The sequence below is a fragment of the Rhinopithecus roxellana genome, unplaced genomic scaffold, assembly GCF_007565055.1.
Source record: "Rhinopithecus roxellana isolate Shanxi Qingling unplaced genomic scaffold, ASM756505v1 contig960, whole genome shotgun sequence".
Taxonomy (NCBI): domain Eukaryota; kingdom Metazoa; phylum Chordata; class Mammalia; order Primates; family Cercopithecidae; genus Rhinopithecus; species Rhinopithecus roxellana.
The window spans coordinates 13,307-76,792 of NW_022144710.1; the positions used below are offsets into that span (position 1 = coordinate 13,307).

A 63,486-nucleotide genomic window follows, 5' to 3' on the forward strand; every position below is an offset into this window, starting at 1 on the left:
TATATCTATTATGTCTATATTTTATACCTATGTCTATTATATCTATTATGTCTATATTTTATACCTCTAGATATTATGTCTATATTTTATACCTATATCTATTATATCTATTATGTCTATAGTTCATGCCTATATCTATTTTTTCTATATTTTATACCTATATCTATTGTAACTCTTATGCCTATATTTTATTTTATGTTTTTATTTTTTATTTTTTGAGATAGAGTCTCGCTCTGTCGCCCAGGCTGGAGTGCAGTGGCCGGATCTCAGCTCATTGCAAGCTCCGCCTCCCGGGTTTAAGCCATTCTCCTGCCTCAGCCTCACGAGTAGCTGGGACTACAGGCGCCTGCCACCTCGCCCGGCTATTTTTTTGTATTTTATGTAAAGACGAGGTTTCACCGAGTTAGCCAGGAGGGTCTCGATCTCCTGACATCGTGATCCGCCCGTTTCGGCCTCCCAAAGTGCTGGGAATACAGGCTTGAGCCACCGCGCCCGGCCTTATGCCAATATTTTATAACTATATCTATTATATCCCTTATGTCTATATTTTATACCTATATCTATTATGTCTATATTTTATACCTCGATCTATTATATCTATTATGTCTATATTTGATACCTATATCTATTATATCTATTATGTCTTTGTTTTATACCTATATGTATTATATCTATTATGTCTATATTTTATACCTCTATCTATTGTATCTATTATGTCTATATTTTATACCTATATCTATTAAGTCTATATTTTATACCTATATCTATTATAACTATTGTGTCTATATTTTATAAGTATATCTATTATATCTATTATGTCTATATTTTATACCTATATCTATTATATCTGTTATGTCTACATTTGATACGTATATCTATTATATCTATTATGTCTATATTTTATACCTATATCTATTATGTCTATATTTTATACCTATATCTATTATAACTATTATGTCTATATTTTATAACTATATCTATTATATCTATTATGTCTATATTTTATAACTATATCTATTATGTCTATATTTTATACCTATATCTATTATAACTATTATGTCTATATTTTACAAGTATATCTATTATATCTATAATTGCTATATTTTATACCTATATCTATTATGTCTATATTTTATACCTATATCTATTATATCTATTATGTCTATATTTTATACCAATATCTATTATATCTACTATGTCTGTATTTTATACGTATTTCTATTATATCTATTATGTCTATATTTTATACCTATATATATTATATCTATTATGTCTATACTTTATAACTATATCTATTACGTCTATATTTTATACCTATATCTATTATATCTATTGTGTCTATATTTTATACGTATATCTATTATATCTATTATGTCTATATTTTATTCCTATATCTATTATATCTATTATGTCTATATTTTTTACCTATATCTATTATAAGTATTATGTCTATATTTTATAACTATATCTCTTATATCTATTATGTATATATTTTATACCTATATCTATTATGTGTATATTTTATACCTCTATCTATTCTATTATATCTATATTTTCTATCTATATCTATTATGTCTATATTTTATACCTATATCTATTATATCGATGATGTCTGTATATTATACCTATGTGTATTATATATTGTATGTCTATATTTTATCCCTATATCTATTATATCTATTCTGTCTACATTTTATAACTTCATGTATTATATCTATTATGTGTATATTTATACCTCTATCTATAATATCTATTAGGTCTGTATTTTAACCCTATATCTATTCTGTCTATATGTTATACCTATATCTATTATATCTATTATGTCTATATTTTATAGGTATATCTATTATATATATTATGTCTATATTTTATGCTTATATCTGTTATATCTATTATGTCTATATTTTATACCTATATCTATTATGTCTATATCTTATACCTATATTTATTATATCTCTTATGTCTATATTTTATACCTATATTTATTATATCTATTATGCCTATATTTTATATCTATATCTTTTGTATCTCTTTTGTCTATATTTTATACCTATTTCAATTATGTCTGTATTTTATTCCTATATCTATTATATCTATTATGTCTGTATTTTATGGCTATATCTATTACATCTATTATATGTATATTTTATACCTATATCTATTATATCTATTATGTCTATATCTTATACTTATATGTATTATATCTGTTATGTGCATACTTTCTACCTATATCTATTATGTCTATATTTCATACCTATATATTTTTACCAGTTATGTCTATGTTTTATAGCTATATCTATTATATTTACTCTGTCTATATTTTATACCTATATCTATTATACCTATTATGTCTATATTTTGTACCTATATCTATTATATCTACTCTGTCTATATTTTATACCTATATCAATTACATCTATTATGTCCATATTTTATAACTATATCGCTTATATTAATTATGTCTATATTTAATATCTATATCTATTATATCTATTATGTCTAAATTTTATACCAATATCTATTATATCTACTATGTCTGTGTTTTATACCTATATCTATTATATCTATTATATCAATGTTTTATACCTATATCTATTAAAGTTATTATGTCTATATTTTATACCTTTACCTATTATATCTATTATGTCTATATCTTATAACTATATCTATTATATCTATTAGGTCTTTGTTTGAAAACTTTACCTTTTGTATCTGTTATGTCTATATTTCATACCTATATGTATGATAACCATTATGTCTATATTTTGTACCTATATCTATTATGTCTATATTTTATACCTATATCTATTAAAATTATGTCTATATTTAATACCTGTATCTATTATATATATAATGTCTATATTATATACCTATTTCTATTATATCTATTATGTCTATATTTAATACCTATATCTATTATGTCTATATTTTATACCTATATCTATTATATCCATTAGGTATATATTTTATACCTATATCTATTATATCCATTATGTCTATATTTTATACCTATATCTACGATATCTACTATGTCTGTATTTTACACCTATATATATTATATCTTTTACGTCTATATTTTATACCCATCTCTATTATATCTATTATGTTTATATTTTATACCTATATCTATTATATATATGTCTATATTTTATACCTATATCTATTTTGTCTATATTTTATACCTATATCTATTTTGTCTATATTTTATACTGATATCTATTTTATCTATTATGTCTATATTTTATACCTATATCTGTTATATATATTATGTCTATATATTATACCTATATCTATGAAATCCATTATGTATATATTTTATATCTATATTTTTATGTCTATATTTTACACCTATAACTATTATATCTATTTTATCTATATTTTATATCTGTATGTATTATATCTATTATGTCTATATTTCATACCTATATCTATTGTATCTATTATGTCTATATATTATAAATATATCTATTATATCTATTATGTCTATATTTCATACCTAAACCTATTATATCTATTATGTATATATTTTATACCTATATCTATTATATTTATTTTATCAATATTTTATGCCTATATCTATTATATCTTTATGTCTATATTTTATACCCATATCTATTGTATCTATTATGTCTATATCTTATACATATATCTATCATATCTATTATGTCTATATTTTACACCTATATTTGTTATATCTATTATGTCTATATTTTATACCTATATCTTTTATATCTATTTTGTCGATATTTTATACCTATTTAAATTTTGTCTATATTTTATACCTGTATCTATTATATCGATTATGTCTATATTTCATACCTATATCCATTATATCGGTGATGTCTATATCTTATACATATCTATTATATCCATTATGTCTATATTTTATAACTATATTTATTATATCTATTATGTATATATTTTATACCTATATCTATTATATCGATTATGCCTGTATCTTACACATATATCTATTATATCTATTATGTCTATATTTTATAACTATATCTATCTATTATTTCCATATTTTATACCTATATCTATTATATCTACTTTGTCTATAATTTACACCTATATCTATTATATCTATTACGTCTATATTTTATACCCATCTCTATTATATCTATTATGTTTATGTTTTAAACCTGTATCTATTATATCTATGTCTATATTTTATACCTATATCTATCATGTCTATATTTTATACCGATATCTATTATGTCTATATTTTATAACTATATCCATTGTATCTATTATGTCCATGTTGTATACCTATATCTATTATATCTATTATGTTTGTATTTTATAACTATATCTATTAAATCTATTATGTCTATATTTTATACCTATATCTATTATGTCTATATTTTATACCTATTTCTATTATATCTATTATGTCTGTATTTAATACCTATATCTATTATGTCTATATTTTATACCTATATCTATTATATCTATTATGTCTATATTTTATACCTATATCTGTAATGTCTATTTTTTAACCTATATCAATTATATCTATTTCGTCTATATTTTATAGCTATGTGCTATTATATCTAATATGTCTATATTTTATAACTATATCTGTTATATCTATATTTTATACCTGTATATATTATATGTCTTACATCTATAATTTATCCCTATATTATTCTATCTATTATATCTGTATTTTATGCCAATATCTATTATATCGATTATATTTATTATATATATATTTTATACCTATGTCTATAATAACTATTAAATCTATATTTTATACGTATATCTATTATATCTATTGTATCTATATTTTATACCTATATTTATTATTTCTATTATGTCTATATTTTATAACTCTATCTATTATGTCTTTATTTTACACCAACATCTATTATACATATTGTGTCTATATTTTATATCTATATATATTATGTTTATATTTTATAACTATACCTATTATATCTATTAGGTCTAAATTTTATACCTGTATGCATTATGTCTATACTTTGTACCTATATCTATATATTTATTATGTATTTTAGACCTATATTTATTATATCTATTATGTCTATATTTTATACCTATATCTATTATGTCTATATTTCATACCTATATCTATTATATCTATTATGGCTATATTTTATACCTATATCTATTATATCTATTATGTCTATATTTAATACCTATATCTATTATGTCTATATTTTATTCCTGTATCTATTATATCCATTATGCTTATATTTTATACCTATATCTATTATATCTACAATGTCTATATTTTGCACCTATATCTATTATATCTATTACGTCTATATATTATACCCATCTTCATTACATCTATTATGTTTATATTTTATGCCTATATCTATTATAACTATGTCTATATTTTATACCTATATCTATTTTGTCTATATTTTATACCTGTATCTATTATATCTACTATGTCTATATTTTACACCTATATCTATTATATCTATTACGTCTATATTTTATACCCATCCCTAGTATATCTATTATATTTATATTTTATACCTATATGTATTATATCTATGTCTACATTTTATACCTATATCTATTTTGTCTATATTTTATACCTATATCTATTATGTCTATATTTTATACCTATATCTATTTTATCTATTATGTCTATATTGTATACCTATATCTATTAAATTTTTATGTCCATATTTTATACCTATATCTATTATATCTATTATATCTATATTTTATACCTATATCTATTATGTCTTTATTTTATACCTATAGCTATTGTATCTATATTTTGTACCTATATCTATTATATCTATTTCATCTATATTTTATACCTATATCTATTATATCTATTATGTCTATATTTTATACCTATATCTGTTATATCTATTTTGTCTGTATTTTATATGTATATCTATTATGTCTGTATTTTATACTTATATCTCTTATATCTATTATGTCTGTATTTTATACCTATATATATTATATATATTATGTCTTTATTTCATACCTATAACTATTATATCTATTTTGTCTATATTGTATGGCTATATCTATTATATCTATTATGTCTATATTTTAAACCTATATCTATTATGACTATAATTTATACCTGTATCTATTATATGTATTACATCTATACTTTATACCTATATTATTCTATCTATTATATCTGTATTTTATGCCAATATCGATTATATCGATTATATCTATTATTTTTATATTTCATACCTATGTGTATAATATCTATTATATCTATATTTTATTCCTATATCTATTATATCTATTGTATCTATATTTTATACCTACGTCTATTATATCTATTATGTCTATATTTCATAACTATATCTATTATGTCTATATTTTATACCTATATCTATTATATATATTGTGTCTACATTTTATACCTATATTATGTTTATATTTTATAACTATACCTATTATATCTATTATGTCTACCTTTTATACCTATATTTATTATGTCTTCATTTTGTACCTATATCTATTATATTTATTATGTCTATATTTTAGACCTATATTTATTATATCTATTATGTCTATATTTTATACCGACATCTATTATGTCTATATTTTATACGTATATCTATTATATCTATTATGTCTATATTTTATACCTATATTTCATCTATAATGCCTACATTTTATACCTATATCTATTATGTCTATATTTTATACGTATATCTATTATATCTGTTAGGTCTATATTTTATAGCTATATTTATTTTATTTACATTTTATACCTATATCTATTATATCTATTATGTCTATGCTTTATACCTATATCTATTATATCTATTATATCTGTATTTTATATCTATAGCTATTATATATATATTTATACCTATATCTATGATATCTATGATATCTATATGTTATATCTATATCTATTATATCTACTATGTCTATATTTTATATCTATATCTATTATATCTACTATGTCTATATTTTATACCTATATCTATTATATCTATTATGTCTATATTTTATACCTATACACATTATATCTTTTATGTCTATATTTTATACCTATATCTATTATATCTATTATGTCTATATCTTATAACCATATCTATTATATTTTTTCTGTCTTTATTTTAAACCTATACCTAATATATCTATTCTGTCTATATTTCATGCCTATATCTATTATAACCATTATGTCTATATTTGAACATATATCTATTATGTCTATATTTTATAACTATATCTATTATATCTATTATGTCTATATTTTATACCTATATCTATCATATATAATATGTCTATATTTTATACCTATATCTATTATATCTATTATATTTATATTGTATAACTATTTCTATTATATCTAATATGTTTATATTTTATACCTATATCTATTATGTCTATATTTTATATCTATATCTATTATATCTATTATGCCTATAACTTATACCTCTGTCTATTATATCTATTATGTCTATATTTTATACCTACATGTATTATATCTATTATGTCTATATCTTACTCATATATCCATTATATCTATTATGTCTATATTTTATATCTATAATTATTATATTTGTTTTGTGTATATTTTATACCTATTTCAATTATGTCTGTATTTTATTGCTATATCTATTATATCTATTATGTGTGTATTTTACAGCTATATCTATTATATCTATTATGTCTTTACTATATACGTATATCTATTATATCTATTATGTCTGCATATGATACATATATCTATTACATCTCTTATGTGTATATTTTATACCTATATCTATTATGTCTATATTTTATGACTATATCTATTATATCTTTTATGTCTATATTTTATACTTATATCTATTATGTCTATATTTTATTCCTATATCTATTATATCTATTATGTCTATATTTTATAATTGTATCTATTACGTCTATGATGTCTATATTTTATACCTATATCTATAATGTCTATATTTTATACCTGTATCTATTATATCTATTATGTCTATATTTTATACCTATATCCATTACGTCTATATTGTACACCTATATCTCTTATATCTGTTATATTTACATTTTATAATTATATCTATTATCTCTATATTTTATACCTATATGTATTGTATCTATTATATCTATAGTTTATAACTATATCGATTATATCTATATTTTATACATATATCTATTATAACTATTATATCGATATTTTATACATATATCTATTATATCTCTATTTTATACCCCTATCTATTATATCTTTTATGTCTATATTTTATACCGATATCTACTATATCTACTATGTCTATATTTTATACCTATGTCTATTACATCTATTATGTCTATATTTTATACCTATATAAATTATGTCTATATTTTATAACTGTATCTATATCTATCATGTCTATATTTTATGCCTACATCTATTATATCTATTACGTCTATATTTTATACTTATATCTATTATGTCTATATTTTATACCTACATCTATTATATCTATTATGTCTATATTTTATATCTATATCTATTATATCTATATTTTATACCAACATCTATTATAACTATATTTTATACCTATATGTATTATATCTATATTTTATACCTATATCTATTATATCTATTATGTTTAAATATTATACCTATATGTATTTTATATGTATTTTATATTTATATCTATTATAACTATTATGTTTATATTTCATAACTATATATTATATCTATATTTTACAGCTATATCTATTATATCTATTATGTCTATATTTTATAACTATATATTATGTCTATATTTTACATCTGTATACATTATATATATTATGTCTATATTATATATCTATATCTATTATGTCTATATGTTACACCTATTTTATATCTATTCTGTGTATATTTTATACGTATATCCATTATATCTTCATATCTATATTTTATACCTATATCTATTATGTCTATTTTTTATACCTATATCTACTATATCTATTAAGTGTATATTTTATATCTATATCTATTATATTTATTATGTCTATATCTTATTCATATATCTATTATATCTATTATGTCTATATATTATACCTATATTTATTATGTCTATTATGTCTATATTTTATACCTATATCTTTTATAATTATTATGTCTATACTCGATACCTACGTCTATTATATCTAGTATGTCTATATTTTACACCTATTTCTATTATATCTATTATGTCTATATTTTATACCTATATCTATTATGTCTATATTTTATAGCAATATCTATTATATCTGTTAAGTCTATATTTTATACCAATATCTACTATATCTATTACGTCTATATTTTATACCTGTATCTATTAAATCTACTATGTCTATATTTTACACCTATATCAATTATATCTATTACGTCTATATTTTATATCCATCTCTATTATATCTATTATGTTTATATTTTATACCTATATCTATTATATCTATGTCTATATATTATACCCATATCTATTTTGTCTATATTTTATACCTACATCTATTATGTCTATATTTTATACCTATATCTGTTTTATCTATTATGTCTATATTTTATTCCCTTATCTATTATAACTATTATATCTATATTTTATACCTATATCTACTAAATCTGCTATGTCTATATTTTATATCTATATCTATTATGGCTATATTTTATACCTATAAATATTATATCTATTTTGTCTGTATTTTATCCCTATATCTATTATATCTATTATGTCTATATTTTATACCTATAATTATTATATCTAATATGTCTATATTTTATACCTATATCTATTATGTCTCTATTTTATAACTATATCTATTATGTCTATATTTTATACCTGTAACAATTATATCTATTTTGTATATATTTTATACATATATCTATTATATCTAATATGTCTATATTTTATACCTATATCTATTATATCTATATTTTATACCTGTATCTATCATATGTATTACATCTATACTTTATACCTTATTCTTCCATCTATTATATCTGAGGTTGATGCCAATATCTATTATATCGATTATATCTCTTATATATATAATTTATACCTATGTCTATAATAGCTATTATATCTATATTTTATACCTATATCTATTATAACTATTGTATCCATATTTTATACCTGTATCTATTATGTCTATATTTTATACATATATGTATTATGTCTATATTTTGTACCTATATCTATTATATTTATTATGTCTATATTTTAGACCTATATTTATTGTATCTATTATGTCTATATTTTATACTTATATCTATTATGTCTATATTTTATACCTATATGGATTATATCTATTATGTCTATATTTTATACCTATATCTATTATACCTGTCTATATTTTAGACCTATATTATATCTATCATGTCTACCTTTTTTAACAATATTTATTATGTCTATATTTTATACTTATATGGATTATATCTATAATGTCTATATTTTATATCTCTATCTATTATATCTATTATGTCTATATTTTGTACCTATATTATATCTATAATGTCTACATTTTATACCTATATCTATTATATCTATATTTTATACTCATATCTATTATATCTGTTATGTGTATTATTTATACCTATATCTATTTTATTTACATTTGATACCTATATCTATTATATCTATTAGGTCTATATTTTATACCTATATCTATTATATCTATTATGTCTATATTTTATAGGAATATCTATTATATCTATTATGTCTATATTTTATAGCTTTATCTATATATATATTATGTCTATATTTTATACCTATATCTGTTATCTTTATTTTGTCTGTATATTATACGTATATCTATTATACCTATATTTTATACTTATATCTATTATATCTATTATGTGTATATTTAATACCTATATCTATTACATTTTTATGTCTGTATTTTATACCTATATCTATTATATCCATTTTGTCTATATTTTATCAATGTATCTATTATATCTATTATGTCTATATTTTATACCTATATCTATTATATCTGTTATGTCTATATCTTATATCTATATCTATTATACCTATTATGTCTTTATTTTAAAACTATACCTATTATATGTATTATGTCTATATTTCATACCTATATCTATTATAACCATTATGTCTATATTTTGTACCTATATCTATTATGTCTATATTTTATACCTATATCTATTATAATTAGTATGTCTATATTTGATACCTATATTTATTATATCTATTATGTCTGCATTTTATACCTATTTCTATTATATCTATTATGACTATATTTAATACCTATATCTATTATGTCTATATTTTATATCTATATTTATATATCAATTATGTCTATATTTCACACCTATAACTACTGTATGTATTATGTCTATATTTTATACATATATCTATTATATCTATTATGTCTCTATTTTATACCTATATCTATAATATCTATAATGTCTATATTTTATACCTATATCTATTATATCTACTCTGTGTATATTTTATACCTATATTTAATATATCTCTTATGTCTGTATTTTATACCTATATCTTTTATATCTATTTTGTCTATATTTTATACCTATTTCCATTATGTCTATATTTTATTCCTATATCCATTATATCTATTATGTCTATATTTTATACCTATATCTATTATATTTATTATGTGTATATTTTATACCTATGTGTATTATATCGATTATGGCTATATCTTATACCTATATCTATTATATCTATATTTTATACCTCTATCTATAATATCTATTATGTCTATATTTTATACGTATTTCTATTATGTATATATTTTATACCTGTGTCTATTATATATATTATGTCTCTATTTTATACCTATATCTATTATATCTATTATGTCTATATTTTATACCTATATATATTTTATCTATATTTTATACCTATATGTATTATAAATATTATGTCTATATTTTATACCTATTTCTATTATGTCTATATTTTATACCTGTGTCTATTATATATATTATGTCTCTATTTTATACCTATATCTATTAAATCTATTATGTCTATATTTTATACCTATATCTATTATATCTACTATGTCTTCATTTTAAAACTATACGTATTATATCTACTATGTTTATATTTCATGCCATTATCTATTATATCCGTTATGTCTATATTTTGTACCTATATCTATTATGTCTATATTTTATACCTATATCTATTATAATTATTATGTTTTTATTTGATACCTATATCTATTATATCTATTATGTCTATATTTTATATCTGTTTCTATTATATCTATTATGTCTATATTTAATACCTATATCTATAATGTCTACATTTTATACCTATATCTATTATGTCTATTATGTCTATATTTAATACCTATATCTATTATATCTATTATGTCTATATTTATACCTACATCTATTATGTCCATATTTTATACCTATATCTCTTATATCTATTATGTCTATATTTTATATCTATATCTATTATATCTATTATGTTTATATCTTTTACCTATATCTATTATATCTATTATGTCTTTGATTTAAAACTATACCTATTATATCCATTCTGTCTATATTTCATACCTACATCTATTATAACCATTATGTCTATATATTGTACCTATATCTATTATGTCCATATTTTATACCTATATCTATTATAATTATTATGTCTATATTTGATACATATATCTTTATATCTATTATGTCTATGTTTTAAACCTAATTCTATTATATCTATTATGTCTAAATTTAATACCAATATCTATTATGTATATATTTTATACCTATATCTATTATATCTATTATGTCTACATTTTATAACTATATCTATTATATCTGGTATGTCTATGTTTTATACCTATAACTTTTATATCCATTTTGTCTATATTTTATTCCTATTTCAAGGATGTCTATATTTTATTCCTATATCTATTATATCTATTATGTCTATATTTTATACCTATATCTATTATATCTATTATGTCTATATTTCATAGCAATATCTATTATATGTATTATGTGTACATTTTATACATATATCTATTATATCCATTATGTCTATATTTTATACCTATATCTATTATATCTAATATGTCTATATTTTACACCTATATCTATTATATCTATTATGTCTATATTTTATACCCATCTCTATTATATCTATTATGTTTATATTTTATACCTATATCTATTATATCTATGTCTATATTTTATACCTATATCTATTTTGTCTATATTTTATTCCTATATCTATTATGTCTATATTTTATACCTATATCTATTTTATCTATCATGTCTATATTTTATACCTGTATCTATTATATCACTTATGTATATATTTTATACATATATCTAATAAATCTATTATGTCTATATTTTATATCTATATTTATTATGTCTGCATTTTATAACTATAACCATTATAATTATATTGTCTGTGTTTTATACCTATATGTATTATACCTATTATGTCTATATTTTATACCTATAATTATATCTAATATGTCTATATTTTATACCTATATGTATTATGTCTATATTTTATATCTATATCTATTATGTCTATATTTTATACCTATAAATATTATATATGTTTTGTCTATATTTTGTACCTATATCTATTATATCTAATATGTCTATATTTTAAACCTATATCTATTACATCTATATTTTATACCTGTATCTATTATATGTTTTACATCTATACTTTATACCTATATTATTGTATATATTATATCTGTATTTTATGCCAATATCTATTATATCCATTTTATCTATTGTATATATATTTTATACCTATGTCTATAATATCTATTATATCTATATTTTATACCTATATCTACTATAACTACTGTATCTATATTTTATACCTATATCTATTATATCTATTATGTCTATATCTTAAAACTATATCTATTATGTCTATTATGTATATATTTTTTACCTATATCTATTTATATCTATTACAAATATATATTTATATCTATTTATATTTATATCTATTTATATCTTTTTATAAATATATATTATATCTATTTATATCTATATATAGGTATATATTTTATACATATATCTATTATATCTATTTTGTCCATATTTTATACCTATATCTATTATATCTATTATATCTATATTTTATACCTATATCTATTACATCTATTATGTCTATATTTCATACCTATATCTATTATATGTATTATGACTAAATTTTATACTTTTATCTATTTTGTCTATATTTTACTCCCGTATTTATTATATCAATTATGTCTATATCTTATACCTATATCTCTTATATCTATTATATCTATATTTTATATCTATAACTATATTATTATACCTATATCTATTATATCGATTTTATCTATAATTTATACCTATATCTATTATATCTATTATGTCTATATTTTAGACCTATAACTATTATGTCTTTTTTTTATATCTATATCTATTATATCTATTATGTCTATATTTTATACATATATCTATTATGTCTTTATTTTACACCTATATCTATTATGTCTGTATTTTATACCAATATCTATTATATCTACTATGTCTATATTTTCTACGTATATCTATTATATCTATTATGTCTATATTTTATATCTATGTCTATTATATCTATTATGTCTATATTTTATACCTATTCTTATTATATCTATTATGTCTACATTTAATACATCTATCTATTATATCTATTATGCCTATATTTTATACCTATATCTATTATGTCTATTATGTGTATATTTTATACCCATATCTATTATGTCAATATTTTATATCCATATCTTTTATATCTACTATATATTTTATTCGTATATGTATTATATATATTATGTCTATTTTTTATATCTATATCTTTTCTACATTTTATGTTTATATTTTATATGTATATAAATATGGGTATATATTATACCCATATCTATTCTGTCTATTTTTTATGCCTATATCTATTATATCTATTGTATCTATGTTTTATAACTTTATCGACTATACCTCTTATGTCTATATTTTATACCTATATCTTTTATATCTATTGTGTCTATACTTTATACATTTATCTATTGTCTGTATTTTATACCTATATCTATTATATCTTTATGTCTATATTTTGTACCTATATCTATTATACCTCTTTTGTTCATATTTTATACCAATATCTAATATGTCTATATTTTATTCCTATATATATTATAACTATTATATCTATATTTTATACCTATATCTATAATACATCGTCTGTTTATATTTTACAGGGATATCTATTATATCTATTATGTGTATAATTTATACCTATATCTATTATGTCTATATTTTATACCAATATCTATTATGTATGTTATGTCTATATTTTATACCAATGTCCATTATATCTATTATATCTATATTTTATACTTATATGTATTATATCTAGTATGTCTTTATTTTATACCTATATCTATTATACCTCGTCTGTTTATATTTTATACCTATAACTATTATATCTATTATGTCTATATTTTATACCTAAATCTATTATGTCTATATTTTAAACCTATATCTTTATATCTATTATGTCTGTATTTCATACCTATATCTATTATATCTATTGTCTATATTTTATACCCATATCTATTATATCTATTATGTTTATATTTTATACCTATATCTATAATATCTATTACGTCTATATTTTATCCCTTATCCATTATATCTGCTATGTCTATATTTAATACCTATATCTATTACGTCTATATTTTATAACTATATCTATTATATATATTATGTCTATATTTTATACCTATATCTATTATATCCACTATATCTATATTTTATACCTATATATATTATATGTATATTTGATACCCATATCCATTATATCTATTATATCTATATTTCATTCCTATATCTATTATATCTATTATATCTACCTATTATATCTATTATATCTATATTTTACACCTATATCTATCGTATATATATTTTATACCTGTACCTATTATATCTATTATGTCTATATTTTATACCTATACCTATTATATCTGTTATGTGTATATTTTATACCTATATCTATTATATCTATTATGTCTATGTTTTGTACCTATTTCTATTATATCTATTATGTCTATATTTTATACCTATATCTATTATGTCTATTATGTCTATATTTTATTCCTATATATATTATATCTATTATGTCTATATTTTATACCTATATCTATTATATCTATTATGTTTATATTTTATACCTATATCTATCAAATTTATTATGTCTATATTTTATACCTATATATATCATATCTATTATGTCTATATTTTATATCTATATCTATTATATCTATTATGTCTGTATTTCATACCTATATGTATTATATCTATTGTCTATATTTTATACCCTTATTTATTATATGTATTATGTTTATATTTTATACCTATATCTATAATATCTATTACGTCTATATTTTATCCCTATATTCATTATATCTGTTATGTCTATATTTTATACCTATATCTATTATATATATTATGTGTATAATTTATACCTATATCTATTATATCTTTTACTTCTATATTTTATATCTATATCTATTATATCTATTTTGTCTATATTTTATACCTATATCTATTATAAGTATTATGTCTAAATATTACACCTATATCTATTATGTCTATATTTTATACCTATATCTATTATAACTATTATGTCTATATTTTATACCTATATCTATTATGTCTATATTTTACACTTATATCTATTATATCTATTCTTTGTATATTATATACCTATATGTATTATATCTTTATGTCTATATTTTATACCTATATGTATTATGTCTACATTTTATACCTCTATCTATAACATCTACTATGTCTATATTTTATAACTATATATTATGTCTATATTTTACACCTATATCTATTATATCTATTATGTCTATATTTTATAACTATATATTATGTCTATATTTTATATCTATATCCATTTTATATATTATGTCTATATTTTATATCTATATCTATTATGTCTATATTTTACACCTATATCTATTATATCTAATCTTTGTATATTTTAAACCTATATCTATTATATCTTTATGTCTATATTTTATACCTATATCTACTATGTCCATTATTTGTATATTTTAAACCTATATCTATTATGTCTATTATATCTATTATATCTATATTTTTTACCTATATCTATTAAATCTATTATGGCTATTTTTCATACCTATATCTATTATATTTATTATGTCTATTTTTTATACCTCTATCTCTTCTATCTATTATGTCTATATTTTATACCTATATCTATTATGTGTATATATTATAACTATATCTATTATATCTATTATGTCTATATTTTATACCTATATATATTATAACTTTCATGTCTACATTTTATACCTATATCTATTATATCTATGATGTCTATATTTTATACTTATATCTATTATATCAATTTTGTCTATATTTTATACTTATATCTATCATATGTCTTATGTCTATATTTTATACGTATATTTATTATATCTATTATGTCTATATTTTATACCTTTATCTATTATATCTATTATATCTATATTTTATACCTATATCTATTATGTCTATTATGTCTATATTTTATACTTATATCTATTATATCTATTACGTCTGTATTTCATACCTATATCTATTATAACTATTGTATATATTTTATACCCATATTTATAATATGTATTATGTTTATATTTTATACCTATAACTATAATATCTATTACATCTATATTATATCCCTATATTCATTATATCTGTTATGTCTATATTTTATACCTATATCTATTATATCTATTATGTGTATATTTTATACCTATATCTATTATATCAATTATGTCTATATTTTATACCTACATCTATTATATCCACTATATCTATATTTTTTAACTATATCTATTATATCTGTTGTTTATAACTTTGTGTATTATACCTATTATATCTATATTTTATAACTATATCTACTATACCTATTATAACTATATTTTATACCTATATCTATTATATCTATATTTTATACCTATAACCATGTTATCTGTTATATTTTATACCAATATCTCTATCTATGATATCCATATTTTATACCTATATCTATTATATATATTATATCCATATTTTATACCTATATCTGTTATATCTATTATATCTATATTTGATACCTATATCTATTATGTCCATATTTTATTCCTATATCTATGGTATCTATTAAGTCTATATTTTATACCTATATCTATTATGTTTATATTTGATACTTATATCTATTATATCTATTTTCTATATTTTTTTCTCTACATGTATTGTCTATATTTTAAACCTATATTTATTATATCTATTATGTCTATATTTTACACCTATATCTATTATATCTTTCATGTCTACATTTCATACTTATATCTATTATATCTATGATGTCTATATTTTATACTTTATCTATTATATCTATGATGTCTATATTTTATACCTATATCTATCATATCTCTTATGTCTATATTTTATACCTATATTTATTATATTTATTATATCTATTTTTTGAACCTATATCCACTATATCTTTATTGTATACCTATATGTATATCTATTGTGCCTATATTTCATAGCGATATCTGTTATATCTATATTTTATACCTATATCTATAATATCTATATTTTATACATATATATATTTTATCTATTATATCGATATTTTATACCTATATCTATTATATCTATATTTTATATCCCTATCTATTATATATTTTATGTCTATATTTTATACCTATATCAATAACATCTATTATGTCTGTATTTCATACCTATATCTATTATATCTATTATGTCTATATTTTATACCTATAATTATTATGTCTATATTTTATACCTATATCTATTATATCTATTATGGCTATATTTTATACCTATATATATTATATCTATTATGTCTATATTTTATACCTATATCTATTATATCTATTATGTCTATAATCTATACGTATATCTATTATATCTATTATGTCTACATTTTATACCTATATCTATTATATCTATTATGTCTATATTTTATACCTATATCTATTATATCTATATTTTATACATATATCACATATATCTATTATGTCTATATTTTATAACTCTATCCAATATATCTGTTATATCTATTATGTCTATATTTTATGCCGATATGTATTATAACTCTTATTTCTGTATTTTATACCTATATCTATTATATCTATTTTTTTACCTATATCCTTTATATCTATTATATCTATATTTTATACGTATATCTATCATATCTATTATGTCTATGTTTTATGCCTATATCTATATTTTATTCTTATACCTATTATAACCAAATTTTATACCTTCATACATTATATCTATATTTTTTTCCTGTATCTATATCTATTATATTAATATTTTATAATTATATCTATTATATCTATATTTCATACCTATATCTATTATATCTATTGTCTATATTTTATACCTGTATCTATTATATCTTTTTTTATACATATATCTATTATATCTATTATATCTATATTTTATACCTATATCTATTATATCTATATTTTTTACCTGTATTTATTATATCTATTATGTCTATATTTTATACCTATATCTATAATATCCATTATGTCTATATTTTATACACAGTATCTATTATTTCTATTATGTGTATCCTTCATACCTGTATCTATTATGTTTATTCTGTCTACATTTTATACCTATATGTATTATATCTATTATATCTATATTTTATACCTATATCGATTATATCTATTATTTCTATGTTTTATACCTATATCTATTATATCTATTATGTCTACATATTATACCTACATATATTATAATTATTATGTCTGTGTTTTATCCCTATATCTATATGTATATTTTATACCTCTATCTATTATAACTGTATATTATACTTAAATCTATTATGTGTATTATGTCTACATTTTATACCTATATCGATAACATCTGTATTTTATTTATATCTATTATATTTATTATGTCAATATTTTATACCTATATCTATTATGTCTTTATTTTATACCTATATGTGTTATATCTTTTATGTCTATATTTTATAAGTACATCTATTGTATCTATTATGCCTATATTTTATACATATATCTATTATATCTATATTTTATACCTGTATCTATTATATCTACTATGTTTATATTTTATAACTCTATTTCTTATATCTATTATGTATATATTTTATACCTATATCTATTATATCTATATTTTATACCTATATCTATTATATCTATTATGTCTATATTTTATACCTATATTTATCATATGTATTATGTCTATATTTTATACCTATATTTATCATATGTATTATGTCTATATTTTATACCCATATATATCATAACTATTGTGTCTATCTTTTATACCTATATCTATTATATCCTTAATGTCTATATTTTATACCTTTATCTATTATAACTATATTTTATACCTATATATATCTATATTTTATACCTATATCAATTATATCTATTATGTCTATGTTTTATACCTATATTTATTATGTCTATTTTTTATACTTCTATCTGTTATATCTATTCTATCTATATTTCATACCTATATGTATTATATCTTTTATTACGATATTTTATACCTATATCTATTATATCTATTATGTCTATATTTTATACTTATATCTATTATATCTATTATGTGTATATATTATACCTATATCTATTATATCTATTATGTCTATATTTTACAACTATATCTATTAAATCTATTTATCTATATTTTATACATATATCTGTAATAACTATATTTTATACCTATATATATTATATCTATATTTCATACCTATATCTATTATATCTATTATATTTTTATTTTATAATTTTATCTATTATATCTCTATTTTATATCGGTATCTATTATATCTATTATATCTATTATATCTATGTTTCATACCGATATCTATTGTATCTATATTTTATACGGATATCTATTATATCTATTGCATCTATATTTTATACCTATATCTATTATATCTATTATGTCTATATTTTATACCTATATCGATTGTATGTATTATGTCCATATGTTATACCTATGTCTATTATATCTATTATGTCTATACTTCATACCTATATCTGTTATGTATATATTTTATACCTGTATCGATTATATGTATGATGTTTACATTTTGTACCTATATGTATTATATCTCTTATGTCTATATTTTATACCTATATCTATTATATCTATTGTGTGTTTACTTTATACCTATATCTATTATGTCCATATTTTATATCTTTATCTCTTATATCTATTATGTCTATATTTTATACTTCTGTCTTTTATATCTATTTATCTGTATTTTATGCCTATATCTATTATGTCCATATTTTATATCTGTATCTATTATATCTATTATGTCCATATTTTATAACTATATCTATTATATGTCTTATGTCTATATTTTATACCTGTATCTATCATATCTATTTTGTCTATATCTATTATATCTATTATGTCTATATTTTATACCTATATCTATTATATGTATTGTTTCTTTATTATACCTATATCTATTATATCTACAGTTTATACCTATATCTATTATATCTATTATGTCTATATTTTATATCTATATCTATTTTATCTATGTTGTCTATATTTTATACCTCTATCTATTATATCTTTTAAGTGTATATTTTATTCCTATATCTATTATATCTGTTAAGTCTATATTTTATACCTCTATCACTTATATTATTATGTCTATATTTTATATTTATATCTATTATGTCTCTATTTTATACCTCTATTATATCTATTATTGTCTATATTTTATACCTCTATTATATCTATTATGTCTATGTTTTATACCTGTATCAATTATATCTATTATGTATATATTTTATACCTCTATCTATTATATATATTATGTGTATGTTTTATGACTCTCTATTATATCTGTTATATCTATATTTTATACCTATATCTATTATATCTTTTAAGTCTATATTTTAAACCTATATGTATTATATCTATTATGTCTGAATTTTATACCTCTGTTATATCTCTTGTGTCTATATATTCTACCTCTATCTATTAAATCTATTATGTCTGTATTTTATACCTCTATCTTTTATATCTATTATGTCTACATTTTATAACTCTATATATTATGTCGATTATATACATATTTTATAACTATATTTATTATATCAATTAAGTCTATATTTTATACCTATATGTATTATGTCTATATTTTACCTATATCTATTATTTCTATTTTGTCTATATTTTCTAGCTGTATCTATAATATGTATTATATCTATATTTTATACCTATATCTATTATATCTATAATGTCTATATTTTACTCCTATGTCTGTTATGTCTATATTTTATAACTCTATCTATAATATCGATTAAGTCTGTATTTTATACCCTATCTATTATATCTATAATGTCTATATTTTACAACTCTATCTCTTTTATCTATTATATCTGTATTTTATACCTATATCTATTATATCTATTATGTCTATATTTTATACCTATATCTATTATATCTATTATTTCTATATTCTATACCTATATCTATTATATCTGTTATGTCTATATTTTATATCGATATCTATTATATCTATTATGTCTATATTCTATACGTATATCCATTATATCTGTTACATCTATATTTTATACCTATATCTATTATATTTGTTATGTCTCTTTTATTGCTCTATTATATCTATTATGTCTATATTTTATATCTCTATTTTATCTCTGACTATATTTTATACCTATATCTATAATGTCTATATCTATTATATGTATTATGTCTATATGTTATACCTACATCTATTATATATATTATGACTAAATTTTATATCTATGTATTATGTATATATTTTACAGCTATATCTATTATATCTATTATGTCTATATTTTATACCCATGTTTATTATATCTATATTTTACACCTATATCTATTATATCTATTATAACTACGTTTGATATCTATATCTATTATATCTATATTTTATACGTATATCCATCATATCTATTATTTCTATATATTATACTTGTATCGATTATATCTATAATGTCTATATTTTATACCTATATCTATTATATCTATTATGTCTCTATTCTATACCTATATCTATTATATCTCTTATGTCTATATTTTATACCTATATCTATTATATCTATTATGTGTATATTTTATACCTCTATCTATTATAACTCTTATGTCTATATTTTATAGGTATATCTATTATGTCTATATTTCATACCTATACCTATTTTGTCTATATTTTATACCACTATCTATTATGTCTATATTTTATACCTATATCTTTTATATCTATTATGTCTATATTTTATACCTACATCTATTATATCTAATATGTCTATATTTTATACCTATATCTATTTTATCTATTATGTCTATATGTTATACTTATATCTATTATATCTATATTTCATACCTATATCTATTATATCTATTATGTCTATATTTTATACCTATATCTATTATATGTATTATCTCTATATTTTATACCTATATCTATTAAATCTATTATGTCTATATTCTATACCTGTATCTAGTATATGTATTATGTCTATATTTTATACCTATAAGTATTTTGTCTATATTTTTTATCTATATCTATTATATCTATTATGTCTATATTTTATACATATATCAATTATACCTATTTTGTCTATAATTTATACCTATATTTATTATATCTATTATGTCTATATTTCATACCTACATCTATTTTAGCTATTATGTCTATATTTTATACCTATATTTATTACGTCTATATTTTATAGCTATATATATTATATCTATTATGTCTATATTGTATACCTATATCTATTATATCTCTTATGTCTGTATTTTATACCTTTACCTATTATATTTATTATGTCTACATTTTATCCCTCTATCTATTATATCTATTATGTCTATTTTTTATAACTATCAATTATATCTCTTATGTCTATATTTTATACCTCTATCTATTATATCTATTATGCCTATATTTTATACCTATATCTATTATATCTATTATGTCTATATTTTATACCTATATCAATTATGTCTATTATGTCTATATTTTATTCCTATATCTATTATGTCTGTATTTTATACCTATATCTATTATGTCTGTATTTCATACCTATATCTATTACATAGGTATTAATATCTATATCTACATTATATCTATATTTATATATCTATGTCTATATTTTATATCTCTATCTATTCTCTCTATTATATCTATATTTTATGTCTACATCTATTATGTCTATATTTTATACCTTTATCTATTATATCGATGATGTCTATATTTTATACCTATATGTATTATATCTTTTTTGTCTATATTTTATCCCTATATCTATTATATCTATTATGTCTACATTTTATACCTATGTCTATTATATCTCTTATGTGTATATTTTATACCTATAATTATTATATCTATTATGTCTGTATTTTATACTTATATCTATTCTGTCTATATTTTATACCTATATCTATTATATCTGTCTATATTTTATATGTATATCTGTTATATATATTATGTCTATATTTTATACCTATATCAATTATATCTATTATGTCTATATTTTATACCTATATCTATTATATCTATTATGTCTACATTTTATACCTATATCTATTATATATATGATGTCTATATTTTATACGTATATCTATTATACCTCTTATGTCTATATTTTATACCTATATCTATTATATCTTTATGTTATACCTATATCTATAACTATTATGTCTATATATTATACCTACATCTATTCTGTATATATTTTATACCTATATCTATTATGTCTATTATGTCTGTATTTTATGCCTATGTATATTATATCTATTATGTCTATATTTTATACCTATATCTATTATATCTATTATGTCTATATTTTATACCGATATCTATTACATCTATTATGTCTGTATTTTATACCTATATATATTATATCTATTATGTCTATATGTTTTACCTATATCTATTATATCAATTATATCTATATTTCATACCTATATCTATTGCATCTATTATATCTACACTTGATACATATATCTATTATGTGTATATTTTATACCTATATCTATTATATCTTTTATGTCTATATTTTATACGTGTATCTATTATATCTATTATGTCTATATTTTAAACCTATATCTATTTTATCTATTATGTCTATATTTTATACCTCTATCTATTATATCTATACTTTATACCTATATCTATTATAACTATATTTCATACCTACATTTCTTATATCTATATTTCATACCTATATCTATCATATCTATTATATTTATACTTTATCATTATGTCTGTTATATCTATATTTTATACTTATGTCTATTATATCTATTATATCTATATTTTGTGCCTATATCAATTATATCTATGTTTTATACGTATATCTATTATATCAATTATATCTATAATTTATACCTATACCTATTATAACTATTATGTCTAATTTTCATACCTATATCTATTATATCAATTGTATCTATACTTGATACCTATATCTATTATGTCTATATTTTATATCTATAACTATTATATCTTTTATGTCTATATTTTATACCTGTATCTATTGTATCTATTATGTCAATATTTTATACCTATATCTATTATGTCTATATTTCATGCCTATATCTATTATATCTATTATGTCTATATTTTATACCTATATCTATTATATCTATTATGTCTATATCTATTGTATCTATTATGTCTATATTTTATTCCTATATGTATTTTATCTATTATGTCTATATTTTATACCCATATATATTATATCTATTATGTCTATATTTTATACCTATACCTATTATGTCTATATTTATACCTATATCTATTATAAATATTATGTCTATATTTTATCACTATGTGTGTTATATCTATTCTCTCTATATTTTATACCTATATCTATTTTGTCTACCTTTCATACCTATATCTATTATATCTATTATGTCTATATTTTATACCTATATCTATTATATCAATTATATCTACACTTTTTACCTATAACTATTATATCTATTATACTTATATTTTATAATTATATCGATTATATCTATATTTTATTCCTGTATCTATTATATCTATAATTTTTTTGTTTTATATCTATACCTATTATATCTATATTTTATACGTATTTCTATTATACCTATTATGTCTATATTTTAAACCTATATCTATTATATCTATATTTTCCACATGTATATATTATACCTATTTTGTCTATATTTTATACCTATGTCTATTATATCTATTCTGTCTATATTTTTAACCTATATTTATTATATCTGTGTATATTTTATACCTATATCTAATATATATATTATGTCTATATTTTATACCTATATCTATTATATCTATTATGTCTGTATTTTATACCTATATCTATTATATCTATTATATCTATATTTTATCCCTCTATCTATTATATCTATTATGTCTGTATTTTATAACTCTATCAATTATATCTATTATGTCTGTATTTTATACCTATATCTATTATATCTATTATATCTATATTTTATACCTATATCTATTATGTCTATATTTTATACCTGTATCTATTATATTATGTCTATATTTTATACCTATATCTATTATAACACTTATATCTGTATTTTTTACCTATATCTATTATATCTATTATGTCTAAATTTTATACCTATATCTGTTATGTCTATATTTAATACCAATATCTATGGTATCTATTATGTCTATATTATATATCTTTATTTATTATATCTATCATGTCTATACTTTATACCTCTATCTATTATATCCATTATGTCTATATTTCATACCTATATCTATTATATCCACTATATCTATATTTTATAACTATATCTATTATATGTATATTTGTTACCCATATCCATTATAGCTATTGTATCTATATTTTATATCTATATCTATTATATCTTTTATGTCTATTATATCTATTATATCAATATTTTATACATATATCTATTATATCTTTATTTTATTCCTGTATCTATTATATCTATAATGTCCATGTTTTATACTTATATCTATTATATCTATTATGTCTATATTTTATACCTATTTCTATTATATCTATTATCTATCATATCTATTATGTCCACATTTTATACCTATATATATCATATCTATTATGTCTACATTTTGAACCTATATCTATCATATCTATTATGTCTATATTATATAACTATGTCTATTATATCTATTATGTCGATACTTTATACCTATATCTATCAAATCTATTTTGTCTCTATCTTATACCTATATTTGTTATATCTATTATGCCTATATTTTATACCTATATCTATTATATCTATTATGTCTATATTTTATACCTATATCGATTATGTCTATATTTTATACCTATATCTATTATACCTATTATGTCTATATTTTATACCTATATCTATTATGTCTATATTTTATACCTATATCTATTATATATATTATGTCTATATTTTATACATATATCCATTATATCTATTATGTCTATATTTTATACCTATAACTATTTAGTCTATATTTTTTACCTATATCTATTATAACTATTATATCTATATTTTATACCTATATCTATTATATCTATTATGTCTGTATTTTATACCTATATCTATTATATCTAATATGTCTATATTTTATCCCTCTATCTATAATATCTATTATGTCTATATTTTATACCTATATGTATTATATCTATTATGTCTTTATTTTATACCTATATCTATTATATCTATTATGTCTATACTTTATAACTGTATCTATTATATCTATTATGTCTATATTTTATACCTATATCTATTATGACTATATTTTATAACTATATCTATTATATCTATTATGTCTATATTTTATACGTATATCTATTATGTCTATATTTTATACCTATATCTATTATATCTATTATGTCAATATTTTATACCGATATCCATTATATCTATTATGTCTGTATTGTATACCTATATCTATTGTATCTATTATGTCTATATTTGATACCTATATCTATTATATCTATTATGTGTATGTTTTATACCAATATCTATTACATCTATTATGTCTATATTTTATAACTGTATCTATTATATCTATGATGTCCATATTTTATACCTATATCTTTAATGTCTATATTTTATACTGGATCTATTATATCTATTATATTTATACTTTATAATTATATCAACTATATATATTTTATACCGATATCTATTATATCTATTTTATCTATAGTTGATAACTATATCTATTATATCTCTATTTTATATATATATCTATTATGTCTATTATATCGATATTTTATACCTATATCTATTATATCTATATTTTATACCCCTATCTATTATATCTTTTATGTATATATTTTATACCGATATCTATCTATTATGTCTATATTTTATACCTATGGCTATTACATCTATTTTGTCTATATTTTATACCTATATCTATAATATCTATTATGTCTGTATTTCATACCTATATCTATTATGTCTATGTTTTATACCTTTATCTATATCTATTATATCTATATTTAATACCTATATCTGTTATATCTACTCTGTCTATATTTTATACCTATATCTATTATATTTATTATGTCTATATTTTATACCTATATCTATTATATCTATTATGTCTATATTTTATTGTATATGTATTATATCTATTATATCTATATTATATACCTACATCTATTATAACAATATTTCATACCTATATCTATTATATCTATATTTTAAACCTATATCTATTATATCTAATATGTCTAAATGTTATACCTATATGTATTTTATATATATTATATACTTATATCTATTATAATTATGTCTATATTTTATAACTATACATTATGTCTATATTTTGCACCTATATCTATTATATCTATTATGTCTATATTTTATAACTATATATTATGTCTATATTTTATATCTTTATCCATTATATATATCATGTCTATATTTTATATCTTTATCTATTATGTCTATATTTTACACCAATATCTATTGTATCTATTCTGTGTATATTTTATTCGTATATCTATTATATCTTTATGTCTATATTTTATACCTATATGAATTATATCTATATTTTATAACTATATGTGTAATATCTATATTTTATTCCTATATATATAATATCTATTATGTCTATATTTTATACCTATATCTATATATCTACTATGTCTATATTTTACACCTATATCTATTATATCTATTACGTCTATATTTTATACCCATCTCTATTATATCTATTTTGTTTATATTTTATACCGATATCTATTATATCTATGTCTTTAATTTATACATATAACTATTTTCTCTACAATTTATACCTATATCAATTATGTCTATATTTTATACCTATATCTGTTTATCTATTATGTCTATATTTCATACCTTTATCTATTATAACTATTATGTCTATATTTTATACCCATATCTATTATATCTATTATGTCTTTATTTTAAAACTATAACTATTATATCTATTATGTCTATATTTCATACCTAATCTATTATAACCATTATGTCTATATTTTGTACCCATATCTATTATGTCTGTATTTTATACCTATATCTATTATAATTACTATGTCTATATTTTATACCTATATCTATTATATCTATTATGTCTATATTTTATACCTATTTCTACTATATTTATTATGTCTATATTTAATACCTATATCTATTATGTCCATATTTTATATGTATATCTATTATATCTATTTTGTCTATATTTTATATCTATATCTATTATGTCTATATTTCATACCTATATTTATATACCAGTTATGTCTATATTTTATACCCATATCTATTATATCTATTATGTCTATATTTTATACCTTTATCTGTTATGTCTGTATTTTAAACCTATATCTATTATATCTAATATGTCTATATTTTATACCTATATCTATTATGTCTATATTTTATATCTATATCTATTATATCTATTATGTCTATATTTTATACCTGTATCTATTATAACTATTATGTCTATATTTTATACCTATATCTATTGTATCTATTATGTATATATCTTATACATATATCTATTATATCTATTTTGTCTATATTTGATACCTATATCTTTTATATCTATTTTGTCTATATTTTGTATCTATTTCAATTATGTCTGTATTTAATCCTGTATCTATTATATCTTTTATATCTTTATTTTATAACTATATCTATTATATCTATTATGTCTATATCTTATACATATATCTATTATATCTAATATCTGTATATATTATACCTATTTGTATTATGTATATTTTTCATACCTTCATTTTTATACCAGTTATGTCTATATTTTATACCTATATCTATTATATCTAGTATGTCTATATATTATACTGATATCTAATATGTCTATATTTTATACCTATATCTATTATGTCTACTCTGTCTCTATTTTATACCTATATCTATTATATCTATTATGTCTATATTTCATACCTATATCTATTGTATCTATTATGTCTATATTTTATACCTATATCTTTTATATATATTTTCTCTATATTTTATACCTATTTCAATTATGTCCATATTTCATTCCTATATCTATTATGTCTATATTTAACACCTGTATCTATTATATCTACTATGTCTATATTTATACCTATATCTATTATGTCCATATTTTATACCTATATCTCTTATATCTATTATGTCTATATTTTATATCTATATCTATTATTACTATTATGTCTGTATCTTATACCTATATCTATTATATCTATTATGTCTTTATTTTAAACCTATAACTATTATATCCATTATGTCTATATTTTATACCTATAGCTATTATATCTACTATGTCTATATTTTTCACCTATATCTATTATATCTATTACGTCTATATTTTATCCCCATCTCTCTTATATCTATTATGTTTATATTTTATATCTATTATATCTATGTCTATATTTTATACCTATATCTATTTTGTCTATATTTTATACGTATATCTCTTATGTCTATATTTTATACATATATCTATTTCATCTATTATGTCTATATTTTATACCTATATCTATTATATGTATTATGCCTATATTTTGTACCTATATCTATTAAATCTATTATGTCTATATTTTATATCTATATCTATTATGTCTATATTTAATACCTATATCTATTATATCTATTATGTCTATATTTTTATACACATAATTATTATATCTAATATATCTATATTTCATACGTATATCTATTATGTCTATATTTTATATCTATATGTATTATATCTACTATGTGTATATCTTATACATATATCTATTATATCTATTATGTCTATATTTTATACCTATATTTATTATATCTATTTTGTCTATATTTTATACCTATATCTTTTATATCTATTCTGTCTATATTTTATACCTATTTCAAGTATGTCTGTATTTTATTCCTATATATATTATATCTATTATGTCTATATTTTATACCTATATCTATTATATCTCTTATGTCTATATTTTATACCTATATCTATTATATCTATTATGTATATATATTATACCTATATCTATTATATCTATTATGTCTATATTTCATACCTATATGCTATTATATCTATTATGTCTATATTTTATACCTATATTTATTATATCTATTATGTGTATATTTTATACCTATATCTATTGTATCTATTTTGTCTATATTTCATACCTATATCTATTATATCTATTATGTCTATATTTTAAACCTGTATCTGTTATGTCTGTATTTTAAACCTATATCTATTATATCTAATATGTCTATATTTTATACCTATATCTATTATGTCTATATTTTATATCTATATCTATTATATCTATTATGTCTATATTTTATACCTGTATCTATTATAACTATTATGTCTATATTTTATACCTATATCTATTGTATCTATTATGTATATATCTTATACATATATCTATTATATCTATTTTGTCTATATTTGATACCTATATCTTTTATATCTATTTTGTCTATATTTTGTATCTATTTCAAATATGTCTGTATTTAATCCTGTATCTATTATATCTTTTATATCTTTATTTTATAACTATATCTATTATATCTATTATGTCTATATCTTATACATATATCTATTATATCTAATATCTGTATATATTATACCTATATGTATTATGTATATTTTTCATACCTTCATTTTTATACCAGTTATGTCTATATTTTATACCTATATCTATTATATCTAGTATGTCTATATATTATACTGATATCTAATATGTCTATATTTTATACCTATATCTATTATGTCTACTCTGTCTCTATTTTATACCTATATCTATTATATCTATTATGTCTATATTTCATACCTATATCTATTGTATCTATTATGTCTATATTTTATACCTATATCTTTTATATATATTTTCTCTATATTTTATACCTATTTCAATTATGTCCATATTTCATTCCTATATCTATTATGTCTATATTTAACACCTGTATCTATTATATCTACTATGTCTATATTTATACCTATATCTATTATGTCCATATTTTATACCTATATCTCTTATATCTATTATGTCTATATTTTATATCTATATCTATTATTACTATTATGTCTGTATCTTATACCTATATCTATTATATCTATTATGTCTTTATTTTAAACCTATAACTATTATATCCATTATGTCTATATTTTATACCTATAGCTATTATATCTACTATGTCTATATTTTTCACCTATATCTATTATATCTATTACGTCTATATTTTATCGCCATCTCTCTTATATCTATTATGTTTATATTTTATATCTATTATATCTATGTCTATATTTTATACCTATATCTATTTTGTCTATATTTTATACGTATATCTCTTATGTCTATATTTTATACATATATCTATTTCATCTATTATGTCTATATTTTATACCTATATCTATTATATGTATTATGCCTATATTTTGTACCTATATCTATTAAATCTATTATGTCTATATTTTATATCTATATCTATTATGTCTATATTTAATACCTATATCTATTATATCTATTATGTCTATATTTTATACACATAATTATTATATCTAATATATCTATATTTCATACGTATATCTATTATGTCTATATTTTATATCTATATGTATTATATCTACTATGTGTATATCTTATACATATATCTATTATATCTATTATGTCTATATTTTATACCTATATTTATTATATCTATTTTGTCTATATTTTATACCTATATCTTTTATATCTATTCTGTCTATATTTTATACCTATTTCAAGTATGTCTGTATTTTATTCCTATATATATTATATCTATTATGTCTATATTTTATACCTATATCTATTATATCTCTTATGTCTATATTTTATACCTATATCTATTATATCTATTATGTATATATATTATACCTATATCTATTATATCTATTATGTCTATATTTCATACCTATATGCTATTATATCTATTATGTCTATATTTTATACCTATATTTATTATATCTATTATGTGTATATTTTATACCTATATCTATTGTATCTATTTTGTCTATATTTCATACCTATATCTATTATATCTATTATGTCTATATTTTAAACCTGTATCTATTATATCGATTATGTCTACATCTTATACATATTTCTATTATATCTATTATGTCTATATTTTATACCTATATCTATTTTGTCTGTATTTTATACCTATATCTATTATGTCTATTTTATACCTATATCTATTATATCTATTTTGTCTATATTTTATAACTATATCTATTAAATCTATTATGTCTGTATTTTATACTGATATCTATTATGTCTATATTTTATACCTATATCTATTATATCTATTATGTCTATATTTTATAACTATATCTATTAAATCTCTTATGTCTATATTTTATACCGATATGTATTATGTCTATATTTTATACCTATACCTATTATATCTATTATGTCTATATTTTATACCTATATCTATTAAATCTATTTTGTCTATATTTTATATGTATGTCTATTATGTCTATGTTTTATACCTATATCTATTATATCTATTATGTCTATATTTTATACCTATAATTATTATATCTAATATGTCTATATTTTATACCTATATCTATTATGTCTATATTTTATATCTATATCTATTGTATCTGTCTATATTTTATACCTATATCTATTGTATCTATTAAGTCTATATCCTTTTTTTTTTTTAACAGGCTTGATTCACTTTATTTTTCTGTATAAAAAGCCTATGTTGTAGCCACAGCTGGAGCCTGGGTCCACTGCACGGAGACTCTGGTGTGGGTCTTGACAAGGTGGTCAGTGAATTCCTGATAGATAGACTTGGTAAACACAGTCTCCTTCCATACATCAGGGGTCAGGTAGCTGTAGGTCTTAGAGATGGCATCAAAGGTGGCCTTGGCGAAGTTGCCCCGGGTGGCAGTGCAGCCCCGGGCTGAGGTGTAGCAGTCATCAATACCAGCCATCATGAGCAGCTTCTTGGGCACAGGCGCTGAGACGATGCCAGTGCCCCTGGGTGCAGGGATGAGGCGCACCAGCACAGAGCCACAGCGGCCTGTCACCTTGCAATGGACGGTGTGGGGCTTGCCGATCTTGTTCCCCCAGTAGCCTCTGCGCACCGGGACAATGGAGAGTTTGGCCAGGATGATGGCCCCACGGATGGCGGTGGCCACCTCCTTGGAGTACTTAACACCCAGGCCGACGTGGCCATTGTAGTCCCCGATAGCAACAAACGCCTTGAACCTGGTGCGCTGACCAGCACGGGTCTGCTTCTGCACCGGCATAATCTTCAAAACCTCATCTTTGAGAGAGGCCCCCAAGAAAAAGTCAATGATCTCAGATTCCTTAATGGGCAGAGAGAAGAGGTAGATCTCCTCCAGGGACTTGATCTTCATGTCCTTGACCAAGCGGCCCAGCATGGTGACGGGCATCCACTCCTTATCCTCGGCCTTGCCTCCGCGAGCTCCGCGGCCTCAGCCCCGAACCCGTCCATGGCCGCGACCCCGGCCCCGGATGCCACTGCCGAAACCTCTGCGGAAGACACCGCGGTTCACCATCCCAGGTCCACCAGGGCCTCCGGACCACCCCGCTGAACCGGCGTCATCCGCCATTTGGTGTTTTCTCGGAGAAGAAGCTAATGTCTATATCTTATACACATATCTATTATATCTGTTATGTCTATATTTCATACCTATACCTATTATATCTATTATGTCTATATTTTATATCTGTATCTATTATATCTATTATGTCTATATTTTATACCTATATTGATTATATCTATTATGTCTATATTTTATACCTATATCTTTTATATCAATTTTGTCTATATTTTATACCTATTTCAATTATGTCTATATTTTATTCCTATATCTATAATATCTATTATGTCTATATTTTATACCTATATTGATTATATCTATTATGTCTATATTTTATACCTATATCTATTATGCCGATTATGTCTATATCTTATACATATATCTATTATATCTACTATGTCTATATTTTATAACTATATCTATAATATCTATTATGTCTATATTTTATACCTATATCTTTTATATCTATTTTGTCTATATTTTATACCTATTTCAATTATGTCTATATTTTATTCCTATAACTATTATATCTATTATGTCTATATTTTATACCGATATGTATTATGTCTATATTTTATACCTATATCTATTATATCTATTATGTCAATGTTTTATACCTATATCTATTAAATGTATTATGTCTATATTTTATAGCTTTATCTATTATATCTATTATGTCTATATCATATACCTATATCTATTATATCTATTATGTCCATATTTTATACCTATATTATATCTATTGTGTCCATATTTTATACCTATAATTATTATATCTAATATGTCTATATTTTACACCTATATCTATTATGTCTATATTTTATACCTATATCTATTATATCTATTATGTCTATATTTTATAACTATATCTATTAAATCTATTTTGTCTATATTTTATATCTATATCTATTATGTCTATATTTTATACCTATATCTATTATATCTATTATGTCTATATTTTATACCTATAATTATTATATCTAATATGTCTATATTTTATACCTATATCTATTATGTCTATATTTTATATCTATATCTATTGTATTTGTCTATATTTTATACCTATATCTATTGTATCTATTATGTCTATATCTTTTTTTTTTTTTTAACAGGCTTAATTCACTTTATTTTTCTTGTAAAAAAGCCTATGTTGTAGCCACAGCTGGAGCCTGGGTCCGCTGCACGGAGACTCTGGTGTGGGTCTTGACAAGGTGGTCAGTGAATTCCTGATAGGTAGACTTGGTAAACACAGTCTCCTTCCACAGGTCAGGGGTCAGGTAGCTGTAGGTCTTAGAGATGGCATCACAGGTGGCCTTGGCGAAGTTGCCCAGGGTGGCAGTGCAGCCCCGGGCTGAGGTGTAGCAGTCATCAATACCAGCCATCATGAGCAGCTTCTTGGGCACAGGCGCTGAGACGATGCCAGTGCCCCTGGGTGCAGGGATGAGGGGCACCAGCACAGAGCCACAGCGGCCTGTCACCTTGCAAGGGACGGTGTGGGGCTTGCCGATCTTGTTCCCCCAGTAGCCTCTGCGCACCGGGACAATGGAGAGTTTGGCCAGGATGATGGCCCCACGGATGGCGGTGGCCACCTCCTTGGAGTACTTAACACCCAGGCCGACGTGGCCATTGTAGTCCCCGATAGCAACAAACGCCTTGAACCTGGTGCGCTGACCAGCACGGGTCTGCTTCTGCACCGGCATAATCTTCAAAACCTCATCTTTGAGAGAGGCCCCCAAGAAAAAGTCAATGATCTCAGATTCCTTAATGGGCAGAGAGAAGAGGTAGATCTCCTCCAGGGACTTGATCTTCATGTCCTTGACCAAGCGGCCCAGCTTGGTGACGGGCATCCACTCCTTATCCTCGGCCTTGCCTCCGCGAGCTCCGCGGCCTCGGCCCCGACCCCGTCCACTGCCGCGACCCCGGCCCCGTATGCCACTGCCGAAACCTCTGCGGAAGACACCGCGGTTCCCCATCCCAGGGCCACCAGGGCCTCCGGACCGCCCCGCTGCACCGGCGTCATCCGCCATTTGGTGTCTTCTCGGAGAAGAAGCTAATGTCTATATCTTATACACATATCTATTATATCTATTATGTCTATATTTCATACCTATACCTATTATATCTATTATGTCAATGTTTTATACCTATATCTATTAAATGTATTATGTCTATATTTTATAGCTTTATCTATTATATCTATTATGTCTATATCATATACCTATATCTATTATATCTATTATGTCCATATTTTATACCTATATTATAACTATTATGTCCATATTTTATACCTATAATTATTATATCTAATATGTCTATATTTTACAGCTATATCTATTATTTCTATATTTTATACCTATATCTATTATGTTTATATTTCATAAATATATCTATTATGTCTATTATGTCTATATTTTATAGCTATTTCTATTTTATCTTTTATGTCTATATTTTATACCTATATCTATTATATCTATTATGTCTATATTTTATACCTATATCTATTATGTCTATTATGTCTATATTTTATACCTATATCTATTTATATCTATTATGTGTATATTTTATACGTATATCTATTATATCTATTTTGTCCATATTTTATACCTATATCTATTATATCTATTATGTCTATATTTTATACCTATATCTATTATATCTATTATGTCTATATTTTATTCTTATATCTATCTCTTATGTGTACATTTTATACCTATATCGATTATATCTATTATGTCTATATTTTATACCTATATCTATTACATCTATTATGTCTATATTTTCTAACTATATCTAGTATATCTATTATGACTAAATTTTATACCTATATCTATTATGTCTATATTTTACACCCATATTCATTATATCTGTTATGTCTATATCTTATATCTATATCTGTTATATCTATTATATCTATATTTTATATCTATAACTCTATTATACCTATATCTATTATATCGATTTTATCTATATTTTATACCTATATCTATTATATCTATTATGTCTATATTTTAGATCTATATATGTTATATCTATTATGTCTATATTGTACACTTATGTGTATTATATCTATTATGGCTATATTTTATACCTATATCTATTATATCTATTATGATTATATCTATTATGTCTGTGTTTTATAACTGTATCTATTATAACTAATATGTCAATATTTTATCCCTGTATCTATTATATCTATTATGTCTATATTTTATACCTCTATTATATCTATAACGTCTACACTTCATACCTGTATCTATTATATCTATGATGTCTATATTTTTTACCTCTATTATATCGATAATATCTATATTTTATTTCAATATCAACTACATCTATTATGTCTATATATTATACCTCTATTTATTATATCTATTATATCTCTTATGTCTATATTTTATACCTCCATCTATTGTATCTATTATGTCTATATTTTTTAACTCTATTATATCTATTATGTCTATATTTTATAACTCTGTCTATTATATCTTTTTTGTCTATATTTTATAACTGTATCTATTATGTCTATTATGTCTACATTTTATACCTATATCTATTAAATCTATTATGTCTACATTTTATATGTCTATCTACAATATGTATTATGTCAATAATTTATAACTCTATCAATTATATCTATTATGTCTATATTTCATACCTCTATCTATCTATGATGTCTATATTTTATACCTCTATCTATTATAACCGTATTTTATACCTATGTACATTACACCTATGTTTTTACCTATATCACTTATATCTATTATATTTATACTTTTTAAATTATATCTATTATATCTATATTTTATACATGTATCTATGATATCTATTGACTATATTTTATACCTGGATCTATTATATCTATTTTTTATACGTATATCTATTATATCTATATTTTATACTTATATCTATTATATCTGTATTTTATACCTATATTTATTATATCGATTATGTCTATATTTCATACCTATATCTATTATATCTATTTTGTCTATATTTTTTACCTATATCTATTATATCTATTATGTTTATATTTTATACCTATATCTATTATGTCTATATTTTATAACTATATCAATTATATCTATTATGTCTATATTTTATACCTATATCGATTATATCTATTATGTTTATATTTTATAACTGTATCTATTATATCTATTATGTCTATATTTCATACCTATATCCATTATATGTATTATGTCTATATTTTATACCTCTATCTATTATGTCAATATTTTATACCTATATATCTATTATAACTATATTTTATACGTATATTTCTTATATCTCTATGTCATACCTATATCTATTATATCTGTTATATTTATATTTTATCATTATGTCTATTATATCTATATTTTATCCTTATGTCTATTATATCTATTATATCTATATTTTATGCCTGTATCAATTATATCTATATTTCATACGTATATCTATTATATCAATTATATCTATATTTTATACCTATATCTATTACATCTATTATGTCTATATGTTATACCTATATCTATTATATCTATTATATCTATATTTCATACCTATATCTATTATATCTATTATGTCTATATTTGATACCTATATCTATTAGGTCCATATTTTATACCTATATTATATCTATTATGTCTATATTTTATGCCTGTATCGTATCTATTATGTCTATATTTTATACCTATATCTATTATGTCTATATTTCATACCTATGTCTATTATATCTATTATGTCTATAACTATTGTTTTATTATGTCTATATTTTATACCTATATCTATTATATCTATTATGTCTATATTTTATACCCATATCTATTATATCTATTATGTCTATATTTTATACCTGTATCTACTGTGTCTATATTTATACCTGTATCTATTATAACTATTATGTCTACATCTTATAAATATATCTGTTATATCTATTCTGTCTATATTTTATACCTACATCTATAATGTCTACATTTCATACCTATACCTATTATATCTATTATGTCTATATTTTTTACCTATATCTATAATATCCATTATGTTTACGTTATATACCTATATGTATTATATATATTATACTTATATTTTATAATTATATCTATTATATCTATATTTTATACCTGTATCTATTTTATCTATTATATTTATATTTTATATCTATATCTATTTTATGTATATTTTATACGTATTTCTATTATATTTTTATGTCTATATTTTATACCTATATCTATTATAAATATATTTTATACCTATATTTCTTATATCTATATTTAATACCTATATGTATTATATATATTAGATTTATATTTCATAATTATATGTATTATATCTATATTTTATACCTCTAGTATATCTATTATATCTATATTTTATGACTATATCAATTATATCTATTATGTCTATATTTTATACCTCTATTATATCTATTATGCCTATATTTTATAACTATGTTTATTATATCTATTATGTCTATATTTTATACCTATATCTATTATGTCTATTGTGTCTATATTTTATACCTATATTTATTGTATCTATTATGTCTATATTTTATACCTATATCTATTATGTCTATATTTTATACATATATCATTTATGTCTATATATTATACCTATATCTATTATGTCTATTATGTCTATTTTTAATACCTATATTATATCTATTATGTCTATATTTTATACATATATCCATTGTATCCATTATGTCTATATTTTATACCTCTATCTATTATGTCTATTATGTCTATATTTAATACCTATATCTATTATATCTATTATGTCTATATATTTCACCTATAACTATTTTGTCTATATTTTTTACCTGTATCTATTATATCTATTATGTCTATATTTTGTACCTATATCTATTATGTCTATTATGTCTATATTGTATACCTACATCTATTATATCTATTATGTCTATATTTTATACCTATATCTATTATAACTCTTATATCTATATTTTATACCTATATCTCTTATATCTATTATGTTTATATTTTATACCCATATCTATTATGTCTATATTTTCTATCTATATCTATTATATCTAATATGTCTATATTTTATACATATATCTATTATAACTACATTTCATACCTATATTTCTTATATCTATATTTAATACCTATATCTATTATATCTATTAGATTTATATTTTGTAATTATATCTATTATATCTATACTTTATACCAATATCTACTATATATATTTTATCTATATTTTATGACTATATCAATTATATCTCTATTTTAAACGTATATCTATTATATCTATAGTTTATACTTATATCTATTATATCTATATTTTATACCTTTATATATTATATCTATTGTGTCTATATTGTATACCTGTATCTATTATATCTGTTTTTTATACAAATATATCTATTATATCTATTATATCTATATTTTACACCTATATCAATTATTTCTATATGTTGTACCTATATCTATTATATCTATTATGTTTCTATTTTATACCTATATTTGTTATATCTATTATGTCTATATTTTATACCTATATCTATTGTATGTATTATGTCTATATTTTATACCTATATCCATTATATCTATTATGTCAATACTTTATACCTATATCTATTATGTCTATATTTTATATCTGTATCGATTATATGTATTATGTCTATATTTTATACCTATATCTATTATATCTCTTACGTCGATATTTTATACCTGTATCTATTATTTCTATTATGTTTATATTTTATACCCATATCTATTCTGTCTTTATTTTATACCTATATCTATTATATCTATTGTGTCTATACTTCATACCTATATCTATTATGTCTATATTTTATATCTTTATCTATTATATCTATTATGTCTATGTTTAATACCTATATCTATTGTATCTGTTATGTCTATATTTTATACCTATATCTATTATAATTATTATGTCTATATTTTATAACTATATCTCTTATATCTGTTATGTCTATATTTTATACCTATATTTATTATATCTATTATGTCTACATTTTATACCTATATCTATTATATATATTAAGTCTATATTTTATACTTATATATATTATATTTATTATGTGTACATTTTATACCTATATCGATTGTACCTATTATGTCTATATTTGATACCTATATCGATTACATCTATTATGTCTACATTTTATACCTATATCTATTATATATATTAAGTCTACATTTTATACTTATATATATTATATCTGTTCTGTCTATATGTTATACCTATATCTATTATATCCATTATGTCTATATTTTATAGGTATATCTGTTATATATATTATTTCTATATTTTATACGTATATGTATTATATCTATTATGTCTATATTTTATACCTATATCTCTTATATCTATGTCTATATTTTATACCTATATTTATTATATCTATTATGTCTATATTTTATACCTATATCTATTGTATGTATTATGTCTATATTTTATACCTATATCCATTATATCTATTATGTCAATACTTTATACCTATATCTATTATGTCTATATTTTTTACCTTTTTCTATTATATCTATTATATCTATATTTTATACCTATATTTATTGTATCTATTATGTCTATATGTTATACCTATATCTATTGTAACTATTATATCTATATTTCATAATTATATCTATTGTATCTATTATATCTATACATGATAGCTATATCTATTATGTCTATATTTAATACCTATATCTATCATATCTATTATGTCTCTATTTTAGACCTTTATCTATTATATCTATTATGTCTATATTTTATACGTGTATCTATTATGTCTATATTTCATACCTATATCTATTATATCTATTATGTCTACATTTTATACCTATATCTATTATATCTATTATATCTATATTTTATACCTATATCTATTATGTCTATATTTTATACCTATGTCTATTATAACTATTATGTCTATATTTTATACCTTTATCTATTATATCTATTATATATATATTTCATACCTATATATATTACGTCTATATTTTATACCTATGTCTATTATATCTATTATGTCTATATTTTATAACTATATCTATTATATCTATATTTAATACCAATATCTATTATGTCTATACTTTATACCTATATCTATTATGTCTATATTTTATACCTGTATCGATTATATGTATTATGTGTATATTTTATACCTATATCTATTATATCTCTTATGGCTATATTTTATTCCTATATCTATTATATCTATTATGTTCATATTTTATACCCATATCTATTATGTCCATTTTTTTTAACTTTATCTATTATATCAATTATGACTATATTTTATGCCTATATCTATTATATCTATTATGTCTATATTTTATGCCTATATCTATTATATCCACTATATCTATATTTTATACCCATATGTATTATATATATATTTTATACCTATCTCCATTATATCTATTATATATATATTTTATACATATATCTATCATATCTATTATGTTCATATTTTATGCCTATATCTATTATATCTATTATATCTATATTTTATACTTATATCTATTATAACCATATTTTATACCTATATCCATTATATCTATATTGTTTTCCTATTTGTATTATATCTATTATATTTATATGTTATAATTATATCTATTATATCTATATTTCATACCAATATCTATTATATCTATTGACTATATTTTATACCTGTATCTATTATATCTATTTTTTATACATATATCTATAATATCTATTATATCTATATTTTATACCTATATCTATTATATCTATATTTTGTACCTGTATCTCTTATATCTATTATGGCTATATTTTAAAGCTATGTCAATTATATCTATTATGTCCATATTTTATACCTATATTTGTCATATCTATTATGTCTATATTTTATGTATATACCCATTATGTCTATATTTTATACCTTTATCTATTATATCTATTATGTCTATATTTTATACCTATATCTTTTATATCTAGTATGTCTATATTTTATACCTATATTTATCATATGTAATATGTCTATATTTTATACCCATATATATCATATCCATTGTGTCTGTGTTTTATACCTACATCTGTTATATCTCTAATGTCTATATTTTATACCTATATCTATCATAACTATATTTTATAACTATATATATCTATATTTTATACCTATATCTATTATACCTATTACGTCTGTATTGTATACCTATATTTATTATGTCTATTTTTTATACTTATATCTATCTATTATGTCTATATTTCGTACCTACATGTTTTATATCTTTTATTACTATATTTTATACCTATATGTATTATATCTATTATGTCTATATTTTATCCCTATATTTATTATATCTATTATGTGTATGTATTATACCTATAACTATTATATCTATTATGTCTGTATTTTATAACTATATCTATTATATTATATCTATGTTTTATACCTATATCTACTACAACTATATTTTATACCTATATATATTATATCTATATTTTATACCTATATCTATTATATCTATTATATTTATATTTTATAATTTTATCTATGATATCTATATTTTATATCTGTATCTATTATATCTATATTTTATACCGATATCTATTGTATCTCTATTTTAAAGGTATGTCTATTATATCTACTATATATATATTTTATACCTATATCTATTTTATCTATATTTTATACCTCTATCTATTATATCTATTATGTCTATATTTTATACATATATCTATCATATCTATTATGTCTGTATTTTATACCTGTATCTATTATATCTATATTTTCTAACTATGTCTATTATATCTATATTTAATACCTGTATCCATTTTATCTGTTATATCTATATTTTATAACTATATATATTATATCTATTATATCTATATTTTATACCTATATCTATTATATCTATATTTCACACCTATATCTATTATATCTATAATGTCTATATTTTATACCTATATATATTATGTCTATATTTTATACCTATATCTAATATATCAACTATGTGTATATTTTATAGATATATGTATTATATCTATAATGTCTATATTTTATACCTATATCTATTATACCTATTATGTCTATATTTTATACCTATATCTATTTTATCTGTTATATTTATATTTTATAACTATATCTATTATATCTATATTTTATACCTGTATCAATTATAAATATTATATCTATACTTTATACTTATATCTATTATGTCTGTATTTTATATCTTTATCTATTATATCTATTATGTCTATGTTTTATACCTATATCTATTGTATCTGTTATGTCTATATTTTATACCTATATCTATTATAATTATTATGTCTATATTTTATAACTATATCTCTTATATCTGTTATGTCTATATTTTATACCTATATCTTTTGTATCTATTATGTCTACATTTTATACCTATATCTATTATATCTATTAAGTCTATATTTTATACTTATATATATTTATTATGTCCATATTTTATACCTATATCTATTATAACTATTATGTCTATATTTTATAACTATATCTCTTATATCTATTATGTATATATTTTATACCTATATCTATTATGTCTATAATTTTTAACTCTATCTATTCTCTCTATTATATCTTTTTTTTTCTATCTATATCTATTATGTCTATATTTTATGCCTATATCTATTATATCGATGATGTGTATATTTTAACCTATATGTATTATATATTTTATGTCTATATTTTATACCCATATCTATTATATCTATTATGTCTACATTTTGTAACTATATCTATTATATCTATTATGTGTATAATTATACCTATATCTATTATATCTATTATGTCTGTATTTTAAACCCATATCTATTCTGTCCATATGTTATACCTATATCTATTATATCTATTATGTCTATATTTTATAGGTATATCTGTTATATATATTATGTCTATATTTTATACGTATATGTATTATATCTATTATGTCTATATTTTATACCTATATCTCTTATATCTCTGTCTATATTTTATACCTATATTTATTATATCTATTATGTATATATTTTTTAACTTTATCTATTATATTTTTATATCTATATTTTATACCTATATCTATAGTATCTATTATGTCTATATGTTATACCTATATCTATTGTATCTATTATATCTATATTTCATACCTATATCTATTGTATCTATTATATCTATACATGATACCTATATCTATTATGTCTATATTTTATACCTATATCTATCATATCTATTATGTCTCTATTTTATACCTGTATCTATTATATCTATTATGTCTATATTTTATACGTATATCTATTATGTCTATATTTCATACCTATATCTATTATATCTATTATGTCTATATTGTATACGTATAACTATTGTATGTATTATGTCTATGTTTTATACCTATATCTATTATGTCTATATTTTATACCTATGTCTATTATATCTATTACGGCTATACTTTATACATATATCTATTATGTCTATATTTTATAACTGTATCGATTATATTTATTATGTCTATATTTTATACCTCTATCTATTATATCTCTTATGTCTATATTTTTTACCTATATCTATTATATCCATTATGTTTATATTTTATGCCTATATCTCCTATGTCTATATTTTATATATATATCGATTATATCTATTATGTCTATATTTTATATCTATATCTATTATACACCTTATGTCTATATTTTATACCTATATCTATTATATCTAGTATGTCTATATTTTATACCTATATCTACTATGTCTATATTTTATGCCAGTATCTATTATATCTATATTTTATATCTTTATCTATTATATCTATTATGTCTATATTTTATTCCTATATCTATTATATCTATTAAGTCTATATTTTATACCTATAACTATTATATCCACTATATCTATATTTTATACCTATATCTATTGTATCTATTATGTCTATATTGTATACGTATAACTATTGTATGTATTATGTCTATGTTTTATACCTATATCTATTATGTCTATATTTTATACCTATGTCTATTATATCTATTACGGCTATACTTTATACATATATCTATTATGTCTATATTTTATACCTGTATCGATTATATTTATTATGTCTATATTTTATACCTATATCTATTATATCTCTTATGTCTGTATTTTTTACCTATATCTATTATATCCATTATGTTTATATTTTATGCCTATATCTCCTATGTCTATATTTTATATATATATCGATTATATCTATTATGTCTATATTTTATATCTATATCTATTATACACCTTATGTCTATATTTTATACCTATATCTATTATATCTAGTATGTCTATATTTTATACCTATATCTACTATGTCTATATTTTATGCCAGTATCTATTATATCTATATTTTATATCTTTATCTATTATATCTATTATGTCTATATTTTATTCCTATATCTATTATATCTATTAAGTCCTATATTTTATACCTATAACTATTATATCCACTATATCTATATTTTATACCTATATCTATTATATCTGTATTTGAAACCTATATCCATTATATCTATATCTATATTTTATACCTATATCTATTATATCTGTTATGTCTATATTTTATCCCTCTATCTATAATATCTATTATGTCTATATTTTATAACTCTATCAAGTATATCTATTATGTCTTTATTTTATACCTATATCGATTATATCTATTATGTCTATATTTTATACCTGTATCTATTATATCTATTATGTTTATATTTTATCCCTCTATGTATTATGTCTTTAATGTCTATATTTTTTTTTATACTTTATGTTCTAGGGTACATGTGCATAACGTGCCGGTTTGTTACATATATATACTTATGCCATGTTGGTGTGCTGCACCCATCAACTCGTCAGCACCCATCAATTCATCATTTATATCATGTATAACTCCCCAATGAAATCCCTCCCTCCTCCCCCCTCCCCCTCCCCATAATAGGCCGCAGTGTGTGATGTTCCCCTTCCCAAGTCCAATTTTATAACTCTATCAATTTTATCTATTATGTCTATATATTATACCTCTATTATATCTATTATGCCTATATCTTTTATCTATATCCATTATATATATTATGTCTGTATTTCATATCTATATCTGTAATGTCTGTATTTTACACCTATATCTATTACATCTATTCTGTGTAAATTTACTTATATCTATTATATCTTTATGTCTACATTTTATACCTATATCTATTATGTCTATATTTTATATCTGTGTCTATTATATGTATTATATCTATATTTTATACCGATATCTATTGTATCTGTATTTTGTATGTATATCTATTATATCTATAATATCCATATTTTATACCTATATCTATTATATCTATATTTTATACCTCTATGTGTTATATCTATTATGTCTATATTTTGTACCTTTATCTATTATATCTGTGATGTCTATATTTTATACCTATATCTATCACATGTATTATGTCTGTATTTTATGCCTCTATCTATTATGTCTATATTTTCTACCGATATCTATTATATCTTTATTTTATACCTGTATATATTATATCTACTATATCTATATTTTTTACCTATATCTATTATATCTATATTTTACACCTATATCTATTATATCTATTATGTCTATATTTTATACCTGTATCTATTATGTCTATATTTTATACCTATATGTATATCAACTATGTGTATATTTTATAAGTATATGTATTATATCTATTATGTCTATATTTTATTCCTATATCTATTATCTCTATTATGTCTATATTTTATACTTATATCTATTATATATATATTTTATACCTGTATCTATTATAACTATTATATCTATATTCTATACCTATATCTATTATATGTATATTTTATACCTATATCTAATATAACTATTATGTCTATCTATTACATCTATTATATCTATATTTTATACCTATATCTATTATATCTATATATTATACCTGTATCTATTATATCTATTATGTCTACGTTTTATACCTATATCTATTATATCTATTATGTCTATATTTTATACCTATATTTTATATGTATTATGTCTATATTTTATACCTATATCTATCATATCTATCATGTCTGTATTTTATACCTATATTTATTATATCTATGTTAGATACCTATATCCATTATATCTACTATATCTATATTTTCTACATATATCTATCATATCTATTATGTCTATATTTTATGCCTATATCTATATTATCTATTATATCTATATTTTATACTTATATCTATTATAACCATATTTTATACCTGTATCCATGATATCTATATTTTTTACCTGTATCTATTATATCTATTATATTAATATTTTATAATTATATCTATTACATCTATATTTTATACCTATATCTACTATATCTATTGTCTATATTTTATACCTGTATCTATTATGTCTATTTTTTGTACATATATCTATTATATCTATTATATCTATATTTTATACCTATATCTATTATGTCTATTTTTTATAACTATATCTATTATAAGTTATTTCTATATTTTATACCTATATCTCTTATGTGTATATTTTATACCTATATCTATTATATCTATTATGTCTATACTTTATGCCTATATCAATTATAACTATTATGTCTATATTTTATACCTATATACTTTATATCTATTATGTGTATATTTCATACCTACATCTATTATATCCATTATATCTATATTTTATACCTATATCTATTATGTCTATAAATCATACCTATATGTATTATATCTATTATGTCTATAGTTGATACCTATATCTATTATATCTGTTATGTCTATATTTCATAACTATATCTATTATATCTATTATGTCTATATGTTAAACCTCTATCTATTAAATCTATTATATCTATATTTCATACCTAAATCTATTATATCTATATTTTATATGTATATCTATTATATCTATTTTATCCATATTTTTTACCTATATCTATTATATCTATATTTTATACCTGTATCTATTATATCTATTATGTCTATATTTTATACCTATATCTATTATATCTATTATGTCTATATTTTATACCTATATCTATTATATCTATGATATTTATATTTACAACTGTCTATGATATCCATTATATCTATATTTTATACCTATATCTATCATATCTATTATGTCTCTATTGTCTACCTATATCTATTATATCTATTATGTCTATATTTTATACCTATATCTATTATATCTATTATGTCTATATTTTATACCTGTATCTATCATATCTATTATGTCTATATTTTATACCTGTATCTATTGTATCTATATTTTCTAATTATATCAATTATATCTATATTTTATACCTTTATCTATTATATCTATTATGTCTATATTTTTCCCTCTATCTATTATATCTCTTATGTCCATATTTTATACCTATGTGTATTATATCTATTATGTCTATTTTTTATACCTATATTTATCAAATTTATTATGTCTCTATTTTATACCTATATTTGTTATATCTATTATGTCTATATTTTATACCTATATCTATTATATTTATTATGTCTATATTTTATACCTATATCTATTGTATGTATTATGTCTATATTTTATACCTCTATCTATTATATCTATTATGTGTAATCTTTATACCTATATCTGTTATGTCTTTATTTTATACCTGTAGTGATTATATGTATTATGTTTATATTTTATGCATATATCTAGTATATCTGTCTTCTATACCTATATCCATTATATCTATTATATCTATATTTTATACATATATCTATCGTATCTATTATGTCTGTATTTTATTCCTATATCTATTATATCTATTATATCTATATTTCATACTTATAGCTATTTTAACAAAAAATTATACCTATATCCATTATATCTATATTTTTTTCTTATATCTATTATATCTATTATATTTTTATTTTATAATTGTATCTATTATATCTATATTTCAATCTTATATCTATTATATCTATTGTCTACATTTTATACCTGTATCTATCATATCTATTTTTTATACATATATCGATTATATGTATTGTATCTATATTTAATACCTATATCTATTGTATCTATATTTTCTACCTGTATCTATTTTATCTATTCTGTCTATATTTTATGCCTATATCTATTATATCTATTATGTCTATATTTTATATCTATATCTGTCATATCTATGATGTCTATATTGTATATCTATATTATGCCTATATTTTATACCTATATCTATTATATTAACTATGTGTATATTTTATACGTATATCTATTATGTCTATATTTTATACCTATATCTATAATATCTATTACGTCTATATTTTATAACTATATCTATTATATCTATTCTATCTTTATTTTATACCTTTATCTATTATGTCTATTTTTTATACCTATATCGATGATATCTATTATGTGTATATTTTATACCTATATCTATTTTATCTATTATGTCTATATTGTATAACTATATATTATGTCTATATTTTATATCTATATCCATTATATATATTCTGTCTTTATTTTATATCTGTATCTATTATGTCTTCATTTTACACCTTTATGTATTATATCTATTCTGTGTATATTTTATACGTATATTTATTATATCTTTATGTCTATATTTTATACCTATATCTATTATGTCTATATTTTATACCTGTATCTATTATTTCTATTATGTCTATATTTTATACCTATACCTACTATATTTATTATGTCTATATTTTATACCTATATCTATTATGTCTATATTTTATACGTATATCAATTATATCTATTATGTCTATACTTTATACGTATATCTATTATGTCTATATTTTATACCTATATCTATTATATCTATTATGTCTATATTTTATACATATATCTCTTATATCTATTATGTCTATGTTTTATCCCTACATCTATTATATCTATTATGTCTGTACTGTATACCTATATCTATTATATCTATATTTGATACCTATATCTATTATATCTATTATGTTTCTATTTTATACCCATATCTATTATGTCTATATTTTATACCGATATCTATTATATCTATTATGTCTATATTTTATACCTATAACTATTATATCTGTTGTATCCATACTTTATACCTATATCTATTATGTCTATATTTTATATCTTTATGTATTATATCTATTATGTCTATATTTTATAACTATATCTATTATATCTATTATGTCTGTATTGTATACCTATATCTATTATATCTATTATGTCTGTATTGTATACCTCTATCTATTATATCTATTATGTCTATATTTGATACCTATATCTATTATATCTATTTTATCTATTTTTTATACCTAAATCTATCATATCTTTTATATCTATATTTTTTACCTTTATCAATTATATCTATATTTTATACGTATATCTATTATACCTATTATATCGATATTTTATACCTATATCTATTATATCTATATTTTATACCCCTATCTATTATATCTTTTATGTCTATATTTTATACCGATATCTATTATATCTATTATGTCTATATTTTATATCTTTATCTATTATATCTATTATCTCTATATTTTATACCTATATCTATTATATCTATTATGCTTATATTTTATAACTATATCTATTTTATCCACTATATGTATATTTTATACCTATATATATTATATGTATATTTGATACCCATATCCATTATATCTATTGTATCTATCTTTTATATCTATATCTATTATATCTATTATGTCTACCTATTATATCTATTATATCCATATTTTATACCTATATATATTATATCTATATTTTATACCTGTATCTCTTATATCTATTATGTCTATATTTTATACATATATCTCTTATATATATTATGTCTATATTTTATACCTATATCTATTATATCTTTTATGTTTATATTTTATACCTATATCTATAATATCTATTACGTCTAAAGTTTATAACTATATCTAGTATATCTATTTTGTCTCTATTTAATACCTATATCTATTATGTCTATATTTGTCACCTATATCGATTATATCTATTATGTGTATATTTTATACCACATCTATTTTATATATATGTTTATATTTTATACCTATGTCTATGATATCTATTATGTCTAAATATTATACCTATGTCTATTATGTCTATATTTTACACCTATATCTATTATAACTATTATGTCTATATTTTATAACCAAATATTATGTCTATATTTTACACCTATATCTATTATATCTATTATGTCTATGTTTTATGCCTATATCTATTATATCCGCTATATCTATATTTTATACATATATCTATTATATCTATGTTTGATACGTATATACATTATATTTATTATATCTGTGTTTTCTACATATATCTATCATATCTATTATGTCTATATTTTATGGCTATATCTATTATATCTATTATATCTATTATATCTATATTTTATACTTATATCTATTACAACTATATTTTATACCTATATCCATTATATCTATATTTTTTACCTATATCTATTATATCTATTTTATTTATATTTTATAATTATATCTATTATATCTATATTTTATACCTTTATATAATATATGTATTGTTTTTATTTTATACCTGTATCTATTATACCTATTTTTTATACATATATATATTATATCCATTATATCTCTATTTTATACCTATATCTATTATATCTATATTTTGTACCTGTCACTATTATATCTATTATGTCTATATTTTATACCTATATCTATTATATCTATAACATTTATATTTTATAATTATATCTATTATATCTATATTTTACACCTGTATCTATTATATCTATTATATCTATATTTTATATCTATATCTATTTTATTTATATTTTATACGTATTTCTATTTTATCTATTATGTCTATATTTTATACCTGTATCTATTATATCTATATTTTACAGCTGTATCTATTATATCTATTTTGTCTATATTTTATACCTATGTCTATTATATCTATACTGTCCATATTTTTTACCTATATCTATTATATCTATTATGTCTATATTTTACACCTATATCTATCATATATCTTAGGTCTTTATTTTATACCTGTATCTCTTATATCTAAATTTTATACCTATCTCTATTATGTCTACATTTTATGCCTATATCTATTATATCTTTTATGTCTATATTTTACACCTATATCTATTATATCTTTTATGTCAGTATTTTACACCTATATCTATTATATCTATTATGTCTATATATTATACCTATATCTATGATGTCTGTATTTTATACATATATCTATTATGTCTTTATTTTATAACTATACCTATTATGTCTATATTTTATACCTATATCTATTATAACTATTATCTCTATATTGTATAACTATAACTGTTGTATCTATTCTGTCTATATTTTATACCTGTATCCATTATGTCTATATTTTATACCTATATCTATTATATCCATTATGTCTACATTTTTTACCTATATCTATTATGTCTATATGTTATACCTGTATCTATTATATCTATTATGTCTATATTTCATACCTGTATATATCATATGTATTATATCTATGTTTTATACCCATATATATCATATCTATTATGTCTACGTTTTATACCTATATCTATTATATCTATTATTTGTATATTTCATACCTATATCTATTATATCTTTCATGTCTATATTTAATACCTTTATTTATTATATCTATCATGTCTATATTTATACCTATATCTATTATGTCTTTATTTTATACCTATATCTACTATATCTATTATGTCTGCATTTCATACCTATATCTATTATATCTGTTTTGTCTATATGTTATACCTATTTCTATTATATCTATTATGTCTATATTTTATAACTCTATCAATTATATCTATTATGTCTATATTTTATAACTCTATCATATCTATTATGCCTATATTTTATACCTGTATCTACTGTATCTATTATGTGTATATTTTATACCTATATCTATTATGTCTATATTTTGTACCTATAATTATTATATCTCTATTTTATAACTTTATCTATTATGTCTATGTTTAATACCTCTATCTATTATATCTATTATGTCTATATTTTATACCTATATCTATATTATATCTATATTTTATACCTATTATACCTATTATGTCTATAATTTATACCTGTATCTTTTATATCCATTATGTCTATATTTCATACTTACATCAATTATATCTATTATGTCTATATTTTATACCTATATCTATTACGTCTATATTTTATTCCTATCTATTATATCTATTATGTCTATATTTTATACCTATATCTATTATATCTATTATCTCTGTATTTTATACCTATATCTATTATATCTATTATGTCTATATTTTATCCCTCTATCTATAATACCTATTATGTCTATATTTTATAACTCTATGAAGTATATCTATTATGTCTATATTTAATACCTCTATCTATTATATCTATTATGCCTATATTTCATACCTATACCTATTATATCTATTATGTCGATATTTTATACCTATATCTATTATGTCTATTATGTCTATATTTTACCTATATATATCTCTTATGTCTATATTTTATACCTATATATATTAAGTCTATATTTTATACCTATATTTATTATATCTATTATGTCTATATTTTATACCTATATCTATTATGTCTATATTTTATACCTATATCTTTTATGTCTATATTTTATACCTATATCTATTATGTCTATATTTATTTATTTATTTTTTTTTTTTTTTTTTTTCTTTTTTTTTTTTTTTTTTTTTTTGAGACGGAGTCTTGCTCTGCTGCCCAGGCTAGAGTGCAGTGGCCGGCTCTCAGCTCTCTGCAAGCTCCGCCTCCCAGGATCACGCCATTCTCCTGTCTCAACCTCCCGAGTAGCTGGGACTACAGGCGCCCGCCTCGTCGCCGGGCTAGTTTTTTGTATTTTTTAGTAGAGACGGGGTTTCACCGTATTAGCCAGGATGCTCTCGATCTCCTGACCTCATGATCCGCCTATCTCGGCCTCCCAAAGTGCTGGGAGCCACCGCGCACGGCCTATTATGTCTATATTTAATACCTATATCTATTATATCGATTACCTCTATACTTTATACCTATATCTGTTTTGTCCATGTTTTATACCTGTATCGATTATATTTATTATGTCTATATTTTATACCTATATCTATTATATCTCTTATGTTTATATTTTATACCCATATCTATTATGTCTATATTTTATACCTATATCTATTATATCTATTATGTCTATATTCTATACCTATATCTATTATACCTATTATGTCTATATTTTATACGTATATCTATTATATCTCTTGTGTCTGTACTTTATACCTATATCTATTATATCTATATTTTATACCTATATCTATTATAAACATATTTTATACCTGTATCCATTATATCTATATTTTTACCTATATCTATTATATCTATTATATTTATAATTTATCATCATATTTATTTATTTATTTATTTATTTTTTTTTAATTATACTTTAAGTTCTAGGGTACACGTGCATAACGTGCAGGTTTGTTACATATGTATACTTATGCCATGTTGGTGTGCTGCACCCATCAACTCGTCAGCACCCATCAATTCATCATTTATATCATGTATAACTCCCCAATGCAATCCCTCCCTCCTCCCCCCTCCCCCCTCCTCATGATAGGCCCCAGTGCGTGATGTTCCCCTTCCCGAGTCCAAGTGATCTCATTGTTCAGTTCCCACCTATGAGTGAGAACATGCGGTGTTTGGTTTTCTCTTCTTGTGATAGTTTGCTAAGAATGATGGTTTCCAGCTGCATCCATGTCCCTACAAAGGACGCAAACTCATCCTTTTTTATGGCTGCATAGTATTCCATGGTGTATATGTGCCACATTTTCTTAATCCAGTCTGTCACAGATGGACATTTGGGTTGATTCCAAGTCTTTGCTATTGTGAATAGTGCCGCAATAAACATACGTGTGCATGTGTCTTTGTAGTAGAATAATTTATAATCCTTTGGGTATATACCCAGTAGTGGGATGGCTGGGTCATATGGTACATCTAGTTCTGGATCCTTGAGGAATTGCCATACTGTTTTCCATAATGGTTGAACTAGTTTACAATCCCACCAACAGTGTAAAGGTGTTCCTATTTCTCCACATCCTCTCCAACACCTGTTGTTTCCTGACTTCTTAATGATTGCCATTCTAACTGGTGTGAGATGGTATCTCATTGTGGTTTTGATTTGCATTTCTCTGATGGCGAGTGACGATGAGCATTTTTTCATGTGTCTGTTGGCTGTATGAATATCTTCTTTTGAGAAATGTCTGTTCATATCCTTTCCCCACTTTTTGATGGGGTTGTTTGTTTTTTTCTCGTATATTTGTTTGAGTTCTTTGTAGATTCTGGATATTAGCCCTTTGTCAGATGAGTAGGTTGCAAAAATTTTCTCGCATTCTGTAGGTTGCCTATTCACTCTGATGGTAGTTTCTTTTGCTGTGCAAAAGCTCTTTAGTTTAATTAGATCCCATTTGTCAATTTTGGCTTTTGCTGCCGTTGCTTTTGGTGTTTTAGACATGAAGTCCTTGCCCATGCCTATGTCCTGAATGGTACTACCTAGATTTTCTTCTAGGGTTTTTATGGTATTAGGTCTAACATTTAAGTCTCTAATCCATCTTGAATTAATCTTCGTATAAGGGGTAAGGAAAGGATCCAGTTTCAGCTTTCTACTTATGGCTAGCCAATTTTCCCAGCACCATTTATTAAATAGGGAATCCTTTCCCCATTTCTTGTTTCTCTCAGGTTTGTCAAAGATCAGATGGCTGTAGATGTGCAGTATTATTCTGAGGACTCTGTTCTATTCCATTGGTCTATAGCTCTGTTTTGGTACCAGTACCATGCTGTTTTGGTTACTGTAGCCTTGTAGTATAGTTTGAAGTCAGGTAGCGTGACGCCTCCAGCTTTCTCCTTTTGACTTAGGATTGTCTTGGCAATGCGGGCTCTTTTTTGGTTCCCTATGAACTTTAAAGCAGTTTTTTTCCAATTCTGTGAAGAAAGTCATTGGTAGCTTGATGGGGATGGCATTGAATCTATAAATAACCTTGGGCAGTATGGCCATTTTCACAATATTGATTCTTCCTATCCATGAGCATGGTATGTTCTTCCATTTGTTTGTTGTGTCTATTGTGTGTTCTTCCATTTGTTTGTATCTATTGTCTATATTTTGTACCTGTATCTGTTACATCTATTATGTCTATATTTCATACCTATATCTATTATATCTATTATGTCTATATTTTATAGCTATATCTATTGAATCTATTATGTGTATATTTTATACCTATATCTTTTTTATGTATTATGTCTATATTTTATACCGATATCCATTATATCTATTATGTCTATACTTTATACCTATATCTATTATGGCTGTATTTTATACCTGTATCGATTATATCTATTATGTTTATATTTTATACCTATATCTCTGATGTCCATATTTTATTCCTATATCTATTATAACGATTATATCTATATTTTAGAAGTATATCTGTTATATCTATTCTGGCTCTATTTTACACCGATATCTATTATGTCTATATTTGATACCTATATCTATTATATCTATTACGTCTATATTTTATACCTATATCTATTATATCTATATTTTTTACGTATATCTATTATATCTATTATGTCTGTCTATGATATCTATTATATCTATATTTTATACCTATATCTACTATATCTATATTTTATACCTGTATGTATTATATCTATTATGTATATGTTTTATATCTATATCTATTATATCTATTATGTCTATATCTTATACCTATATCTATTATATCTATTATGTCTATATTTTATACCTATATCTATTGTCTATAATGTCTGTATTTTATACCAATATCGTTTGTATGTATTAAGTCTATATTTTATACCGATATCTATATCTATTATGTCTTTATTTTATACGTATATTTATTATGTCTGTTATGTCTATATTTTATACCTATATCTGTTTTATTTGTATTTTATTCCTATTTCTATTATATCTTTTATGTCTATATTTTATACCTATATCTATTACATCTATTATATCTGTGTTTTTTACCTATAGCTATTATATCTATATTTTATTCCTATATCTATTATATCTATTATATCTATATTTTAAACGTATATCTATTGTACCTATTATGTCTATATTTTATACCTATATCTATTATATCTATTATGTCTATATTTTATACCTATATCTACTATATATATTATGTTAATATTTTATACCTATATCTGTTATATCTATTTGGTCTGTATTTTATACGTATATCTATTACGTCTATATTTTATACTTATATCTATTATATCTATTATGTCTGTATTTTATACCTATTTCTATTATGTTTATTAGGTGTATACTTTATACATATTATATCTTTTATGTCTATATTTTATACCTATATCTGTTATATCTACTATGTCTATATTTTACACCTATATCTATTATATCTATTACGTCGATATTTTATACCATTCTCTATTATATCTGTTATGTTTATATTTTATACCTATATCTATTATATCTAGGTCTTTATTTTATACCTATATCTATTTTGTCTATATTTTATACCTATATCTGTTATGTCTATATTGCATACGTATGTCAATTTTATCTATTATGTCTGTATTTTATAACTATATCTATTTTATCTGTTATGCCTATATTTCATACATATATCTATTATATCTATATTTGATACCTATATCTATTATATCTATTATGTCTATATTTTATAAATATATCTATTATGTCTATGTTTTATAACTATATGGATTATATATATTATGTCTCTATTTTATAGCTATATCTGTTATATCTATTATGTCTATACTTTATACCTATATCTATTATATCTATTATGTCTTATTTTAAACCTATAGCTATTATATCTACTATGTGTATATTTCATACCTATATGTATTATAACCATTATGTCTATATTTTGTACCTATATTCCATTATGTCTATATTTTATACCTATATCTATCATAATTATTTTGTCTATATTTGATACCTACATCTATTATATCTATTATGTCTATATTTTATACCTATTTCTATTATAACTATTATGTCTATATTTAATACCTATATCTATTATATCTATTATGTCTATACCTTATACCTATATCTATTATATCTATTATAGCTATATTTTTTCCGTTATCTATTATGTCTATATTTTATACCTATATCTATTATATCTACTATTTCTATATTTTATACCTATATCTATTATATCTATTAAGTCTATATTTTATACCTATATCCATTTTATCTATTTTGTCTACCTCCTATACATATGTCTATTATATCTATTATGTCTATATTTCATACCTATACCTATTATATCTATTATGTCTATATTTTATATCTGTATCTGTTATATCTATTATGTCTATATCTTATACTTATATCTATTATACCTATTATGTCTACATTTTATACCTATATTTCTATCTATTTTGTCTATATTTTATACCTATTTCAATTATGTCTGTATTTTATTCCTATATCTATTTTATCTATTATGTCTGTATTTTATACCTATATCTCTTATATCTATTATATCTATATTTTATACCTATATCTATGATATCTATTAAGTCTATATCTTATACATATATCTATTATATCTATTATGTGTATATTTTATCCCTATATCTATTAGGTCTATATTTCATACCTAAATTTTTATACCAGTTATGTCTATATTTTATACCTATATCTGTTATATCCATTATGTCTATATTTTATACCTATATCTATTATATCTACTATGTCTTTATTTTACACCTATATCTATTATATCTATTATGTCTATATTTTATACTCATCTCTATTATATCTATTATGTTTATATTTTACACCTATATCTATTATAACTATGTCTATATTTTATACCTGTATCTATTATGTCTATATTTTATACCTATATCTATTTTATCTATTATGTCTGTATTTTATACCTATCTTTGTTATATCTATTTCGTCTATGTTTTGTACCTATATCTATTAAATCTATTGTGTCTATATTTTATATCTATATCTATTAAGTCTATATTTTATACCTATAACTATTATATCTATTTTTTCTATATTTTATACCTATATCTATTATATCAATATTTTACACCTATATCTATTATATCTATTATGTTTATATTTTATACATATATCTATTATATCTATTATGTCTCTATTTTATACCTATATCTATTATATCAATTGTGTCTGTATTTTATACCTATATATATTAAATCTATATTTTATACCTATATCTTTTATATCTATTTTGTCTATATTTTATACCTATTTCTATTATGTCAATATTTTATACCTGTGTCTATTGTATATATTATGTCTCTATTTTATACCTATATCTATTATATCTATTATGTCTATTTTTTATACTATATCTATTATATCTATTATGTCTTCATTTTAAAAGTATACCTATTATATCTATAATGTTTGTATTTCATACCTATATCTATTATAAGCATTATGACTACATTTTGTACCTATATCTATTATGTCTATATTTTATACCTATATCTATTGTAATTATTATGTCTATATTTGATACCTATATCTATTATATGTATTATGTCTATATTTTATAGCTATTTCTATTATATCTATTATGTCTATATTTCATACCTATATCTATTATGTCTATATTTTATATCTATATCTATTATGTCTATATTTTAAACATATTACTATTATATCTAATTTGTCTATATTTTATACCATTATCTATTATATCTAATATGTCTATATTTTATACCTATATCTATTATACCTCTATTTTATACCTGTATCTATTATATGTATTACATCTATACTTTATACCTATATTATTCTATCTATTATATCTGTATTTTATGCCAATATATATTTTATCGATTATATCTATTATTATATATTTTATATCTATGTCTATAATCCCTATTATATGTATATTTATACCTGTATCTATTATATCTATTGTATCTATATTTTATCCCTATACCGATTATATCTATTTTGTCTATATTTTATAACTATGTCTATTAGGTCTATATTTTACCTGTATCTATTATATATATTGTGTCTATATTTATACCTATATGTATGTATGTTTATATTTTATAACTATACCTATAATATCTATTATGTCTATATTTTATACCTATATGTATTATGTCTATATTTTGTACCTATATTATTATATTTAGTATGTCTATATTTTATTCTTATATTTATGATAGCTATTATGTCTGTATTTTACACGTATATCTATTATATCTATTACGCCTATATTTATACCCATCTCTATATATCTATTATTTTTACATTTTATTCCTATATCTAATTATATCTATGTCTATATTTTATACCTATATCTATTTTGTCTATATTTTATTCCTATATCTATTATGTCTATATTTTATACCTATATCTATTTTATCTATTATGTCAATATTTTGTACCTATATCTAGTATAATCTATTATGTCTATATTTTATACGTATATCTATTAAATCTATTATATCTATATTTATATCTATATCTATTATGTCTATATTTTTATACCGTGTATCGATTATATCTCTTAGGTCTATATATTATACCTTTAATTATTATATCTATATGTCTATATTTTATACCTATATCTATTATGTCTATTTAATACCTATATTCTTTTATATCTATTATGTCTATATTTATACCTATATCTATTGTATCTATTATGTCTATATCTTATACATATATCTATTATATCTATTACGATTATATTTCATACCTATACCTATTATAACTATTATGTCTCTATTTTATATCTTTATCTTTTATGTCTATTATATCTATAACTTATACATAATATCTATTATTATGTCTAGATTTATACCTATATTTATTATATCTATTATGTTCTGTGTTTTATACCTATATGTATTATAAATATTTTGTCTATATTTTATACCTATATCCATTATATCTATTATGTCTATATTTCATACCTATATCTATTGTATCTATTATGTCTATATTTTATACCTATATCTTTTATATATATTTTCTCTATATTTTATACCTATTTCAATTATGTCCATATTTCATTCCTATATCTATTAGTCTATATTTAACTATCTTATATCTACTATGTCTATTTATACCTATATCTATTATGTCCATATTTTATACCTATCTCTTATATCTATTATGTCTATATTTTATATCTATATCTATTATTACTATTATGTCTGTATCTTATACCTATATCTATTATATCTATTATGTCTTTATTTTAAACCTATAACTATTATATCCATTATGTCTATATATTTATACCTATAGCTATTATATCTATATGTCTATTTTTCACCTATATCCATTATATCTATTACGTCTATATTTTATCCCCATCTCTCTTATATCTATTATGTTTATATTTATATCTATTATATCTATGTCTATATTTTTATACCTATATCTATTTT

At 20.5% G+C, this 63,486-nt stretch overlaps 2 pseudogenes across 1 annotated transcript; both read right to left on the reverse strand.

The window, feature by feature from the left end:
• Nucleotides 1–34,190: 34,190 nt before the first annotated feature.
• LOC115896231 lies at nt 34,191–35,072 on the reverse strand (annotated as a pseudogene).
• Nucleotides 35,073–36,161: 1,089 nt separating this feature from the next.
• Nucleotides 36,162–37,090, reverse strand: LOC115896232 (annotated as a pseudogene). The gene has a single exon (XR_004056144.1). The product of XR_004056144.1 is annotated as a 40S ribosomal protein S2 pseudogene (transcript).
• Nucleotides 37,091–63,486: the final 26,396 nt, after the last annotated feature.